Genomic DNA, 72,089 nt, shown 5'->3' on the forward strand with positions numbered 1-72,089 from the left:
AGAAAAAGTGCGGGGTTCTGTAGAGCAGCCCAGTAGCCACGGCCATTTAACACACCTTGAGCCTCATTCAGTAAGTTTTAGAGAGAGAAAGGAGAGTGTGGGTGTACTCACATCCTCTGGCACGGTCAGAGGATGGCAAGACCATTAAATGGACATCAGTTAGGAGAGGGTCTACACTACCTCTACCAAGGTATGATTTGGTAATCAGTTAATAAGTTAGAGACCTCAATGCAAGACAGCCACTCCTGTAACTGAAATACTTATCCCCTATTACAATTCAAGCCCTTCTGGGGAAAATGATACATCCGGTGACTATCATCCAGAAACAAAAGTCAAACATCAGGGACTGGCCACAGGTGAGTTCTGAAAGCCAACCTCATCTCCTTTACAATGATGCCGAGTCCACGCTGTCCACTCTAGTCCTGCAGATGCCCATCAGTTGGTACAGGATTCTCACCCTAGTTACTCAAATACAATGTTGCTTTAACTACACTGGACACAGTTTCTCCCCTGTCCAAGACGGCATCAACAGAGGCAGCCTGGAAAGGAGGTTTCCCTCCTGGGAGGCAAAGTAATAAGAACATGTATTCCAACACTGGCTACACTGGTTGCTAGCTGTGCAATCTCAAGCAAGATACTTAGCCTCTCTGAGCTTTCATTGCTCCATATTAAATGAGGATTCATTTATTCAACAAGTGTTTCCTAAGTGCCTGCTCCATGTCAGGTACTGTGTTAGGGCTGCACATCCATAATTAATAGACGTAGTTAAGATTACATGTCCTGGTTAAGATCACATTCCAGTGGGGGAGACATAAATAAGTATAATTTATATTATATAAAATTGACGTAAGTGCTCTGAGGGAAAGTTACAGAACATCATACTAGAGTACGGGAGAGGCAAATTCAGCCTGGAGAGGTCATGAGAGATAACTGTATTTACCTCATGGATTCTTGTGAGGATGAAATGAGATTGAGAACCTGAGTAGTGCCGGGCATGTGGCCAGAGATCTATAAATGGTCACTACTTCTGTTATTCAGCCACGGAAGATGTCAGCCTTGGTGGGGGGCTTGACGAGGGTACAGATGCCACATTTCCTGCTCAACATGCCAGTTCTGTCTTGTGTGTCTGTGGTTCATTCTACCTCAGAGCTGATGGGGGATGGAAAACCAACTCCTCTCCAGAGAGAGCAAGTAGAAAGAACAGCAAGTAGAAAGGCCTCCCAGTGTTTAAATGGAGCCAATAAAGGAAGGCTTCAGAAATATCCTGCTCATGAGAGGAAACCAGTTCATTTCTCTTTATCATTAAAAGAAAAAGAAAAAGAAAAAGAAAAAGAAAGAAAGAAGAAAGAAAGAAAGAAAGAAAGAAAGAAAGAAAGAAAGAAAGAAAGAAAGAAAGAGAAAGAAAGAAAGAAAGAAAAAAGAAAACTAGTGCTGAACAAATGAGCATACCTGTCCTTAACCAAACAACTCTTGCCAAGAAGAGAGCTCTGAGCAACTTGGGTAAGAAGTAATATAAAGGGGAGCATCTCAAAAATCTCCATTTGGGCTTCCCTGGTGGCGCAGTGGTTGAGAGTCCGCCTGCCGGTGCGCCGGTGCAGGGGACACGGGTTCGTGCACCGGTCTGGGAAGATCCCACATGTCGCGGAGCGGCTGGGCCCGTGAGCCATGGCGGCTGAGCCTGCGCGTCCGGAGCCTGTGCTCCGCAACGGGAGAGGCCACAACGGTGAGAGGCCCTCATACCGCAAAAAAAAAAAAAAAAAAAAAATCTCCATTTACATCCTTCCAAAAGTTCTTCTGGCCATTTTCCCTGAGGATCCATCCCCACCTCAGGCTCCAATGAATCCACGTATTCCCCTAAGGGGGCGTCTTCCCTGGCTACACAGCCCAGCTGAGGACCAACGCAGACTGGTTAGTTCAGAAAAAAAACTAAACGAGACTAACATTCCTTCTCCATGAGATTTTTCCCTCTTCCATTCAATCTAGAGAAGGAAATTTAATCTCAAGGCTAGGAGAGCTGTGAGGAATGACCCAATATAGTCATTTTCAAATCATTTCTAGCAAGAGAACACTTTTGTCCAATGAAATTTTATCCAAAACCATAATGCAGAAAATGGGTAAAGTAGTATTTTTTATATAAATGTATTATTTTATGTTTTTCTTCCAGTTTTATTGAGATATAATTGACATTCAGCATGGTATAAGTTTAAGGTGTACAGCATAATGACTTGACTTACATACAACAGGAAATGATCAACACAGTACGTTTAGCAAACATCCATCTCATGTAGATACAAAATTAAAGAAATAGAAAAAAAAATTTTCTCCTTGTGATGAGAACTCGAGGATTTGCTCTCTTAACTTTCGAATATAACACACGGCAGTGTGAATTATATTTATCATGTTGTTAAAGGTATCATTTTAATTTCAAGTTATCTGCCATTGAATTTGATTGAGGTTCTTTGGATAAATCCAACAAATTATACTGTGGGATTCTGCATAATGTAGGAGAGTTCGGTCCTATATTAGCTTCAGCATCTAAGTTGTGTTATTGCTGTTGCACAGTTCCAAGAAGACCTTGATTTTCACAGTTAGGCAATGTGCCAGTAATTATAATTACAATTCGCCATCTTTACGTTGCACATGAGAGAAACTCAGTTCAACTCAGATTAAGGAAAACAAAATAGAGGGAGCATTTATCAGTTCCCATAAGAAAGAGTCAAGGACTTAAAGAGCTTCAGCCCTGGCAATCTTTTCATCTCCCCCTCTCCCCACCTCTCAACCCTGCTCTCCCTCAAGGTGGCTTTATTCTCAGAGAGCATCCCTGTATTGGAAGGAAAGGTGGCCTCAATAGCTGTAGGCTTACATTATAGTTAAAGCTATGATCATAAAGGGAAAAAATTTTCCCTAAAGTTCTGGAGAAAATTTCAGGGCAGATGCACATTCTCTTCTCAGAAGGGATGACTACAGATAATGACAATAGGGAACTCTTCTTGACCAGGTTAGGGTCACATTATCATCTCGGGATGAGGGAGGGTGTGAGGTCAGCCCTTCCCATCCATGAAGAATCGGTTTCCAAGGGGGAGGAGGGCTTCTGTTAGCAGAACAAGGGGTAAAGGACAGTGTGCTAGACAAACAAAACCCATAGTACCACGGCTCACTTAATTTACATAAGTAGCTACACAGGTAAAAGGTTTCATAGCTCACCTTCCAATCTCAGTTTACTGGAACAGACTCAGAGCTTGAGAGATAGTAGGAATTAATTGGTCTAACAATGAATCACTAACATTAACAATTATTCACGTTCCTTAACTACTAACTGTTGTCTTAGGAGAGATGTGATGAACAAGTCTTCAGCCAATTTTGATTTTCCTTGTTTTGAAAAACCAGAACACTTTTCAAACATACCTTGAAACATTCGATGACAACATTTTTAATTACTAGAAATCTCAATTTCTGTTCTGTCAGATTGTTACAGAATACTTCACAACTAATTTATTTCGTTTTGAATGTTCAGTCCACAATTGTGTTACAAGAATTTATCCACTAGCAGTTTCAGGCAAGTAGATGCGTGCTGGCCTAAATTGTTTCTAAATTTTAGTGTAACACTCCAGCCCCATCAGTTAATGAGACTTCCACCAGAATTTTAAATATGTGCAGAGCTGTGGTCCAAAGTTCCATAAACCATGCAACATATGTTAAAAAGCAAAATGGTGGTGACCCCCCTGCTTTGCTACATGGTAGGATATGATACATTTGAGTCTTACTGTTCTTTTTAATCAATTTTATTGAGGGATAGTTAACATGCAATGAAATGAACCCATTTCAAGAGTACATTTCAATGAGTTTCCTAGATAATTAAAATTAACTTTAATAATAGTATTCTAGATTATAATCTTTAGCATTTACATGAGATCTAAACTTTCCCATCTCAAAAATAAGATCCCTGGGATTAACATGACCAGATATTTTTAAATATTATAAAGCTATAATAACCAAAACGGTTTGAGACATTGAAGCACTGTATTAGCTTGCTAGGGCTGCTATAACAAAGTACCACAAACTGGGAGAAAGGTATTGTCTCACAGTCCTGGAAGCTGGAAGTCCAAAATCAAGGTGTTGGCAGGGCCATGCTCCCTCTGAGACATGGGGAAGGATCCTCACCTCTTACTGACTTCTGGTGGTTCACAGGTACTCTTTGGCATTCCTTGGCTTATAGGTACATCAACCCGGTTCTTCTTCTTCGTATGACTGCCTTCCCTCTGTGAAGGGGGACATCTATCTCTGTGTCCAAACGTCCCCTTTTTATAAGGACAGAAATTATATTGGATTAAGGTCCACCCTAATGAACTCATGTTAACTTGATTACCTATGTAAAGACCCACTTTCCAAATAAGGCCACATTCTGAGGTCCTGGGGGTTAGGACTTCCACATGTCTCTTTCATGGGATACAGTTCAACCCATAATAACCAGGAATAGCAGATGAAGTAGAATTTTACCAGAATTGACCCAAACACCAAAAAAGTGATAAAGGTGCCATTTCAAACCTGTTGAGAAAAGATGGATTATTCAATACATGATGCTTGAACAACCAGGCAGCCGTCCAGTTGTATCAACAACTAAGTTGTATACTTTGCACTGTGTACCTGATCACTTCCCAGTTCCTGGTTCTAGTCCCTGGGGAAGCCTCACTGGCCTTGGGTTCTATGAAATACTCCATTATCCCTCCAAATAAATTCACGTTTTTACAAGGACTGGCTTGAGTTGGTTTCTGTAGCTTGCAACCATTTCAGAGGCTGATGGCCTCCTAACTGGGCCTTCCTTCTCACAAGGAAAAGTTTATATGTCCTTCATTAAAAAAAACAAAAAAAAACACCAAAAAACCTTTCCTCTCTGTCACCCTGCCTCCTTCCCAATTCATCTGGCTTCTCGCCTCCACCTGGAAGTAGGCTATTTGAAGTCAGTTGGTTCCTTCTGTGTCTTCCATCATTCCAGGCCTCCCAGGAGAAGTGATCAGTCCGAGCAGAAGCTGTCCTTTGAGGGCCACTAGGAAGTCTGCAAAGCCAGCTAAGATCGCAACTATTTTAAAACCCAGACATCAAAGTATTTGGATGGGATCCAGAGTTTCCTGCCTCCCCAAGACCTCCTTCCAGAAGAGAATCAAACTGTCGAGGAGGAGGAAAAATCCACCTTAATTGGACCTCTGATTCCCAAAACTGCTATTGGACTTCTTACTACAGAAAGGAGCTCCTTGGTAGCTGGCTTATTATTTTTCTGAAAATTGGTGAGATGGAGGGCAGCCCTAAAACCAGACAAAGCACACTTCATGCCAGAGGCTTTCTCTCTGTGAGGTTTCCTCTTACAATGTCCAGTTTGGCTTTTCAAACAGCAGCAAGAGCCCCCGTCTATTGAGCACTTACGATGTGTCTGGCGTGCGTAAGACTCACATGATTATATTCTTGAATCCTCTCCATGGCCGCATAAGGTAGGTTCTATTTTTATTCCCATTTTACATATGAGGAAACTGAGGCTCAAGGAGGTGAAGTAGATTTTCCCAAGCCCACACATTTAGGAAGTAAGGAGCACAAATTTGAACCCAGGGTTTGTCTGACTTGAGTCTGCTCTCAACCACTAATCTGAGAATCCTAAGTCAAAACGTCTAAAGGCGCCAAGTGGGAGCAGAGAGGATGGTGTGGACCAGGGGTAAGACATGGGGAATGGCAGGCAGAACGGGGAGCCCGAGGGCCCCATCTGAAGAAGGCACCAACTGGTGGCAGCAGCCAGTCCTAGCCCTGTGGGGAAGTGGCCCAGTGTGGCCAGATTTTCCATTTTCCAAGAGAAGCTTGAAATCTGGATTTTATATGAAATCTCCCAACTTTTATGGGAACTGATTCAAATATTTTTAGAAAAAAACACGGTGCAGCCTGGAAAACTGGCATCCGCAGTCCACTGTTAGGCAGGAACTCTTATTCCCCACTCCTCGTGTTTCCTGTGGGAAGAACTTTACCTGGACTACCCCCATCCTTCCCCTCTGATTGGTCAGTTTCCAGGAAGGAACTGGGCTTGCTCAGCTAATCTCCATCCTCCTCCTGAGCCAACCTGCCCTGGGGTAAAGCTTCAAAGAAAGGCTGGGTGGGAAAGTCCATCTATCGAGGGATGCGGCACTCACAAACCCACTTCCTTGTGAGCAGAAAGTCGTGTTCTCCAAACTGCTTTTGTGGTGTTTTAATTTCCTGTGGATGCCATAATGAAGTACTGCAGAATGTAGTCTCTCACAGTTCTGGAGGCCAGAAATCCAAATCTAAGGTGTCAGCAGGGCCATACATCCTCTGAAGATTTTAGGGAAGAATCTTTTCTTGCCCTTGCTAGCTTCTGGTGCCTCCTGGTAATCCTTGGCATTCCGTGGCTTACAACTGCATCACTCCCACCTCTGTCTTCATCTTCATATGACATGCTCCCTTTGTTTTTCCTTCTTGTAAGACACCAGACATGTTGGATTTAAGGCCCATTTAAGCCGGTATGAACTCATCTTAACTAATTACATCTGCAAGGACCCTATTTCCAAATCAGGTCACATTCTGAGGTGCTGAGTGGACATGAATTTTGGAGGGGGATGCTATTCAACTCAACAGATTTTTTTTAAGAGTGATATTTTAATCTCCACCTGTCTGATTCCTGTGTCTATCTCTACACTGGTTCCAACTGGGAGAGGAAGAAAAGACTGTTGTTTCTTTATCTCCTAAAAGTCCAGCTGTCGTATCTAACACGAATGTTGCCTATTTGCAATCTCTAAACCAGCGGTCCCCAACCTTTTTGGCACCAGGGACCGGTTTCATGGAAGACAATTTTTCCACGGATGGGGGGGATAGGGGGGATGGCTCAGGCAGTAACGTGAGCGATGGGGAGCGATGGGGAGCGGCTGATGAAGCTTCGGCTGCCGCTCACCTCCTGCTGTGCGGCCCGGTTCCTAACAGGCCGCGGATCGGTGCCAGTCCGTGGCCTGGGGGTTGGGGACCCCTGCTCTAAACCACACAGTAATGAGGTCATCTCTCTCCTGCATACTTTTTTCTTTTCTTCCCTGTCATTTCCTCTTATCTCTCTTTCTTTTTGCTTTTTAACCACTCTTTTGTTAGTTAAGTCTGTGACAAATATTACTATGCTGTAGTAGAAAGTCTTTGAGGTTGTACAAACCTAGACTCAAGCCCCACCTTGCCATCTACCAGCCTTTGGGCCTGATTCCTCGTGGAGTCAGGGAAGGCTTCCTGGAAGAGGTGGCTGAAGATGGGCAGCAGTGGCAGGACTTCTGGTATCCAGTCACAACAGCATGAATGTCCGGTTCCATCACCATCAGTGTCTGCACTGAGCGGCAGCAGCAGCAGTGGGATCTTCACTGGGGCAGCCCCCATGGGATGGCCTGGGTGTTGCTTCTGGCTGAAATAGCCTCAGAGCCTGACACTCTCTGCCTTCCTTCTTCTCCCGCACCCCAGATTCTTGCACTCCTAATATCCTTTCATTAATTCATTTTATGCTAAAATTAGTTAAGGCAGACTCTGCTGTTTCAACAAAAGCCCTGACTGTTATAGTAAATAGTGTCAGGGGTTGTCACTGGCAGTGGACACTCAAGGACAAGGGCATCAAGGATGGATTTCTGGCTCGACTCGCTCTGAAGTTGGGAGATTACAGCTAAAATTGTAAGATGGGACTCTAGTAGTGCATGGCATTTCATGGGTAAATCCAGCAATTATATTATCACCTGGGATCTCTGGAAACAAAATGTCCTTGAAAAGTGAAGCTTAAGCGGGGGGCCAGGGGTCACATGGCCATTATCCTGAGCAGTGCGATGGGCTTGAGGGATTCAAGGACTGTGGGTGGTAGGATGGATCATGGTCTGCACTTCTGCGTTCCTGTCTAAAAGGATTCCCCATCCTGGCAACAATAAGAAAGAAAGGATGGAGGGATGGAGGGCGTGAGGGAGGGAGGAAGGAAGGAAGGAGGAAAGAAAGAGAAAGAAAGAAAGGGGGAGAGAGAGAGAGAGAGAAATGAAGGGGGAGGGAGGGAGGGGGAAGGAACGAAGGAAGGGAAGGAAGGAAGAAAGGGAGGGAGGGAGGAAAGGAGCGGGGAGAGAGGCAGAGGGGGAAGAAGGAAGGAAAGAAGAAGGGACTTAGATTCTAAAGTCTTCAGGTTAAGTTGAAAGACCATGGATGAGACTTCACTCTATGCTGGGTAGGAAGCTGGACAGGTTCAGTATGTACTTGCACAGCAACAGTATTGGTAAGAACCGGCAGTTTCAGGTAACAGGCATTGCAGAGCAGCTGCCTGTTTCCCATGAAGCAGCCATGCTGTCATCATACCACTCATCTTCAAAGTGAAATGGGCACCAAGCCCATCTTTCCCTGGAACGTCCTATGTGCTGGTCATTCCCTAGCACATTCTCTTAATACTCCCTCAGCTTTCTATATGCTGTCCTCTAGTGCTCTATTTGTTTTTTTAAAAAATCAAGTTCCAAAATGTACTCCCTCCCACCTTCAATTATCGGCCTCCATTAATATTGGACTTGATTATTTAAATTGTCAGAAGTTCAATTTTTAATTTTGCATGAGCGGCCCTTTGATCAAGATTCAAATGTGGGACTTCCCTGGTGGTCCATTGGCTAAGACTCCACGTGCCCAATGCCGCAACTAAGACCGCAAATAAATAAATAAAATAGTTTTTAAAAAAGAATCAAATGTAATGTCAGTTGTTGAACGTTCAAATGTTCACAGTACATATATTGAATTTCTTTACACAATACCTATTTTTTCTTTTTAAGATGCAATGTAAAAAAATTTGTCTGGAATTTCCCTGGTGGCGCGGTGGTTAAGAATCCGCCTGCCAGTGCAGAGGGCACGGGTTTGATCCCTGGTCCGGGAAGATTCCACATGCCGCGGAGCAACTAAGCTTATCAGCCCGTGTGCCACAACTGCTGAGCCTGTGCTCTAGAGCCTGCGAGCCACAACTATTGAGCCCACACGTCACAACTACTGAAGCCTGTGCGCCCTAGGGCCCCCATGCCACAACTACTGAGCCCATGTGCTGTGACTACTGAAGGCCACATGCCTAGAGCCCGTGCTCCACAACAAGAGAAGCCACTGCAATGAGAAGCCCGCGCACCGCAATGAAGAGAAATCCTCTCTCGCTGCAACTGGAAAAAGCCAGGGCGCAGCAACGAAGACCCAATGCAGCCAAATATATATATAAAAATAAATAAAACTTAAAAAAAATTTGTCTATGGGAAAATCCATATGTTAGCTGTGTTCTCAACTTGATCTGTGTCCCCAGTTCTTTAATTTCTGTTGTTATCAGCAGCATGATGAATTTCGTAAAGGAGAATTGAGGGAGAGGCCAGTGCTTAGAATAATACAAGACATGAGGGGACTCAGTACATATTTTTTGAGTAGATGAATAAAGCAATGGGCAGCATAATGAGGTACATGAATAGCTTTGGGCACCATCCTGGTTCCCTCATTCACACTCCCCATTCTCAGACCTGGGAAAATATGTGGAGATCCCATTTACCAGCAGACAATCACAAACTAATATAAATACTACATCTGCCCTTTTATCCCTTCTTCCCCTCCCCTGAATTTCCCAGGGCAGTCAGCAGTGAAATAGGCTGACCTAACATCAGCCCCTGAAGAAATGAGAAGGAGTTATGTCCTGACTTAAGAAAAGTGTCTAGAAGAATACATATAAATAAACACAGTTTACTCTTTGATATAGTGTATGTTTCATTATGCAAGTAATTGGCATGTGTTACAAGTGGGAGGAATCCAAACATAAATAAGGATCCATGTGGTCCATGGCAATGTCTCTGGCACAGATCCAGTCTTGTAATCCTCATAATGTTGACGACGTTACTGAACACTTACTCCAGTCAGGCCATCTTCAAATCACTTTACATATATTAACTCACTTGATTCTCACACCTCTGAGAAGTAGAACCTATTTTTCTCTGGGTCTTTGGTTTCCTTGTTTTGTAAAATGGAAATAACATTTGTTCCTATTATGATAGGATTATTGTGGAAATTCAATGAGTTAATGCATGGCATGTAGGAAACACTTGACACCTACTGCTTTTTTGATATTTTATCGTAGTTACTTGTCTCCATTTTACAGATTAGGAAACTGAGACACAGAGAAGTTAAGTAAATTGCCCAAGATACACAGCTAGTAAGTGGCAAAGCCAGGATATAAACTCTTGGCCATTATGAAGAAACTGATGAATCCTCGTATGCATGAATATATTAAGGAAAGTAAGATAAGGATTACTTCCCACCAGCAATAAAGGGGGAAAAAATTAAGCTGCTATTAGATTTGATTCCACCAGAGGGCAGTAAATGTATGCATTACACAGGCATGACCCTAGCCCATGGAGTTTGTCTTTTTTTTAAGACGTTAAAGTCTGAAAGTTATCGCAGATTTTATGCCGATTGTTAAGGAAGAAATCAATTCAAACTTCTTCCTATCAGCTTAAAGTGTAGAAGATTGCTGTGAGGGTTAAATATAATATAGTTTAAAATGTCTTATAAACTGTCAAGATCTGGTAAACTGATGAAAGGACTTCATCCATCAATATTCACTTCATATTTTATTCACGCCTGTGAGCCTAACACTTCACTAGTGCTAGGGGTCAGGGTGTACCAGGCATGAAGGTCACTGAACAGTGAGAGACAAGGACCCTCCCCACCACTGCACTACCCCCCACTCACCCTTATTCTGTGTGTACACACACACACACACACACACACACACGGGATAGTTCTGTATATAATTTTTATCTCTGCTTTCTGAAATATAATATGCATATTTTCCCATTGAATTACATATTCTTCAAAAGCATGATTTTTCTGACTATGTAATATTCCTGTGCAGCTGACTCATAATTTTTAAGTATTCCTTTATTGTTGAACACAGCAAAGGAGACAATTGAGTGAAGAGAAACTTATGAAATGGGTGGAAATATTTGTGAACCATATATCTTTCTGATAAGGGGTTAATATCCAAAAAATATAAACTCAACTCAAGAGCAAGAAAACAAATAACCCAATTAAAAAATGGGTAAAGAACCTGAATAGACATTTCTCAAAAGGAGAAATACAAACAGCCAAGTACATGAAAAGGGTTCAACGCGACTCATCATCAGGAAAATGTAAATCAAAACCACAATGAAGTATCACCTCACACCTGTTAGAATGGTCATCATCAAAAAGACAAACAGTAAATCCTGGAGAGGATGTGGGGAAAAGGAAATCCTTGTACTCTGTTGATGGGAATGTAAATTGGTGCAGTCACTATGGAAAACAGTAAAGAAGTTCCTCAAAAAATTAAAAATAGAACTACTATAGGATCCAGCAATTCTCCTTCTGGGTATATAGCTGAAAGAAATGAAATCACTATCTCAAAGAGGTATCTGCACCCCCATATTTACTGCAGTATTATTCACAATAGTCAAGACATGGAAACAATCTCGGTGTCTGTTGATGGAGGAATGGATAAAGAAATGTGGTGTACATATACAATGGAATATTACTCAGCCATAAAAAGAAGGAAATCCTGCCATTTGCAACAACATAGATGAACCTGGAGGACATTATGCTAAGTAAAATAAACCAAAGAGAAATACTGTCTGATCTCACTTGTAAGTGGAATCTTACGACAACAAAAAATGAACTCATAAAAACAGAGAGTAGGGCTTCCCTGGTGGTGCAGTGGTTGAGAATCTGCCTGCCAATGCAGGGGACACGGGTTCGAGCCCTGGTCTGGGAAGATCCCACATGCCGCGGAGCAACTAGGCCCGTGAGCCACAACTACTGAGCCTGCGCGTCCGGAGCCTGTGCTCTGCAACAAGAGAGGCCGCAACAGTGAGAGGCCCCCGCACCGCGATGAAGAGTGGCCCCCGCTCGCCGCAACTAGAGAGAGCCCTCTCACAGAAACGAAGACCCAACACAGCAAAAATAAATATAAATAAATAAAAATTTAAAAAACAAACAAACAGAGTAGAACAGTGGGTACCAGGGTCTGGGAGAGTGGGGGAAATGGGGAGATGTTGGTTAAAGGGTAAAAAGTTCCCATTATGGAGGATGAATAAGTCTAGACATCTCATGTACAGCATGATGACTATAGTTAATAATACTGTGTTGAATACCTGAAATATGTTACGAAAGTAGATTTCAAGTGATCTCATCACACACAAAAAAATGTATGGGAGATAATGTGTTAGTTTGACAGTAGCACTCATTTCACTATGTATATCAAATCATGTTGAACACCATAAATATATACAAATTTTATTTTAAAATACATTTTAAAAAATTAAAAAGCAAATGGTCTGTAATAGTCCTGATCTTCCTCCAAAATCTCCCTTCCCAGCAGCCCTCTAACCTCTACTATGACTCTCCCATTTGCCATCCTTTTCCAGCCACACTGAGTTCTTTACTCTTCTTCAAATATTCCAGACACACTTTTGCATGGGGCATTTTAACTTGCCAGTTCTCCTTAAAATGTCCTTCTGCTGGAACCCACATGGGTAGTTACTTCTCCGTCAGTTCTTTGCCTTCAAATGTCATCTTTTCGGTGAGTAATTCCCTGATTGTCCTATTTAAGATTAAAATTGCAATACCCACCTTTCCAACTAGCTCTATATTCCCCCTTCTCTAGTTTAGTTTTCCCCATAGAACTTATTACTCTGACAACTACATATATAATATTTATTCACTTAGTGCATCTCCCCTCTGTAAAACCTAAAACACATGATATCAGGGACCTTTGTCTGATTTGTTCACCACTGCATCTCCAATACCTAAAACAATGCCAGGCCTAGAGTAGACACTCAGAAAATAATAGTTTGATGAATGAATCAATGAATGAATTAATTCTGCTAATAATCCTAGAGGAAAATTAGAATAGATTTTGTCCCATTCATTGAAAATTTCCAAGGCACAGAAAAGCCAAATGATTTACCAAAGGCCTTAAATCTGTTCCAAAGATACTATTGCTCTAGAGAAGACACCACAGTCTGTCCCTGTCTGAGAGTCACAAATTATCTTGCTTTCACACCAACCCAAGGCCATTTCTTCATAATACGTTCCTGGGACCCAATTCTAAGAAGAATGGAAAAGAATATACAAGGCACCTGCATTCTAGGGAGTCTGCAATACTCTTCTATTAAATATTTAGAGGATAAGCAAAATAGGTAATCAAGTGCTAAATTATCTAAGTGTTACAGACTCTACTGGTGGAGAAAGAAGTTTGTCTTCATTTAAGGGATTGCTTTAGTGGAGAGAGAAGTGGGAGAGCAATGTGATGGCTTCAACGTTAACAAAAACCCAATTACTAAGCACCTGGTTATACCTGCTGCTAGGGTAGGCATTGCCCTGCCCTGTGGAATGTTTCTGACCTTCCTAATGGAATGTTTTGTTTGGAATATACACTTCTGTTTCTTCATTTTCCTTGACTCTCTGTGTTGGTTTCTATGCATTAGATTAAACAGCCAGCCACCTCTCCAGTCTGGAAGGAGTGTCTCGTATAGGAGATGGACCTTATTGTTTGTCTAACAAATGTTTCTACAAATTGCACTGTGTCTGAAAACTCCAAGTCTTTTGTATTATGGATTAAATGGGAAAGGCCCACCTTCACAAAACACAACTGCAAGTATTGATCATGCTTCCTACAGAGAGAGACTCACAAACCAAGAGTTGGAACAGACCATAAGACAAAGCCTTCTGATGGCCCCCAGGTGAATGGAGGGACCCAGCAGGTAAACCTCACAATTGCTTCTGTCCACAGTGGTTTCGCACAGGCTTCAGGAGAAGCTCCAGCGCGGCCCACGATGCTCTCCGTAGCTCACCTCGCCCACCTCTCCGACCCCATTCCCACCTCCTCCCACCCACCCAGGATGAACTCCCAGCAGTTCCCAGACCACGCTGAGGGTCCTCAGGGCTCTGCGCCTTTGCACCTATGGCTCTCTGCCCAAACTTTTCCTCTTTTCCTGCCTATAGTTGGCTACCTGGCGCTCTCCCTTGTGGCTCTGCAGGGGACTGCTCTCTGGGGAGTCTTCCCTAAGCCATGAGTCTGACATGGGTGCCCCTACGCTGTGCTCCCAAAGTCATCATGGTCCCCTGGGCGTTGCTCTGTGTTTATTACAGGTTAACCAGTGTAACCCCACTATTCTAGAGCCCCGAATGTAGGGGGTGGGTCTTCCAGCAGTACCCTTGGTAACTAGTGTGCCCCAAGTGGGGCACAGCAAGAACTCAAGTGGTGATGATTGATAAACAACTAAAAATCAGAATGGGGTATCAGAACCCAATCTATGGAAAAGCACATCGTTTTGTACTGCTGGGATTTATCATGTGCATTAAGTAAAAGTAATGTAAAGAAAATGTAAAATGAAATGGAAGAAAATGTAAACTATCTTCCTGCGAATGAGTTCCTTACATAACTTTTCCCTCCTGAAATTCTTCACAACTTTGGGCATAGATATAACATGACTACATAAAGCTCCCATTTGCAAAACGGAACCTGTTTTCTTCTCCTCTTCAAGCTCTTCTCAATTCAAAAGCCCAGAGAGATAACTTCCCAGTTGTACTAACTTAGCCCCTTCTGTCATTCTGTTCCTCTCTCCAAAGCCTAGTCCAGCTCACTATTTTTTTTTTTTCTTTTTTGCGGTACGCGGGCCTCTCACTGCTGTGGCCTCTCCCGTTGCGGAGCACAGGCTCCGGACGTGCAGGCTCAGCGGCCATGGCTCACGGGCCCAGCCGCTCTGTGGCACGTGGGATCTTCCCGGACCGGGACACGAACTCGTGTCCCCTGCATTGGCAGGCGGACTCTCAACCACTGCACCGCCAGGGAAGCCCTCCATTATTACTTTTGAGAACTCAGTTCATCAAGCCAGCCACTTTTCCATAAAATCCCAGAAGTTAGCTGTACTTGCCAAACCAGATTTCTACATTCCAGAGACTGAAACAGTTCTTCCAAAACTAAATTCTAGCAGTCTCCTTTAACCAAGTCTAGGAATAAATGTCTCCTGACCTAGAAGGTTTCTTAAGAAAACCTTTTCTAATCTAAACACACAATTTTATTAATCAGAAATTCTCTGAAACTCCTCTCTCCAGTACACATACATTTCAATAACAATCTTACAAAGAAGCAGAATATAGTTTGAAAAGCTATTAACTCTTAAATTTCAGGCATTTTAAAGGCTTCTCTAATCTCTCACTTTTCTTTTGAAAGCTCCTAATGTTAGTAATTATTCTTCTCTAAGACTTTCACTCAAGATCTTTGCAATACTTAATAAAAATTATAATCATTAACCTTAAGACATAGGTAAGTGGGTGGTAGGTATTATTAACTGGTAAGAATCATGAGGTTCTAAATTTAAATAATGTCTAGTTGAAGGAAAATGGTAAGACTTGTCATAATATGGAAAACACTGTTCATTTATAATTAAATTTGATGAAGTTTTAGGAATGCGTTTTAACTAACTTTTGAATTGGATTTTTATTCTGCTTGCTATTAAAAGTCAACCTAAGAAGAAAAAAAGGATGGGGTTTGTCAAGAACCAACATGAAAACACTACCAATGGGCAAAGCTTGAACAATTTGAGCAATAAAATAGTGACTATAGTGTTGGATTATAACCTAAAGAAATTAATATCTATGAGTCCATATGGATATAAATAAATGATTGAATAAAAAGTAAATTTGGGAGATAAGACAAAATATTCCTTAGAGAAGAATTCCAAGTAACACATGTGAAGGAACAAGGGGAGTAGAAAATCAGCATTGGAACACCACAGTATATGCTACAAGCAAGGTCCAAAGGTGAATGCTAAAATTAGCGGACAAATCTTTAAGGAGAAACAGGACATGTGCAGAGTCTCAAAGTATCTCCCCCAACATAATTAATAATTACTGTGGTGCTTGGTTTTTCCCCTTTCCCTCTTGATCTGAAGTATAATTGACCTACAACATTTTGTTAATTCCAGGAGCACAACAGAGTGACTTGATATTTCTATACATTTCGAAATGATCACGAGTCTAGTTACCATCTGTCACCATACAAAGATGCTACATTATTATTGACTATATTCCCCACAATGTACATTTCATCCCTGCGACTCCTTTTTTTGTAACTGGAAGTTTGTACTTCTTAATCTCCTTCAGCGATTTCACTCTTCCCCCCAGCCCCTCCCCTCTGGCAAACAGCTGTTTATGTCTATGACTCTGTTTCTGTTTTGTAATGTTTGTTCCTTTGTTTTGTTTTTTCGATTCCACATATAAGTGAAATCATACAGTATTTGTCTTTCTTTGTCTGACTTATTTCATTAAGTATAATACCCTCTAAGTCCATCCATGTTGTCACAAATGGCAAGATTTTCATTCCTTTTATGGCTGAATAATATTTCATTATATACATAATATATAATGCTTATATATAAAAGTGCACGCACACATACACACACACACATATATTAAAAATGCTTTTAACAAATTCCAGGGACTTCCCTGGTGGCACAGTGGTTAAGAATCTGCCTGCCAATGCAGGGAACATGGGTTCGAGCCCTGGTCCGGGACAATCCCACATGACACAGAGCAACTAAGCCCGTGCGCCACAACTACGGAGCCTGCGCCCTAGAGCCCACAAGCCACAACTATTGAGCCCGTGTGTCACAACTACTGAAGCCCGCTCGCCTAGAGCCCGTGCTCCGCGACAAGAGAAGCCACCGCAATGAGAAGCCCGTGCAACGAAGAGTAGCTCCCACTCGCCACAACTAGAGAACGCCCGCGCACAGCAACGAAGACTCAACGCAGCCAAAAATAAATAAATAAATATTTTTTAAAATGGCTAAGATAGTAAATTAAAAAAAAAAATTCCAGAAATTTCTTGATACTCTTTCCTCCAGGAGGTTGAGCTTAATTCCCCTCTCCTTTGAGTGTGGTCTAAACTTATGATTCACTTATAAGGAACAGAGGATGGAAACAGTAAACAAGAAACCTTACAGTGGAGAAACCTGACAGACGCCCCTATCCAAGTGATCATGGTAAATATCACCAATAACAAGTTATGTTGAAATCATGAGATATTATGATATGATGTGATGAGAGGGGCGCTTCACCTCTGTGGTGAAAAACAAAGAAAGACTGAGAAAAATGCCAGGGAGAGGAGACTCAGGAGACAGGATGACTAAATGCGGCAGAATGCAATGCAATCTTGGGTTGGATCCCGGAACAGAAAAAGGATAGTAATAGAAAAACTAATGGAATCCAATGAGAGGCTGCAGTTTAGTTTATAGCATTGTACCAAAGTTCAATTTCTCAGTTTTGACAAATGTGCTACGTTTTGTAAGATGTTATTTAACATTAGGGGAAGCTGGTCAGACATAGAAAGACAAGGAAGGACAAATATCATATGATATTGCTTATACGTGGAATCTAAAAAAAAAATGGTACAAATGAACCTATTTACAAAACAGAAATAGAGTCACAGACGTAGAAAACAAACTTATGGATACCACGGGGGAAGGAGAGGGATAAATTGGGAAATTGGGGTTGACATATACACACGACTATATATAAAATAGATAACTAATAAGAACCTGCTGTATAGCACAGGGAACTCTACTCAATACTCTGTAATGACCTATATGGGAACAGAATCTAAAAACGAGTGGATATACATGTATACGTATAACTGATTCACCTTGCTGTACAGCAGAAACTAACACAACATTGTAAATCAACTATACTCCAATAAAAATTAATGTTTTTAAAAATGAAGGCATATAGGAACTCTCTGTACCATCCTCATACTCCTCTGTAAATGTAAAGTTATTTCAAAATTAAAAGTTTTCAAAAAGTGCATCTGTTATCTCTAATGGGATAAACTGCTGATGTTTCACCTAAATTCCATCATGGACATGTGGATATGGGACAGGAGTAGGTGTATCGTAATCGTTTCTCAGTGACTCTAATCTTCAGCTTTATTTTTCGGATCAATCGGATGTCCCTCTAGAGGGGTGGGAGAGGGAGGGTGGGAGGGAGGCTCAAGAGGGAGGGGCTATGGGGATATATGTATACACATAGCTGATTCACTTTGTTGTACAGCAGAAACGAACCCAACATTGTAAAGCAATTATACTCCAGTAAAGATATAAAAAAAAAATTTGATGTTCCTATGATAGTTGCATGGACCAAATATACAAGATAATGCTTTTCTTCTTGTGAAAAATTTTGGTTTTTCATAGTAATCTATTTATACATTTTTATTTTTATACTGATATATTATATCTATACATCACAATGTGTGACTTACTTGAAAGAGCTCTTTTGAAAAATAATGAAGAAATCCAGGTAAAGAGGGATAAAAATGTTTTAATTGTTGAAATACACTGGTAAATTGAGTGACTTACATTTCAGTACTAAGTGGATACACACGATCACTATTGAATTAAGAACTTTCCAAATATCCGACTAACATCAGTGACAAGTCCTTGAAAACAGTGTAGAACTAACATGATGAGATGCTCTGATCACACACAGGTAGAATGGGAGACTCAATGGCTAGGAAGTATTTGTAGTTACCTAAGCCTTTGACTAAAGAAAATAGGAAATTAATCAAAATGTACATACGGCATGCAAACCTCAACAGTTTAAGTACTGCCATGTAGTACACTGTTCTCAATAAAGAAACTCCTCTGATATTTAAATAAAGCTGAAAACCAAATAGTAAAAAAGGAAAGAGATAACAGTTAGAATCAATTTAACAATTTTACAGCTAAAAATTAACATGAAGTAGAAATAGTGAAAGATAACAGACAAATATATTACTTTGGGTAATTCATCGATAGTGCCTTATTATTGTGAGTTATAAATAGATGAAGGATTTTGTTATATAAAAACTATCAAAAACGTATCAGTGAAAAGACATGATCTTCATGAGCTGTGGGGATGGCCAGGGTGAGAACGCAGCTGGGACACAGCAGCCAGCTGGGCAAGAACCCTTTGTAAGCTTGTCTTCCGCAGGTGGATCAAATATAGTTCCATATACGTGTGTTGTTTAACCAATTCCTTTCTAGTACCACAACATTCAATATGTACCATGGTTTTAACTATAAACTAAGAATTTGGGGCGGTGGGGGGCGACTGCTTAGAATTTCCTTGGAGATGTCTGTGCACGTTACAAAATCCCACAAAGCAAAAATTCCAGCCAGATCTTGATGAGCAGGCTACGAAGGCAACAAACAAAAAAGGGAAAAGAGTTAGCAAGCGCGAAAAGGCACCACTTAGATAAAAACATATCAGCGTTAAGCCTGCAAATTATTTACTGATTTTCTTTTCAGTAAAACACACGTTCAACGTCTGTCCAGTACTGATTTGAGACTGAATATGTGGCCAGCACAGTGTGAAGCACTGATGACACTTATATGAAGAGACCAAGTCAGGTGGAGAGAGAGACTTCTGAACTTATAACCAAAATACAACAGGAGGATGCCCGAACCAAGCTGCACGGCAACCTCACAGAGATACCAACTGCTCAGCCACGGTCTATCCCTTCCTTGTTTGGTCAGACCCTCTCGGGAAGAGGGGCGAGCCATCCACTTCACCTCGAGCTCCCCCCGGGGATCTGATGCAGCGAGCCCATCCACTGGCATTTGAGAAGCATCACTGTGCTGGCAGCACGCCGTATACCTAAATGGGCATAACTTTCACCCTTGGGTCATCTAGGGAAGAAACTACACATTTGTATCGTGATATAAGTAACTTTGATTCTGAAATCATTCCTCAATTTGCTTCAGAAAGTAACCAAATCAGGGCTTCCCTGGTGGCGCAGTGGTTGAGAGTCCGCCTGCCGATGCAGGGGACACGGGTTCGTGCCCCGGTCCGGGAAGATCCCACATTCCGTGGAGCGGCTGGGCCCGTGAGCCATGGCCGCTGAGCCTGCGCGTCCGGAGCCTGTGCTCCGCAATGGGAGAGGCCACAACAGTGAGAGGCCCGCGTACCACAAAAAAAAAAAAAAAAAAAGTTACCAAATCAACTTTGAAGTTGGGTCACTGAGTGAGTTCGGTGGCTTTATTTCTAGAGAGGTTTTATATGTTAGGTCAAAAAAAAAAAGTGTCTCCAATCTTTTCCATAAAATGTCTCTTCTCATCAGGGTTTCTGCCCAATAATTTAAGCTCAGACGCCATGCATACAGATACCTCACAGATAAGTACCACAATGGGCGCTTAGCAATTGAGTAAATGGACAGCCTATCCACTTAGAAAACTTTTCAGATAACTCAAAAGAGGCAAATGGATTGTTTAGCAATAGAGGTAAGGAATGGCAGAAATTGAGAGAGAGGGATGGCAATAAAATAGTTTTTATTTTTATATTGATAGCCACGAGCAGTAGGGAAATATTCTACCTAGCTGTCTAATGTTATGTGGACTGACTAACCAGCAATAGTGCTCAACTGTTATCAGGAAATTTTAGATCCATATACAAAGCTGGACAATCATCTTGTGTAACTTTGTCATGTAAAAACTGAAATTGGGTGAAGCTGGGAGAAGGTAAGGGATTCATCTAAGGTCCTGTGTTAACAGCAGAGCTACCGAGTCTCCAGATATCTATCTACACAGCACTTCTTCCCACTCTATTCAGATGCTTTTTGAAATATACCCTGTTTTCAGGAGGGTAAACACTAATATATGTTTACTTTCTACTAGATTATCTTTTCTATTTGATGCAAATAGTAAAACTACTGCTGCATCAGGGAAAACTAGCAGGGAACTTAGAAATCTACATGAGAGTTAGAACTCTGTTAGAAATACTAGAAATAGAAAATCTCCAGCAAGTTCCTAAAGAGAAGCTCAACACCCTAACGCGGTTATGGGCACTAGGGAATAATGCTCCATAATGCTGTAGCCTTGATGAGAGGGTCTTTGAAAAAGCGGCTGCCCAATATTGTGGTATTTCTTGTCCGGAAGAAACCAGTTACAGCTTCCATGTCCCTTTCCTCCAGTAGGAAAGCTTATTTGTCTCCACCTGTGAGCTTATTCTGCAACCCATCCCATCCCAGACACCAGCATCAGTACTGGCCCTCAGCCAGAAGCTGGTTCAATGTCAAATCAGTCTTGCTTCTGATCTTCCAATGGCTGGATTCTGGTTACAAAAAAGGATGATGGTACAGTGATGATGATATTGATGGTGATGATGACAATTATAGCAGAAGCTACCATTTACTTCACATTTAATCCTAACACAAACCCTTCAATACGCATCAGGGGAAGAAACTTGCCCAGCTAGAAAGTGAAAGAGCCTGAATTCAAATCCAGCATTGTTTGACACCCAAAAGAGAATGGGCTATCTCAGGAGACAGAGCATTCCTGATCACTGGATGTTCAAAAGCGGTGGGATGTCACTCAGCAAGACTGAAAGACAGTGGGGATCTAAGCATTGCATGCATTTTGGTCCAGGTAAACAGAAACTCTTCTCCTCAATGGAAATGCTGCTCAGTAGCTTCTAGAGACTAGTACCCAGACAGTAGTTCATAAATGAAAGCTATTTTTCTTCTGTCCTTGTTCTTGTTTGTCTTATAATTCTAACTCCAAGCTCTTCACCAGGTCCACAGTGCTTCATCTTTTAAACTTGGTCTATGATTTTACTATTCCTTCCTGAAAAACTGCATCTTTGCACACTGACCATTGCCTATCTCTACTGGAGTTTTGGTACTGGTGCATCTTCTCTCTGTATATCAACTACCCCTGACTATGGCCAAACATTTAATATTGATCCTAATCTAATTCCCAACCTCTCTAGTCTCTCCTTGTCTGTCACTTCCAAGGTCCTAGCCCCTCAAAGATTTTGGCAATGAAGAGTGAAACCCTGGTAGTGTAGGCAAACAGCTTGTTCTTATTAAATGAATTAAGTTACATTTGAAAAAATATTAATGAAAAAAAGTAACTGCAAAGAAAATTGATCTAGTCATTAAAGACCTCTTTACAATAAAATATATTGGGTTCCATAGATTTAACCACAAGATGAGACCCCTCCTCATACTCAAGTTCGAGATTTCTTAGAAATATAGAGCATTAATATCTACAGTTCATTCATCCAGGCTAAATATATAGAATTATTTAGAAAAATATACAGTACCTCTTGATTATTGTCATGATATTACTTTCTTCTAATCTTAAAAAAAGAGAAAATTAAGAAAAGTTAAAGGTACAGTTATAAAGAATATATTCCAGTTTCCTACAAAACTACAAATAGTTGTGACATATATGTATTTGCTAGTCTAAATCATCGAGTAGAGAAAAAAATGAGGAACAAATAACCATAGTATGTTAAGAAATAATAAAGGCTTGTGTACAAATTAAATCAAATATCACATATATGTAATTTTATGTGTACATATTAATAGTTCTTTAAAACCATATTATCAGACAACTGTACAGTTATTAGTAAATCAGCATTCTTCACCACGAGCCACACTTAAAAATTTACTTAAGGGACTTCCCTGGTGGCGGAGTGGTTAGGAATCCGCCTGCCAATGCAGGGGACACAGGTTCAAGCCCTGGTTCAGGAAGATCCCACATGCCACGGAGCAACCAAGCCCGTGCGCCACAACTACTGAGCCTGTGCTCTAGAACCCAAGGGCTACAACTACTGAGCCCATGTGCCACAACTACTGAAGCCCATGCACCTAGAGCCTGTGCTCCGCAACAAGAGAAGCCACCGCAACGAGAAGCCCGAGCACTGCAATGAAGAGTAGCCCCTGCTCGCCACAACTAGAGAAGGCCCGTGCACAGCAAAGAGGACCCAACACAGCCAAAAATAAATAATATAAATAAAAATAAATTTTAAAAAAACTTACTTAAGCAAGAAGCTATCTACAAGGCTGCAATCGTACCTATTATCAAAAGAACTTCATTAGCCCTGCAATTACTAACTACTAAAACTCAGAAAAAGGAGTCTCCACTTCATTTCATTATACAAAAGACAGTTAATTTTCTTCTAATCACCAGACTACTTATCAGTCACATTTATAATATATTATAGGAATGTACCTTTATGTTCTACAAAAACTCCATAAACTTACTGAAATGTTTGCTTTCATTTTCACACCGATCATCACTGAAATTAACAAGCAATTTAAAATATCCATGGAGCATAATGACAAACAGAAGCTAAATTTTGCTCTGGAATTACTCCCATCATGTGGGTGGCAATTTCAACAAATGATTACAATGAGCAGATATGGATTTTTTGGTTTTTTTTTTTTAAGGCCGCATGGAGCAGCATGCGAAATCTTAGTTCCCCGACCAGGGGTCAAACCTACGCCCCCTGCAGTGGAAGCGCAGGGTCTTAACCACTGGACTGCCAGGGAAGCCCCAGCTATGGCTCTTACACACAGTTCACTGCAAGTCAGAAATATGTAGGGTGAGTCAGGCAAGCTGAAATATACATTTCATACGTTTTTCACAAAACAAAAAAAAATAAACATGTAGAGAGAGTAAACATCACATGGTTTTACTTACTTTTTCGCACAGTCTTTGTTTGATTGGACACCATATTGACAGCTTCAGATGGCAGACCAACATACACCCCTCCATAGTTTCTTGATGAAAAGAAGCAGAGATAGAAAAAATCAGACCAAACTACGTGGTTACTAAACATTTGCAGAAAATGATGAGAGCATGGGGCCTTCAAACAATTATAGAATTATTAAAATAACTCATGACTTTCCAAAGTAGAATTCAGAATATTATTGCCCTTGGAGAGATCTTGTTTTTCTATGTTAAAAAAAAGAAGCTATATATAAAAAAAAGAAAGCTGTGTAGTAGAATTTTTAGATATTTTACTTGCAATGAGAAAGAAGAGAAGTTAGGATTTTTACAATTTAGTAGAGTAATAAATATCAGTAGCGTGACATGTTACAGTTAATCAGTCAACATTTATCAAGAATTCAGAGTGGTCAATGTGGTATGAGGTGCTATGGGCACACAAAAACACTTTCCCTGTAGGTAGGTATAAAGTGAGAAGGAAGAGAGAGAGATAAGGAGTAATGAGAGTGGAGTTCTGCTAATCAGAGGATGGAAGGACGGAGAAGGCGGAAGGAAGGAAGAGATATCATCCAATTTTAGAGAACAGCACATCCAAAGGCCACAAGATGGAAACTAGCACAAGCCGTGTGCACAGGACAAACCAAGCTTGTTTGGAAGAAGCAAAGATTATGGTCCCTGGGCAAGATATTTATCACACTGCATGCTCCTACCTGTATTCTCTGTGCCAAAAGTTTTCCTGGTGGAATCTGTATTACTGGCAATGTGCTACAGTGGTCGATTAAATGCATGAGTTAAATTAATTCATGTTAAATTAAATCCATGAGGTGGGACCAAAATTATTCAAATTAAAGGTAGCTTCAACACCAAACATACCTCCTCTTGTCATCTTCTGTTATTGATTCTTCTGTTCTAAAAGGTCAAAAACGTTTGCTATGAGCTGTTTGGTTACACAGTCAGAGACTTCATTTTTGGCTCTGAGAAAAGAGGGACTGACGAGTTAAAGCCAATTTTGTTTATTTCAAGTTCTTCCATCAAGTATTTCTGTAACACAGGATTCTCTCTTCACCTCAATCATTTATATACTAAGAAATTGGCAGTTTTCTACTTACCAAAAAGCGCAAATCCATCAAATGCCAATAAGTCCAATTGCTGAACAAGATCAAACACTGAGGTAACCATAATGGAAAAGAATATAAAGAAAAGAATGTCCATATGTGTATAACCGAGTCACTTTGCTGTACAGCAGAGATGGGCACAAGACTGTAAATCAACTATACTTCAATTAAAAAAAATTTAATTAAAAAAACAGAAAACACTAATTCGAGGGACAAAAAACAAAAACAAAAAACCTGAGGGCAGCCAATACTGGAAAGAGCACATTAATTGGGTGTCAGGAAGCCTGGGTTCTTGTCTGGCTGTGCCACCCGCTCCCTGTGTGACAGGCTGTGGGCAAGTTGCCAGCCTGTATCTCATCTGTAAAATAACAGGGTCGACCAGATGACGCCCAAGGTCCCTTCTAGTCCTAACACACTATGAGTTTGTGTCTCTTATGCCAGTTCAGCAGCACAGTTCTAGGTATGAAAGATTTCCTTAGTGCAAAAAAAGTCAATTTAACTTTCTTTTATCTAAAAAAAAACAGCCATTTTATACATGATCTACTACAAAGAGGGAAATGTTCAAAGGAAATTTCTAGAGGGAATCACTACTTTAAAATGCACAGTATCTTTCCTTGAATAAGAGGAATCCATATTCTACTAGAATTCCTTGGCGTATTTTTAGATCAGGAAGTTTACCTTGAAGTACTAGCTAGCATACATTAGTTATTTTTCTGAAAGAAAAAAAAAAAACAAGGTTCAAATGTATCTCGCTGAACTCAACTTGTAATTATAAGGGGCTTCAGTTAAGAAGAAAGCAGACTGAAAACATCTAAACAGCTTCACTGAATCTTTTAATTGCTAGGATTGTCATATCATGGTTTCACACATTTAAAAGCTGTGAATGTATATATGTACATGAGATTTTGCTTCATTGCAACAGCCCGTAAATCAGAAGTCTATAGAGAAAGGAAGTGGAGATTTGGAAATTATCTGTTAAACACTGGCCATGCACACAGAAAATACTCCAATAGAGGGCAAAAGCCACCCTGCAATCCAATTTGTCCAAATTGAGCCCATAACCCACTTTTAATTATCAACTTCATTTATCTCTTGCTAAAGTTGGATCGTTTTTTAATTCAAAGGTGTCAAAGTCATGCTGTATTAGAACTGGTGCTATGCTTATTGAAGTGGTATAACACTTTCAGGTGCTGTTTACCAGTTTTAATTAAAATGGATTTATAACCCGTTAGTACAGATACTAGGAAAAATGATGGTGACAAACTCGTTCAAGATTATCAGAACTGTTTACTCTGGTTCTGAATGGCCAACATTATAATGAAATTGTTTGTGAAGCTGAAACTGGCAGATTTGGACATATACAATGTCTCGTTTTTTCTCACAGATATTCTTTTCATATCCAATGACATATCTGTGTATTTTAAACCTTTCCCCTTTTGCCTAATCCATCTTAAGGATTTATTCAGTGTTTTAAAATATATTTAACTTCCCCTAATGTAAAAAAATAGTGAATTATTTTTAATCTATTATCTCTCATAAATTATTCAATGTCCTAAAACCCAACTGTTTTAGGTTTTGAGTAATGGCCTGGCCGTCCGAACACCTGGGCTGCCCCACCTGTGCACAACTTGAAATCACTGTACTTGTTTCCCCTCACAGAACATATTTTGAAAGATTTTGTTATCAACTGGCCTTACTATCTCACTTGCTGATAATTTTCTTAGACACACAAGTGCCAAAGGAAGCCTCTGATGTGCATGGGATGGTTCCCACGGGGTGTTTGTGTAATTCGAATCCAAGGCAAATAAATCTTATATTTTGCTAATGTAGAGCCTGGGCAGCCTCCTTGTAGGCACACGCAGATTTCCGTTCAGTTTCTAAAGTAATGAACATAGCCTGTGGTCCTTCTTCGAAGCTGCCAATCCAGAGCGTAGGGCTAGGAACTGCGCTCGGGCCAGATCACCCCCCACCATGGAGCCCTTGGATGAGCCAGTGTTTTTCATGAGGGACTTGATTATTCTTCTTTTCTGGTCACGACAGCTTTAGTGGAAGGGCAGTGGTTACTGTGCAGCCTGCAGCTGTGATTGCTGACGGATCACAAGACTTGTTCCTAAAGCAGGGAAGGAAGTGGGGAGGAAGCGCAGGACAGAAAGCCACACGGACTCCGCCTTGGCGAGAACAGCAGTCGCTGACAGAGTCTGGAGGGCCCTCGATCACGGACATCATGGCCCTATTTTCTGTTGGTACTAAAGACAAAGAATGAGATGACTTCACCCTGGAGTCTTCCCTTAGAAAACAGAGACTGAAGATTGAATTAGTCCATGCTGGAAACGACAAAGTGAAAAAGAGGCCGATTCACATTAGATGAGCTGGAAAAGGCCAGACCACACTGCTCGGAGTTAATTGGTCCAGATATCTCCACAAACTCAGCCTACCCGTACATTTGCTCCTTTAGACAAGAAGCAAGTGGACATACCTCAACCAGGAGAGATCTCCTAGTGCAGCAATCCACTCCTAAATAGTAGTTCTGAAGCACAGTGCAGGAGTCAATGCCCAGGTGCCCACAGGCAGAGGCACTGAAAATGGGAAGTGTGAATGAAGGGATTCAGGGACGAGAACACCCCTGAATCTACCATAAATAGGGAAGAAACCTTGAGAATAAGGCTTCTACCAAGGGAACCAAAACACGGGGTTGTAGGAGGCAAGGGACCAGATACCATCGATCAAATCACCTAAAAACAAAAAGTGAAAGGTAACTTTCACCAGTTTCCCTCCCCGCTCCCCCCGCTCCGGTCCCAATTTCACCACCATGGAGGCTGATGTCAATAAGGGGAAGGAAAGCCAGCACAAATTACCAAGGGGTCGACAACTGGAAACAACTACATGGCCTAGCAACACAAAATCTGCTCTGGCCAGGGAAACTGTGCTGGACTCACCCTCCCCACGTTCTGCAACGCAGGGGCGAGGACTCTGAGAAACATCCTCCTTTGCCACCCGGCTCCCTGTTAGGTTCTACCAGATGGGATGCTCAAGAGACATGAAATGCAAAAAGAGGGGAAAGGGCTGCTCCTTCTAGCTCTGCGTGCTGCTCCAGCCTACAGCACCCCAGCAGCTGGCTCCAGTTTCCAGGACTGGCCCTGTTAACACTCCTTTTCGGGTCACTACAGCTCAAGTGGGTGGGCAGTGGCTACTATGTGGCCTCCAACTGTGGTTACTGCTGGATTACAACATTCAGCTGCGATTACACCAGCCTGGCAGTGCCCTCTCTCCAGAAGTCAGTGTCCCAGCCCCAGAGAACCGCTCCTCTTCCAGGTCCTAGATTCCAATAACCCCAACTTCCTTCCTTTGTCACTCCTGCCCTAGGAACAGTAGCCACTTCCTATTATAACTCTCCCTACGACCTCAGCCTTCCCTTCTTACATCCTCAATCCTCCATGACCTGTTCAACCAATTCCTAATAGTAATTTCTCTCTGCTAAAATATTTAATGTGGTTTCCTTTACCCTGACTGGACACGAACTGACACATTACTTGGTAGCAAGAGTAGGGTTTATCTCCCAGCCCTGCATTGAACGTGTCTCACTAAAGCATTTAAAGTACCTGTTATTTCCTGTTTATCAGGCCCAATTACCATGTCATCAGTGTATTGGACCAGTATGACGTGCTGTGGGACATCAGTAACATCAAGATATTGCCGAATAGAGGATGAACGGCAACACTGTGATGGTATACTGTTGGCCTTGCCAGGTAAAAGCAAACTGCTTCTGTTATCCTCGCAAACCAGTTCAGAGGTAAAGTATTCGTCAAAGGTTGCAAAACAGGAGCTAGGGGCTATGTTGAGTGTTTTCAATAAAGATACCACACCTTGAACAGCAGCTGAAATTGGAATCACCATTTCATCAAGTTTACAAGAATCCAAAGTCACTCTCTAAAATAAATCTGCCTTCCACATGGGCCAAAGAGGCAAGTTAAAAGGAGACATGAGAAGCGTCTTCATTTTTTCGAGTCTTTGGTGACGGCACCAATTTCTGCAACTCCACCAGGAATGCAGTATTCCTTTTTGTATATTATTCTGGTATAGAAGGGAAATTCCATAGGCTTCTATTTGACCCTTCCTACCAAGATAGCCCTTCCTTCACAGGTCAGAGAGCCAATGTGGGGATTCTTCCAGTTGCCAAATACATCTACTCTGATTATGAACTCACAAACTGAGGAAATAACCAGAGTATGGGATCTGCAGACTACTGGACTCACTGCAATTTTTAGGTTAGCCAAAATTCCATTTTTTACCTGATGACTATAAGCCCACACATGGACTGATCGCCCATAATGGCATTTTGGGTCCTCAGGCGTTAACAGCAACTCAGAGCCAGTGACTAGAAATCTCTAAAAGGTCCAGGCACTTCCTTTTGTTCTGCACACAGTTGCTCTAGTAAATGAACACAAATCCTTTGGGGAAGATGTGAAAAAATATCTACCGTACATACATGTGGCCGTGTTTAAAATTCCCTCAAGGGAATGTGGCCTTAATTACTCTGAGTCTGACTTGGGTTTGGAAACTGGGTTAAGAGGCTATGCCTTTCCATTGTGATGACTCAGCTTAGCTTTCTGGCTCACAGACCAGAAGTCTTCCTCTTATAAAATATACAGAGGGAGAAAATGAACCCTTAGGTGGCCATCTTTCTCATCTATCCCTAGGGAGATTGTGATCAACTAGCTCTCATTAAAATTCCTTCCAGGATGAAACATTCTGCCTCTTCATCCCTGCTGTCTGTTATGGCAAGTGTGCCCACCTTGTCTTAGGTGGTTCAGTTCTTGGCCTCTGCTTCTCTGGGATCCTGTCACACCCAAGGAAACAAAGAACCCATCTCAAGGGCAGCATGTCCCAACTGTCATAGCCACGTTATAGAGGACAGCCATCTTAGATACTCCCTTCACTATGTGTCTCTCAATTTGCTCAGTCTCCTAGGGAAGGGGGTCTCCTCCGCAGTGGGGAGCAGCTCACACTTGAGAAATTCACACCAGCTTTCCTATCTCTTCAAGCCTTTGGATTCCTTCCTCTCCATCACACCAGAGAAGTTCTGACATGCTCCTCCCCTGGTGAGAGCATAAGCTCCTTCAGTTTAGTTTCGTCAACCAAGTTGACTAAACTGTTAAGAGTCCTAGCCATGCACCTAAATTAAATCTGGAATCTCTGTTAAATACAACAATATCAATAAATTCAGTCTCAGCATACACTGCTTCTCCTTGGTCTCACACCCTTAGAAGCCATTTCCATACATATTCCTGAGGATTCTGGTAGAAGAAAATGCACAAGCCTGCAATTACTTTGCAGTATAAGCTCTTTCTTCCCAGGTCAGACATTGTGCTTGTCCCGTGGGAACATCCTGAGATCTGATTCTATTTGTGGGTCCCGTAGCAATAAGGGGTGGTTGCAGCAGGCCCTGAGGGGGACAAGCACCCCCTAACAAGGCAATCACCCAGGCGAGGGGACCCAATTCCATGCCTCTTACCCAGCTGGTCTACCCCATTCTCAAAGGCCCTGCCAGGAAAACAGGAAGTTTCTGGCTGGCAAAGATGGGGAGAGAAAGTCAGCTCTTCATCATTAGCTTCACCTCAATTTTAATTTAGCCCAGTCTAGTGCTCTTGAGAGAGGAAATGGGAAATAGACGAGGCTACAACAGCTGTCTCTAATCTAACCAGGGACTAAATGGCCACAGACTACCCCCTGCAATGTGTAACTGAATCTAAAACAGCTAACAAAGAAAGCCCGGCCACTTAACACAGTCTTAATGCCTTAATATCATGGCAAGAGAAGGTCACGGCCCCCCTCGATTTCTGGCGTCCCCAACTAAGTGAAGAGGAAGGCAGGGTGGAGTGTAAAGAGGCGGGTAGGCTGGCTTTTTTTATTCAGTGGTGTAAGCAACCACCCATTTGAATAATTTTGAGGGTCTGGAAAGGCTAAGATTTAAATATAGTTTAATTCTACCTGTTGGCTAAAGTTACAAATTCAAGTTCTCTATTATCCATCACATGTGCCTCAGTGTCAACGAAGGGAGAGGCACGTGAAAGAGGAGGCCGGGCCCCAGGGGAGGGGCTGGAACTAAGAGCTGGGGTTCGGGTATAAACAGGGTACGTTTCACAGTGGTGCCCAGGACACATTTTAGAAGGAAGACTTACTTCTTGGGTCCAAAGAGTAAAGGAGCGAAGAGGTACTGAAAGACCTCGATTAAGTTTAGCAAGTAGTGCCTCCATTTTTTTTTTTTTTTTTGCGGTACGCGGGCCTCTCACTGCTGTGGCCTCTCCCGTTGTGGAGCACAGGCTCCGGACGCGCAGGCTCAGCGGCCATGGCTCACGGGCCCAGCCGCTCCGCGGCATGTGGGATCTTCCAGGACCGGGGCACAAACCCGTGTCCCCCGCATCGGCAGGCGGACTCTCAACCACTGCGCCACCAGGGAAGCCTAGTTCCTCCATTTTTAAATCCCCATGAGCCACTACTCTACAGAGTAAACTTGTGTAATAAACTTGTTTTTTTCCAGAGGGAGCATGACCGAAAGCCTCTTGGTAAATTGCTTTCTCTGGTCTCAAGACAGTGTCTTATTTCTGGGCATATACAGCATCTGAAAATTTGTGGAAAGTGATGTCACATTTAGAAAGAAAATGTAATGGTGCGATATTGTTTAATCAAAAGGTCACGTCACATCTTTTGGAAAAAAACTTTTAAACCGCAAGAACATTTCCTAAGAACCATGGAGCATATGTTAACAATTTGGGACCAGGTTTAAAAAATACACTGGGCATTTAATTACCATCGGGTCTCTCTTTGTTAACAAAGATTTAGCTTCTTTTATCAAAGGACAGGTGTTGGAGGAGAAACAATGTGTCCAAGTTAAAGCCATCCACTGAGTCTCATGATAATCTCCTAGAGTGAGATCACATGCTCCCAGTGTCTGACTCAGATTTTCGGCCACTGCATTCATAAAAATGTTTGCAGAGCCAAGTGTGATTGAGGGTGACCACCAGTCTGTCATTTCCTCCCACTTTGGGGATTGCTGAAAAGCTAAATCCTCAGTTGATAGTTTAAAAATGACACATCTTGTTATAAAACAGAAACTAACACACCATTGTAAAGCTATTATACTCCAATAAAGATGTTTAAAAAAAAAGACACACCTTTGCAGAGCAATATAGTGTTTAGTGATCGCTATCTTACCAAAGTTGCCCCTATTTGGGGCGATGTCAGAAAAAGAAAAAAAAAAAAAAGCAACTGTTGGTTTCAAAAGTGCTTTCTTATATCTCAGAGTTTCCACCAAATACTTCTAGCCTACTTCCTTTGAAGCCAGCGTGGCACTCTCCTCACACTTCTCAGATTGAGTATCTACACTGATCCAGATTCTCTAGGTCACTGCACACCCATCTGCTTCCTACTAGCTTTGCAGACCTTCTCCTAAATGAACCAGAGACACTGAATTTCTCTCTAACCATAAAGCACTGAATTTCTCTCTAACCATAAAGCTCTGACTTCTTTTAAGTCAAGGTTCCAGAAGGTGAGACACTTCCAAACCAGCTCCATGTCTGTGGTTGCTCTTTGGGGCTGGCTGGCTTTCCTCTGCCTGTCCTTTCTTCATTAATGTATTTCGTGCATATACCTATTTAAAGCTAACTCTCCACACAAAACACATAAACCTTTCAATCCATTTATACCATCCTATCAATAACGATCACTTCAATGAAGCGAGACCTTATTCAGAGTTACTACAGTAAATATAAACCACTACTTTTTTTCTTCTTCAGTAGCACATGGTAATCAGAATATTTTCGTCACAATATTTGCTTAGTTTCTGGGTTGTATAAAATAGCTGTCCCAAGTGACCTACAAAAAGGGTTTCAAAGGTAAAATAATGGAACCACGGCATGGACACATCATGTGCATTCTCTAGAACAAACACAGATGATAAACATCAGGCAGCCGCTAGCCACTCCAATTAATAGCTCCTCACGCACGGTGGCTACAGGTGCCTTAAAATTCAGAACGTTCTCACTGCCCTAGACTTCCAGAACGACATAGTTCTGTGGCAAAGAAAGGATTTATTTTTCACTTATTCATCAACAAAAATGTTCTAAATACAGAGCTATTCTTATTAGCGATGATCTAAAAAGCAGAAAAACAGGCTGCAGCCTTTTCTTTTTCCATATTTGCAGTGTCACTACAGAGGCCAAACTTATTTTGATTTGTAAACGGTACAATTTCAACACGGAAGCCTCAGGAGATCATGCGTGTAGCTCCAATGATCTATTCTTAGTTAGCATTCATGATCATCTTTTGGAATAAGCTTATGAATTGACAATGTTTACTTCCATTTGACACTACCATCCTCTAGATAAAGTGGAATCATTTAATTTTCTCTATAATATGTTTTTATGATGACCCCTCCTTTTCACGGAGGTTCCAATCGATTCTACCAAGCATTTAATTACATATGATACTGGACAGAATTAACACTTTATCATTGACTGTTAGGGCCTATATGTAATCTCATTCATGTCTTCACAATTTCAAAACTTCTTAGGACAGTTAGCTTTAAGTCTCTCTCCTTGGATGGGTCCCTTTCTTTCTTCCAGAATGTACTACCGGAGAACATGAGTGACATTTGCTCTTTGTATGGGGTAATGGATCAAGAATTAAATTGTAATTTCCCTACCCCTCTTCTGTTCTCCTTCTAAGAAGCACACAGTGCTGGATTATTTCAACATTGGGTGTAGAAGTATCCTTTGCTACAAAGCAGGCAGGAGTGTTCTCTCCCCTTTAAGAAACCTTGCTTTTCCCAGATGTATCACTTTTCTCAAAACCTTGGGAATAAGCAGCTTGTTTTCCCTCGTCCCAGGGTCTCCAAACAGGAGACAGAGCCAGAATGCTCCCAACCTCCCCAAAGCACTCCTTTAGATGGGGCCAATTTCATTTCCACTCAAAAACTCTCCTCGTTGGCATCAGCCCTGCCATAACAGCCCCGGATGCACTAAACATCTCGGCCCTGACTCAAAGGTTTTCTTCCTAACCGTCATTACCGTGGACAATTTTAAATCCCATGAAAACCACCTAAACGACCTCTTGCTTCACATTTTGCTGACTTCCTCTATCCCAGCAACTTTTACTGCTGCTCTAAGAATTTAATCCCAGGAGTGCTCCATGGAGCTTAGTTCCTGCAATTATTTCACCTCTGATATTTTAGAGTAGACAATCCCACTCCTTAGGGGAAAAAAAAAATCCTTCTTTCTCCCCTCCCCACAATTCCCAAGAAGCCTCCAGTCCCAGCTCTCCCCATTCATCAGCCCCTTAGGGCTTCCCCTCCCCCTCTCTCTAGCATGTGCCTTGCAGTCAAGCATTTCAACCATACTTGCCGGTCACCACCAACCCCTCTCTATCCCTGAATGAACCCACTCAATTGCTTCTCTGCCTTTTATTCCACTGGGTCCCACCAAGGAAAATCTGACCATGTATTGATGAGCAACTAATGGGAATGTGAGATTTCTAACCACAGCAAGGCCCTCAATGCACTGGGTCTTCTGCCATCAGGGATTCATAACAGAGGCACTGCCAAATCTTTTCAACAACCCTTAAACCACCTAATAATTCTAGCTACCATTTATGGGCAGGGGGTGGGGGGACAGGATGGGGGAGCAGGATAGCAACACATAATACCAAGTATTATCTTAGGAGCTGAATATACTGTACTAATAACCATCATAACCATTAAGCAGTTACTTAACCTCTCTGTGTCCCATCTCCTCATTTGTAAAATGAAAGAGCACTACTGTCTTCATCAGCCTGTTGGGGGTACTGAATGAGATAATGTACTTAAAGTGCTGGAAATCACTCTATGGTATGCAATTCTCAATAAAGATGAGCTATTAAAACTGAGAATGATGAGGATAATGATGAAGACGGTTACCCTGAACAGTTATTATTATCCCAATTTTACGGATAAGAAGATTAAAGACACAATATCACACAGCTAGTAAAGGATGGAGAGCAGTTTAAACAGAGGTCTGTCTGCTTCCAAAATGCATGCTTTTTCAATGCTACTTCCACCCCAGAAGACGGGTAGAATTTTTCAATGCTACCTCACTTCAGAAGACAGCCTTGCCTGCCATGTCACAGAGGAGAAACAAGGCTATCAGATACCCTCAGGCTTGTAATTAGGAGAGGGCTCAGCTGACACGGTGTATATGACACGAGAAATTATAAAGAATTCCAAGGAAACTCAAGATTAGAGACACATAATTCCATGTTTTAAAAAAGACAGAGCTGGGCTTCCCTGGTGGCGCAGTGGTTGAGAGTCCGCCTGCCGATGTAGGGGACACGGGTTCGTGCCCCGGTCTGGGAAGATCCCACATGCCGCGGAGCGGCTGGGCCCGTGAGCCATGGCCGCTGAGCCTGCGCGTCCGGAGCCTGTGCTCCGCAGCGGGAGAGGCCACAACAGTGAGAGGCCCGCGTACCGCAAAAAAAAAAGAGCTTCAGCATGTTTTTGTTGTTGTTGTTGTTTTAAAGATTTTTTTTTGTGATGTGGACCATTTTTAAAGTATTTAATTTGTTACCATATTGCTTCTGCTTTATATTTTGGGTTTTTTTGGCCTCGGGGCATGCGGGATCTCAGCTTCCCCGACCAGGGATTGAACCCGCATCCCCTGCCTTGGAAGGCAAAGTCTCAACCACTGGACTGCCAGGGAAGTCCCTTCGGCGTGTTTTATGATAACTCATTCCAAGATATTTTTCTCTATAGCTGTCACATTCCATAACAATAAAATTACTTTACCCAGAAAAAAGTCTTAATGAAATATCACTTTACAAGTTTTAAGTGAAAGAAGTATTTGAATAACCTTGTTTAAATTGAGTGGCCATGAGCTTTTATGTTCAACAGCAGACATTAAATTTGAGTCAACTTGTTATTCAACATATATTTGGAAAATTCATATATATAGAATATATGTATTCTTAAAAATCAAGAGATTTTTTTCTGAAATAACATGGAAGGTGACCTACATGGAGAAGCTGCTTCTCTTCTGCCTGCCCAGTTATAATTCTCTCCCATTCTGGTAACAGCATCACCACTCTCCCACTGTTTAGCCATATGGTTAGGTGAGGTTAATGATACCAATTGGCTGCAGCAGCGGGCACGTGACCCAGGCCTGGCCAATGAGAGCCCACGTTCCCCTGGCCCACTGACTGGTTCAGGGAGAGGCACCTGACCCCACGTCCTAGCCAGGGAAAGCCTAGCCCTAGGACTTTTGATCAAACTACGGAGAAAGAGAAGCTCTTTTTCTACAGGAATTATTAAGCTGATGAGATAGAAAGTGGCCATCTCCATCACCACTGGGGGAAAGCTGCCTTAGCATGGAGCCAAAAACAGGAAAGTAGAGATGAGAGTTTCTTCCTGTCATTCAATCACCTGGATCCAGCTGTGACTAAGGCCTAACCCTTGGAAGTTTTCCGTTACACATGCCAATAAATTCCTTTATGTTTGTTTGTTTAGGCCAGTTTAAGCTGGGCTTCTGCCATTTCCAACCAAAAATATCCCAACACGACCTATTTGTGCCAAATAGCTAAGATAATTCGCAGAAATAAAATAAAAGCATGGCTGGGGTAAGACGGGAATAAAGACACAGACCTACTAGAGAATGGACTTGAGGATATGGGGAGGGGGAAGGGTAAGCTGTGACAAAGTGAGAGAGTGGCATGGACATATATACACTACCAAATGTAAAACAGATAGCTAGTGGGAAGCAGCCCCATAGCACAGGGAGATCAGCTTGGTGCTTTGTGACCACCTGGAGGGGTGGGAAAGGGAGGGTGGGAGGGAGGGAGACGCAAGAGGGAAGAGATATGGGAACATATGTATATGTATAACTGATTCACTTTGTTATAAAGCAGAAACTAACACACCATGGTAAAGCAATTATACTCCAATAAAGATGTTAAAAAAAATAAAAAATAAAAGCATGGTTGATTCGCAGGTTTGTGAAAATAGCCAAATGTCATCACATTGAATTTACTTCTGTTTTGTTCTGCATGTTAGTGTACTGTGATTTATTTTTGAAAAGAGAGGGAGAGAATAAAGAAGGTCTTGGGCTTCCCTGGTGGCGCAGTGGTTGAGAGTCCGCCTGCCGATGCAGGGGACACGGGTTTGTGCCCCGATCCGGGAAGATCCCACATGCCGCGGAGCGGCTGGGCCCGTGAGCCATGGCCGCTAAGCCTGCGCGTCCAGAGCCTGTGCTCCGCAGTGGGAGAGGCCACAACAGTGAGAGGCCTGCGTACCGCAAAAAAAAAAAAAAAAAAAGAAAGTCTCACTTCACTCCTTGATATACATGTGGGTCTGTCTTATGATGATTAAATTTCTATATATCTTCACCCATGCTTTCCTCCTTATCTCAAGTTGCTAAGGGGACCCTTCTATGTTTTTAATCCTTCTTGCATGTTGTAGAATCTATGTACATTGATAACTCCCTCAGCCACACAGATAACACCTCCCCAAACTACCCTCAGCTCTTCGTACTCAACTTGCTCCTACCCTTTTGCCTATGGGCACACCTACCTCTCCTCCATGTAAAAAATAAACAGAAAAAGAAAAACAGACTTCAATATACAAAATCATCCATACACATAACTAGGCAGAAATAATCACAAAGAAACGGAAGAAAACAGTGTAAAATATTAATGATGATTGTCTCTGGTGGGAGAATAATAGCTGATTTTTTCTTTTTTAAAAAAATACTTTTCCATACTTTCTGAACTTCCTTAGTATTCCTTTTATAACAAATATATTTCTGGGACTTCCCTGGTGGTCCAGTGGTTAAGACTGCGCTTCCACTGCAGGGGGCACGGGTTTCAATCCCTGGTTGGAGAACTAAGATCCCACAAGCCACACGGCATGGCCAAAAAAAAAAAAAAGAAATGTATTTCTTAAAATATGCTTCCTCTTTAAGCTACTAACATCTTTCTATCCCTTACTGCCTTTTTGTTGTAAAACAAAAGACCAGGCATCCCTTCCTCACTCCTAAGTTCGCTTTCACCCTGACTCCATCAGAGAACTCACATCACCCAACTGAAACCAAGTGACCAGTGTGGCTGTCACTCTACATGCACTGGCTTCTCCTCTCCCTTTAGCCCATGTGATCTCTTTGGATCATCAGCCATCCCTTCCCTTGGCTCAAGTTTGAAACCACAGGGTCATCTTCGCCTCAGATTTTCCTTTCCTTTACTTCCCCGTTCAGTCATTCAACGGGTCTTATCAATTGTATTTCCGAGTGCGCCTTGAACACACCACCTCTGCTCCTTTCCAGTGTCCTGTCTGCTGTCTAACCCTCTCGTGGCCTCAGCGCCATTAATCCCCTGTGCCTCCACCCCTCCCCCATCTCACATATCCCACTGCCTTGGGAGTCATCACCCTAAAGCTCAAACACAGTCATGTAATTCCCCACCTTAAAATTCTGAATGGCTCTTGAATGCATATAAAAACCAAGTACAATGACCGGCCTGACACCAAAGGCCCTCCACAAGCCGGCTCCAGCCCACCAGCCTCATCTTCCACCTCTGCTGAGCCTACACCACAGGCTCAGGGCAGACTGGTTGACTTCCCAGAAGAGCTGGGGCTCTCCTGCACCCATGTGCCTCCTTTCATGCTCTTTCTCCTGCCCTGGATTGCCATCCTTCTCCTTCCTACACAAACTCTTACTCACCCTTCAAGACCCAGACAAGCATTAAATTTTGACTATTTAATAATTAACTATTTTAATAATTAACACTTAAAATCACACTGTATTTTGGTCCCCAGTAGCCACTGACCTACTTTAGGGCAGAAATATCATTTTATTTGTTATTAAATCCTGGCTTCTTGCCTATAGAAAGCAGGCAAATAAACAGGTAAGTGGAGATATAATAAAAATCCCAAACCTTCCCTAGAGAACTATTTTTATTATATATTAAGGGAGTAATCATAACGTTTCTGACTTGTAAAAAACAATCGTAATTCCCCCCCCAAAGGCTTTTACGTGGTCTGTACACTATGGTGGTTGCCCTATTTGAGGTTCTGTACTCTTAGCATCCATTACGTGAGTTTGGCCACTTCTTTTGCCTTGAAATCAGTGTCTTCAGATTTAAAACAAAAAGAAAAAATTTAAATCTTCATAATATAAGTTTAAATTGTCTTAATTTCTTAGCTCCTTTCATGGCGCCCCCTAATTTCATAGCACCCCCCAATGTTATGGTCAAGCTTTTGTGCGAGGAAAAATAACACTATAATATTCTTCAATTTTTTCCAATTAAATTTACCATATTTATTTTTTAAAGGGTCATTTGTTGAGTAAACTTACGTCTTTTTAGTTATAGAACCTATGAGGTACACAAAGCCACAGGAAGTTTAAATTCTAGAGAATTCAGGATTTTAGAAAGTAGTTAAATGGCATCTCATGTCCTGGAGTAGTTAATGTTGACAAAATGTCCACAAAGGTATCACTAAATCTCCTTAGAAATTTCCATGCTTCTGAAAGAAAGAGGAAGTCATGAAATCAATCTCTCCTTAAAGAGAAATGATGGAATTCATTTATTGAACACTATGTCCACAGCACGATACTATTAACTAGAGGGGAGTTCTCTCAATTCCCAAGGGAGAAAAGACAAGGAGATAAATAACACTATAAGCCCAATATGACATATCATAAGACAGGTCCAAGCTGCTGTAAAAGTTCAGAAGAGGAAGACATATCCAGTAGAGAGATCCAGGAAGTTCCTCTCGTAAAGGATAAGATATAAACCCAGGAGAACAGATAGAATTTTCACAGACAGAATTGGGGAAAATGCCATTCCAGGCAGAGGGAACAGCAAAAAAAAACAAGGAGCCAAGACAGGAAACAGGAGGTCAGTTTGAGACCATGAGAGTAGTCTCAGAGCAGGACTTCAGCTCACCTCTGGGTCCTTGGCCTCATTCACTCTCTAACTGCAGGGTTTCCTTCCCCCTAAAGCCTGAAACCTAAAGGGCCTTCCTATTCCCAAAGGATTCTGGGCTCAATCCCGTGGGCAGTGGAGACTAATCAAAAGTTGGGAGTGGAGGGCCTAAAAGGGCAGGGGATTAATCTGGCAACAACATATAGAAAGGGAGGGAGAGACTGAAGAGAGACCCAGATACTGCAATAACAGGAACAGGTAAGGATGCTGAACACATTGTTGCTAAACGTTTTGGTAATAAACTCAACCACTGCAACCAGGACACTGAAGCATTCTATACTGCCTCCTTTTATATGGGACTCGAAAGTCCCATATAAAAAGCTTATTTAATTCCCAAAAAACTTTACAACCCTATTCTAATCTTCTCCAGATTCCTTTTTATAATTAAAAAAAAAGTCCAACTCTGCTTTTGACGAAAGCTTTTAAGGCCCACCACTCCGTTTGCCCCTGCTGTGAAAGCCTTTAAGAAAGGTGGGAACTCGTACATGTGTGCTGGCGGGGAAGATACAGCCAGGCGCTCCTCTGCCCATGCACAGGAGCCTTCACCCCAGCCCCACTCCCAATAAAAACCAAAGCTACTCACCCCTTCCTTCACTCAGACTGAATGGACCAGTTCGGGAGCCACCCCGCTCTCCCCAGAAAGCCTCATTATGTGAGCAATACACCTTTTCCTACCCTCTTGGTGTGTGTGTGGCACCATCGGTCTTGACATCCAAACCAGCTGGGGTGGCTTGGGCAGAGGTTGATTCCACAATCCATGGAGTGACTGCAAACACTCTTTTTGTTGTTGTCGTTCTTGGGGTTCTCCATCCCCACCTTCTCCCTCCCCCAATCCCAATGTCCAGCTCCCTAATGGCACTTTTTTTTTTTCCAGAACTGCTGATTTTTATTTATTTTTTTCACTGAAGTATAGTTGATTTACAATGTTGTGTTAGTTTGTGGTATACAGCAAAGTGATTCAGTTATATATTTTCTTCATATTCTTTTCCATTATGGTTTATTACAGAATATTGAATACAGTTTCCTGTGCCACAAACACTCTTAAATAGTGAACTACTGCAATGTCCTTACTATACCTAGATTTGAGGTAGGAAGATGCAAAGAAGGGGCATGATGGAAACACTGAAAGGGTCTTGTGGTATGAAGTTCAACTCAATATTGATTACCTTGAATGGTCATATACATTCACTCAAACGTCTAATTATCGACTTTAAAACGATTCAGCGTGCGTTTGGTAAATGCTTGGCTCCAGGCCCTCCTCACGGGCTAAACTCTAAGATGTTGCATAGTCGTAGGAGCTAGGTGCTTAATTCTTCCATAATCACTTGCTTGCAATTAGAAGAAATCTCTACACAAGCTGGTATAGAAACAGAGTTAAACATTTCCCTTTCTTAAAGCTCTGAGTTAAAATGCTAGGGCAACTGAAACGCTAAAATGAAAAGTCACAAATAAACCCATTCTTCAAATAGCCCTTTAGTTATAAACCAAACAATAATCTTAATTTGTGCTCAGTACAGAAAGTACTTCCATGTCTTTTCAGCCAAACCTACATATCTAAAGGTCATAACCATGAAAACAGTGTCTTCCTCAGAAAGAGTTTAGAAAATCATAATATTAAGTACTTACACATCTTTAGCTGCTCCTGCAGGGCCTAGAAAAAAAGAAAAAGATAGCTTTCCATTATCTTGATAGTATTGCTACAAAAATCTTAAGCCCAATACCCAACTAAAATAATATTTTATAAGAGATGAGTTGAGAATATGATTTTTTGAAAGATCATCTTAAAAAAAGAAAAGGAGAGCAGGAAAATCATAAAATCCAAATCTTTGGTTTAGAATTTATTCTGCCCATTTTTAACAATTCCTATAAATTATAAGGTGTTGTTTCTGAAAGGGATTTTACAGACCGCCCAAACTAATCTGCTCATTTTACAGATGAGCAGATTAGGAAACTGACAGATTTGAGAAATATTTTCTTTTCTAAGCTAGTACCTACATGGAACTGTTATAAGTCACGCTATGTACTAATCATAAAGTAAAGCAAAGTCACAAGACAAAATGGAGGTGATGTCCTAAATAAATTAGCAAGACTCAAGGATGCCAGCCCAGCTCCAAAAGGAGTAACATACATTTCTAACTCTGCTTCTATTTGCTACTGAACCCTCTTGTTTCTGCTTCCCACTCACGTGCCAAAAACAACCCATCTCTTTTGGACCCCAGTCCTATCACTTAACACAGATTCTCTGCCCACAGCACAGTTCCATCTGCACTTCCTCCCCCTAATATCCTTACCTGAACAATACAGAACTTGGTTCCAACTTTACAAGCCACATAGCATTAAGTATACTTTAATCTCTTAAAAACTCACTTCCCTCTTGTGACAAATGAGGAAAATAAGAATACCTTTCTCAAAGGTTATTGTGAAGTTCTTTAAAAGATGTATATCCTTATCAACATACTAATGACATTTTTCAAAGAAATAGAACAAATAATCCTAAAATTTTTATGGAACCACAAGAGACCCTGAATTGCCAAAGCAATCTTGAGAAAGAACAAATCTGGAGGCATCATGCTCCCTGATTTCTAACTATATGACAAAGCTATAGTAATCAAAACAGTATGGTACTGGCAAAAAGCAGGCACACAGATCAATGGAACAGACTAGAGAAACCAAAAATAAACCCATGCATACATGGTCAATTAATTTATGACAAATGAGGCAAGAATATACAATAGGGAAAGGACAGTCTCTTCAATAAATGGTGTCGGGAAAACTGGACAGTCATATGCAAAAGAATGAAACTAAACTATTATCTTACATCATATGCAAAAATTAACACAAAATGGATTAAAGGCTTAAATGTAAGACCTGATACCATAAAAACTCCTGGAGGAAAACACAGGTGGTAAGCTACTTGACACCAGTCTTGGAAATTAATGCTTGGATCTGATTCCAAAAGCAAAGGCAACAGAAGCAAAAGTAAACAAGTGGGACTACATCAAATTTTAAAACTTCTACACAGCAAAGGAAACCATCAACAAAATGAAAAGACAACCTACTGAATGGGAAAAAATATTTCTAAATCACATATCTGATTGGGGTTAATATTCTAAATATATAAAGAACTCATGAAACTCAACAGCAAAAAAGAGAGAGAGAGAGAAACCAACCTGATTTTAAAATGAACAAACATCTGAATAGAAATTTTTCCAAAGAAGATATACAGATGGTCAACAGGCACATGAAATGATGCTCAATATCACTAATCATCAGAGAAATGCAAATCAAAACTACAAGATATCACCTCACACCTGTTAGAATGGATACTATCAAAAAGACAACAAATAACAAGTATTGGTAAGTGATCTGGAAAAAAGGGGGCACCAGTGCACACTGTTGGTGGGAATGTAAATTGGTGCAGCCACTACGGAAAACAGTATGGAAGTTCCTCAAAAAATTAAAAACAGAACTACCATACAATCCAGCAATTCTACTTCTGGGTATTTATCCAAAGAAAACAAAAACACTAATTCAAAAAGATATATACACCCCTATGTTCATTGCAGCATTACCCACAATAGCCAAGATTGAAAACAAGTGTCCATTGCTGGATAAATGGATTAAGGAGATGTGAGATATATATAGATATACCTATATATATAAGAGGCTAGAATAATAGAATTCTACCCAGCAATAAAAAAAAGAAGGAAATCTTGCCATTTGCAAAAACATGGACGGACCTTGAGAGAATTATGCTAAGCAAAATAAGTCAGAGAAAGACACATACCATGTGGTTTCACTTATATGTGGAATCTAAAAAACAAAACAAATGAAAACAAAACAAAAGTCAAAGATATAGAGAAAGGAATGGTGGTTGCCAGAGGGGAGGTGGGTTAGGGCATGGGCAAAACAAGTGACAGGGGTCAAGAGATATAAACTTCCAGTTCTAAAATAAATAAGTCATGGGGATGTCACGTACAGCACAGTGACTACAGTCAATAATACCGTAGAGCATACTTTAAAGTTGCCAAGATAGTAAATCCTAAAAGTTAACTATGCATGGTGACAGATGGTAACTAGACTTATTGTGGTGATGATCTCACTGTGTATACAAATACGGAATCATTTCATTGTACACCTGAAACCAATACAATGTTATATGTCAATGACACCTCAGTAAAAAAAATTTAATAAATTTTAAAAATTATAAAAAGATGTAAACAGCACAAAGTCTGGCACATAAAAATAGCTCACTAAGTTGTTATTATTAGCAGTCACATTTTCCTTAATATCTCAATTTCCATATCTATGAAATGGGAATTAAATTAACTTCTGCACAAGTCACAGAGGTGTGAAAATAAAGGAAAATGTGCTACAAAATAAACAACTAAGTCTGCAAAAAAGTTATTGCCAAAATTGTAAAAACTGTACCCCAGTGATATTAATCTAGGATCTATAATTTTGCAAATTCAAAGCAGAGCATAAAGGTAATCAAGACTATGTCTCAAATAAATTCTTTTAAGGCTTTGACCAAACCTGAACTTTGTAACAAACTTGAGTCATTACTCAGGGGAGAGTAACATTTCTGTTCCCACAATTCTCATTAAAAGTATATAAATAAAAACTGCTTTGGAATCTGAGATCATAAAACCAAAAAAGAAAAACGTAAAATTTTTTAAACCTTAACATAAGAACAGTGGAGTGTTTTGATAGGTAAAAATAAAGGATTAGTGCCACCAAAAACCCATAAAAATTAACGTTTTATTTCAGAGTCAAAACAAGCATAAGAATCTGGAAGAAAGTCTAAAAAGAAAATAAATATCCTCATTTTCTTATTTTCATTTTCATGGAAAAGGACAGGGAATGATTGGGGGGTTGCTGCACTCAGGGGAAGGGAGAGCTGGAGGTGTTGGGAACTGATTCTGTGATGTCTTACAGAGAGAAGAAAGCGATCATGATGGGTCATGAGTGCTGGGCCTTTAGAGATGAAGGGCCATCAGGCACAATCCACAGGGAGGGCACAGCAGACAGAAGCTGCCCCACTGTGTCTCAGGGAATGGCAGCAGGGTGGTAGGGAAAGAACAGCGTGGAACTGGAAGGCAGAAGACCCAAGTAAAATTCCTGCTCCAGTATTTGTTTGACAGTCACTAGTTCACCCAGCTTCAGTTTCTAATACTGGGCCGACAAAGACAGCTGAGAAGACAAAGTACAATAAATGGCTGTGAAATTCACTTCAAAACAGCCACACGTTGCCTCCTCAGTGCCTATTTTAATCAGCCACCAGCAACCCTGCATCCACTTCACCTTGACTGCACCAGGCTCCAGGCACCCTTATGGCCGCTTCCCTGCTGGGTTCACCATCTAACATCCCAGCAGGCTCAAGGCAGATGCCACGTACTACCTTCCAGAAGGAAGTCAGCAGGCCATTTCTTCTGTTCTCAAATGTCCCTCATTTAAAGGGCAACGTCTATTTAATAACTGCAAAGTGAAGGAGGCCAAGAAGTCAAAAACACTAAATCCAGTATATACATATGATTGTAATGTACACTCCATCTTTATAAAAGGGAAGAAGATGTGCATCTTCTTAGGAGCAAGGTAGCAGGGGGTTAATGATAAGGTTATAACCAGGGCGGGTAGAACACGACTCCCAACACACAGCTTCACAGAGAAAAAAGAAAAAAAAAGACGACTGTAATTGTTGAAACCCTCAGCAAAACTATCAGAATATCTAGGCATATAAAATGTGAAATATCTCTTTGTTCTGCAAAAGTATAAAATCATAAAATTATTAGAAATAGAAGAAAAATTCTGATTACCCTCAGTGCAACATTTTAATCACACTTCACCTATGTATTGATTATAATTAACCAGACGGAGAGTTCTTCTCTAGATAATTCATGCAAAAGATCCTTTGACTACAACTATTCAGATAGTGCCAAAATCCCATTTGCTTTAAGTTATGTTTATGGTTCATGTGATTCATCATTTATTGAACAAATATTTATAGTGGTGTAGCTACTTCTTTCAAGCCGTCTGGGATAGAACATTTGTTCCTGTTAGTACCACTTCATTTCCTGCCAAAATGACTCTTTACTATTTGAACATAGCCGTGGTACCTTAATATAAGGGAGGCAAGGTAAAAATGTTTCTTGTGTGATAAAAGCACCACAAAATATATAGACCATTAGAATTTTTGTCAGTCAAAAGATTTAATGACTATTTTCCTAAATTGTAGTACTGATAATTATAATTTTAAATATCTTCCTAAAAAGTAGAAGGCGGGAAGGTCTGCTCTCAGAAAAGTATCATATAGAGTTCCAGTGACAAATATTGTAAATGGTTAGGGTATGTAAAGAAGAATATTTCCTTCTAAATGTAACTGTTTCTTTAACACTTAAAGATTATTGCTTGTTCACAATATCACTTCACCGTTATTATGTACACCGTTGGGTTTTTTTTTTTGGCCGCTCTGCATGGCACGTTGGATTCGCCGACCAGGGATCGAACCTGTGCTCCCCGCAGTGGGAGCGTGGAGTCTTAACCACTGGACCGCCAGGGAAGTCTATACCTTTTATCAATACTTTCATCAAAAGATTTTAAAATTGTATTCATGATTCTCCAAGTCAAAAGCCTCAGTCACTTAAAAATGCATAGCAAATTCAATTTATTTTAAACATTTAAAAAACTTAATCTGATATTGAGGAGTCATAGAAAGATATTTGATCTTTGTTCCCCATTCCTGGCACAGAGCTTCTAGAACCCTTGGAATTTCCTGAGAGATAGGGGTGATCGGAACCTCTTTCATTCCAATGAGGAGACTCTTGGCAGCCCCTACACAGCTTCAGGACGGGAGCTGGTCACCAGAAAAGGCAAGGCTTGATTAGAAGCTTGGAACTTTCAGCCCCATTCCCTGTCCTCCCGGGAAAAGAGAGGGGCTGGAGATTAAGTTAATCAGCAATGGCCAATGATCTGAACAGTCATGCCTATGTAGTGAAACCTCCATAAAAAACCCTATAAGGGGCTTCCCTGGTGGCGCAGTGGTTGAGAGTCCGCCTGCCGATGCAGGGGACGCGGGTTCGTGCCCCGGTCGGGGAAGATCCCACATGCCGCGGAGCGGCTGGGCCCGTGAACCATGGCCGCTGAGCCTGCGCGTCCGGAGCCTGTGCTCCGCAACGGGAGAGGCCACAACAGTGAGAGGCCCGCGTACCGCAAAAACAAACAAACCAAAAAACCCTATAAGGACAGGGTTCTGAGTTGAACACATCCATGTGCCAGGAGGGGCCAGCCCCCAACTCCATGGAGACAGAGACCCCCTGCCCCTGAGACCCTTAACATGTCCCCTGTACCTCTTCATCTGGCTGTTCATTTGTGTCCTTTATAAGAAACTGGTATGTTTAAACCAGTAAGAAAAGTGCCTTCCTGAACTCTGTGAGGCATTCTAGCAAATTGTCAAATCTGAGGAGGGGGGCTGTGAGAACCCCCAAATTTGCTGCCAAGTCAGATGGCAATGCAAGTAAGCTGGGGACCTGATCCTTGCTACTGGCATCTGAGGTGAGACCACCTCAGGGGACTGAGCCCTCAAACCTGTGGTGACAGACACTAACTCTGGGTAGGAGCATCAGAATTGAACTGGATGGTAGGACAGCCCAGTTGGTGTACGAGAACTGGAGAAGTGGATAGCATCTGGAGGGAATAAACCTCTCAGATATTCTTCATGTTTTATAAAAATCAGGTACCCCCATAAAAATCGGGTACCCCCTGAACAACCTTGAAATGCTTTATGAATCACACCAAGATTAAATTGCACTGTATTTGCTTCAGCAAATAATTATTTATGCTCCAGGTATAGTTTGTAAACTATATTTTCTTATTTTATCCCATTCCCAGAACAAGTGCAGAAAAAGCCTTGTGTATTAGTTCCACAGGGCTGCTGTAATGAATCACCCCTAGTTGGGTGGCTTAAATCAACAGAAATACGTGCTCTCAGAATTCTGGAGGCCAGAAGTACAAAATCAAGGTGTCAGGAGTCCCCAACTACCTACAGAGGCTCCGGGGAAGAATCCATTCTAGGCCTCTTAGCATCTGGTGGCAGGAGGCCCTCCTTGGCATTCTTTGGCTTGTGGCCACATAGTGCGTTTTCTGTTCTACACCTGTCCTCACACCACCTTCTCTCTGTATCTCTGTCTTCTCCTCGTCTGTCTCTTATAAGGAAACTTATCACTGGATTTAGGGCCTACCCAGACAACCTAGGGTGATGTCCTCATCTCAAAATTCTTCATTTAATTATACCTGCAAAGACCCTTTTTCGAAACAAGATAGCATTCACACATTCCAGGGATTAGGATGTGAACATATCTTTTTAGAGCTCACCATTCAACCCACTACACCTTCTCATCCCTGGCCTCCTCCACCTCTCCAAAAACAGAAATTCCCTTTTGAAAAGAAATACATAGCAAAATTAATCTTGGGGGAGAATTAAGTTTAATATGACATATCATACATTCTACAAACACAGACAAAATTTTACTCCTTGTGCCTGAGAAAGCCAGCTGCAAGATACTACATCAGTTCAGTGATATTAAGTAGATATTTATAACATCTTGGTTCCTATAGACAGATGTTCCTTTGTAATCTAATCAGTCTTATAAGTTAAAAAGATTGAGCTGTACTGCCCAGTATGTTTTCAATATTGTTCAGAGTCATACGTTTATTGTTATGAGTTTCCTTACATGTGCCAAATTCTAATACAAAGAAAATATTTCTCTCTTTTTAAAAGGTCACATACATCTGTCTATTAGAGAATATAGTCTATTAATGCCTTTTTCATCACTGTTCTCTATGCACTTTATAGCTTTCATGTAACATACTGGAAATATTCACAAGTAAATGAATTGCTAAATTACATATTAAATCATGTCTCTTTGTTCAGACTGAGTAGTGATAATTTAAACACACACACCAAAAAATAAAACTATGTATATGAAGAATTTCTAAAAGGTACTAAAGATTTACAAATCACTCTTCTTTCAGCATAAATCACCAGAAATATAAATGATTATGGCTCTCATGGGAAATAATAAAAATATGCAGAAACATTTTACTATTTATTTGTTTAATAAAAGAAAAACGTCCCTCTGAGAACTGTATAAACATAACTACAGAAAAATAAACAGAGTTCCCTCTAATTCTGACAGCTTGCTACGTCTCCTCTGACCCACAATAGTTCTAAAACTATGTCATAGTCTCAATCTGGCCCAAAGAAGAAGAACAACAGCTCTTTAGTTCATCTAAAGCAGTGTTTATTTTTTAATAAGTCAATAAGAGATACAGATTCATTAGTCATTTCTTCAGTAATGCAGAAAAAAATTCAGGTCAACGTGTCCTAGAAATATAATTTTTTTAAAGTATAGTTGCTTTACAATATTATATTTCAGGTGTAGAACATAGGATTCAATATTTTTATAGATTATGCACCAAACTTATTAAAATATTATTGACTATATTCCTTGTGCTGTACCTTACATCCCTGTGACTTACTTATTTTATAATTGGTAGTTTGTACCTCTTAATCCCCTTCATCTATTTCACCCGTAACTCCACCCCCAACCCCTGGCAGCCACTAGTTTGTTTTCTGTATCTGTGAATCTGTCTCTGTTTTGTTATAGTTATTCATTTGTTTCATTTTTTAGATTCAACATGTAAGTGATAACATAGAGTATTTGTCACTTTCTGTCTGACTTATTTTACTTAGCATAATACCCTCTAGGTCCATCCATGTTACTGCAAATACAATTATGTTAATGAACGTGGAAGCTCTTACAGAAAATCTCTTTGCTTACAGGTTGTCCTTGCTGGGTAGCTATGCTTTCAGCAGGTAAAAATTAATAAATAAAGGTAGTCATATAAGTACAGACAGTAACACATTGACAGTTAGCTGCTATAATTTAAGCCATGTCTAGATTGAGCTGTAAGTGGCTCATGGCAGAACTTGGGTAATTCACTTGGGTCACCTTCGTGAACCATTCACATGGTTGCAACATCGATTCTGGGGAGTTGGAACAAGTGAACCTCCTGATTCTGCTGCATCAGTGGTAACTGTCTGAGCACAGGCGTTTCCACACCCCTCATCATTCACATCACGTCAAACGCGGTACACCCAAGAGTATATGGGTCGCCTGCATCCTCTACCTTCCTTTAGAGGAAGTAACATCTCCCAGTCGCCCAGGCTTTAACAGTTTGGGTTCATTTTTCCTTCTCCCTTCCCCTTCCTCCCTCACATGGAGCCCATCCTCAGCCTAGCTGGCTTCCAGGGGTCCCTGACATCAATGCCTCCATCACTCACCGACGGCCCTCTCACTTCACTCACTCCTGACAACAGCATTAAATTATGTCACTCTACATGCTCGCTCTTTCCTTCTATACCAGTCATGAATGTCTTTCCCTATATTAATAATAAATAGCATACTGAGTACTTACATGAGGCACTGCTCTAAGCACTTTACATATATTAACTCATTTAATCTTGAGTAGGTTCTATAACTACTCTCCCATTTTACAGCTGAGGAAACTAAGGTACAGACAGTTTAAGCAAGTGGCCCAAGGTCATGCAGCTGATAAATGATGAAAGCAGGATTCAAACTAGGATTTTTTGGCTCCGGTGCCTCCTCTCAATTCTGAGGCCTTCCTGCCTCTCTGTCCTCCTCACCCCCATCCTAACTGTTCTTACTTCCAACACCCTGCAACCAACATGAACTACTAACCCAGTCAGGCCTGACTTCTCACTGCCCTGAAATGCACCGAACCCATTTCTGTCCCTATGTTTTCATACGGCTCTAAAAATGCCCTCCCTTCTGTTTTCTGCTTATTCAAATCCTACCTATTCTTCAAAGTCAAATCGAGTCCCACCTCCTCCAAGCAGGCTTCCCTGATTGCTTAAGGTTTTATTTCATTCCCTCCAGTGTTACATCAGTCACAGGGCACATGATGAAAATTTAGGACTCAATTTTACAACTTCTTTGTTTCCCCAATATAGTTATTTATTCAACAAAAGAAAAAATTTTAAGACCCTAAAAATTCCATTGAAAGTTTGGATATTGGTCTAGAGGCTGAGGGTCCAGCTGTGAACAAGATGTGCGAGGCTCTCATGAGGCCTACCTTTGGGGAAGGGGAACAAAAAAGACAGTAAATAAATTAACAAAATATCAGCTCTCCAGCAAAGAGTGTTTCAAACAGATAGAAAACAAGAGTGAGTTCAGCATAAAGAACAGAAAGAAGGATGGTGGGGCTGGGACCTAAGTGAGCTGGGGGGAAGTAGCACAAGATATTAATGACTTCTTTGATGATATCAGCAAAATTTTATATTATTCCCCCCCGCCACATGGCCGGGACTAATACTGAGCATGGTGGAAGAATTTTAATACTACCAAACCATTTACAGATGTAGATTAAGGCCGGACCATACAGCTACAGCAAAAGAAGAGAATGCAATTACCTATCTAATTGAGGATAAGGAGATAACTAACCTAAGTAATTGGACTCAAAAGAATTAGAGTAACTCCCTGGGTACACTGATAAAATAGGATAAAGAACTGGTAAATTCCTCCTCCACGCCTTCTCAGACTATTAGTATATAAATAACAGAAGAACCATTATAGAAACATTCTAGTAGTAAGCTATGGTCAGATAGCTGCCAGTTACACATCTCTGGTAGAAAACCCACAACTCACCAATTCAATCAACTACCATGAGCAGAACACTTCCGAAATGACTCTGCCCTGCAAAAAGCTTCTACAGCCTGCAAAATAGCCTGCATCGAGATAGGCTCTTGTAGATATCTGGAACCGTCCAAACTTTGAAGGGATTTTCTGGTTCACATAAAATAGGATTTTCTGGTTTACATTACAGACTTGCTCAACAATCTACATGTATGACTGTATACAGGAAACGACTGACCTGCTGGGGATCATCAGTTCACATGCAAGGGTGTTCATGTCTCGGCCTAATTAGAGAATACATTCAAGGGAAAACAAACGGATAGAGAATCTGATTGCTGAGTGAGAGAGTGGTGGGGACGGAGAGCAGAGAAAAACACACAGAAAGCAAAAGCTCCCTGCCCTATAGCAAACACAACTCCTTAAAAATGGACTCTTTATGTCAGAAAGAGAAAGATAAATACCATATGATATCACTTATATGTGGAATCTAAAATATGACACAAATGAACCTACCTATGAAACAGAAACAGACTCACAGACATAGAGAACAGACTTGTGGTTGCCAAGGCGGAGGGAGGGTGAGAGAGGGATAGAGTGGGCATTTGGGGTTAGCAGATGCAAACTATTATATATAGGATGGATAAATAACAAGGTCCTACTGTATAGCACAAAGAACTATATTTAATATCCTGAGATAAACCATAATGGAAAAGAATATAAAAAAGTATATATATGTATAACTGAATCACTTTGCTGTACAGCAGAAATTAACAAAATGTTATAAATCTACTATACTTCAATTTTTAAAAATGGACTCTTTAACCCAGATGTTTCTCTACAGTTTAGGGTCTAGACTCTACACTATGCAGGAAAAATGTACTGAGTCTTCAATGAATGGAAAATACAAGAAGTCCTTGTACAATTCTAAGTTGGGAAAAATCAAATTCCTACATTGAGAGGGTGATCTTATTAAAACATTAGAATGGAGAGAGCGCTTGTGTAAGCAGAACGGTTCTCATGATCCCATCTACACTGAAGCACTGATAGCTTGACTCCGCCCCAAAGATTTCTCCGATTAAACTAGCATCTTATTCAACATCTCCTGGGCATTTGGACGTTCGATGTATATTCTACTACACCTTGCTTTGCAACTGTTCTCAAATGGTTAACCCTCCTACCTAGACAATCAGCTTCTTAAGAGGGGGAAAGTTTGATTTCATTCTACAATCATCCCTTGCTGGCTGCCCCTACCCTTGCCCTAAAATTTCCTAAAAGGGTACAAAGCTTTGCACATAGAGTTAGAAATCTACTATAAAGGAAACCTAACCTGAATTATCTAGGGACTGAATGATCTGATTCCTTCTGGCCATTTGACCATTGTACTGCACTTTAGTTTTTCCACATGTTGGACATACAGAATCAAATTTACTCAAGTACACCGCTAAATATCAATTTGTCATAGAAACCAATTTCACCAGACAAAAGCCAAGAAAAGCAGTTGTCCAAATAGCTCAGGGAAAACAGAAACAATTATCTGGTTTTACCTGAATTGCTTAGGTAGTAAAACAGGGCTTACAATGGAGATTTCAGGTTGGGGGCATCATTATAAAGTGCAAATGCATCCTCTGAAAGTAGATTTGCCATGTTCTTATAGAAAAATATTCAAGGAAAACCATCTCACCTTCAACATTGTAGTTTCTACTACTATATAACAATTACAATACAGAGTACAAAAAAGTAAAATGAAATGCCCACAGTAACACAGCCAGCACAGTGCCAGTGTCAAGCTTGAGCCTCACTCTCCAGACTCAAGTTCAGCACCTGCCCACCATCTTTCTCTGAACTGTTTTCTTAACCTTCCATCTCTCCTCCTTTCTGAAACAGAAGTCCTACCACCAGCTGATAGAAAATTTCAAAATAACAATGAACAAATCCCGAAGCTAGCCAGCTGGACTCCCTAGAAGAGAAATGTTCGGGGGGTGACTTCTCAGAGACAAGGGCAGAGCCATCAAAGAAGTGATGCAACAACTCCCAACTCAAATGTTTTCTCCTCCTTCATGTTTTACAGTCTGCCCTCGGCATCTTGCTCTTCTCTGAACATACAGTAATTTTTAGCAAAGAGCGAGCTTGAGGAGAGAACAGCATGCTCTTACAGGAGCTGTCCTTCGTGAACAAAAGTGAGGCTACTCATCAAGAAGAAATGCACTTGGAATGTTTTTTTTCAATATAACTGTATTTCCCTTTACATAATAAGGGATGTGCTCCTGGGGTGGGGGGGGAAGGTCAACCAAATATTTGTAAAGAGCATTATATTTTCTCTGTTTGTTACATTACCACTGCAGAGCTCCCTTATCATCATTCTGGTTTAGCAGTGGAACTCCTCCCTCTATCCCCAAACCTGACAAGCAGTTCATTAATAAACAAAAATGTAAATGAAGTAAACTAGCTCCACTTTAAAGGAAATCTGTTACAAATCCTTCCTATGATTTCCTTTTTTGTGTATTGTGGTTAATGGTTCTTAACCTTTTTAAAAGTAGGGTGAACATGCAGTGGAAGGCGTAGGGCCACAGTGCATGTTAGATCGAGAGATATACACTTGACACTTGAAAAGCGCAGGGGTTAGGGGCCTCAACCCTCCACAGAGTTGAAAATCCGAGTATAACTTATGGTCAGCCCTCTATATCCGCAGTTCCACATCCTCGGATTCAAATGACCAAAGAGCGTGTAGTACTTTAGTATTTACTATTGAAAACTATCCGTGTATAAGTGGACCTGTACAGTTCAACCTCATGTTGCTCAAGAGTCAATTGTAATTCCTGGTGCAGGAAATGGCCTTGACACTGTTCCAGGTTTCCACGCAGAGCTCTCTGGCCACTCTCAAGTTAGAATCCTGTCCTTGCCTTAAGGCACTAACTAAGCTAACTAACCTATGTCACTGTTACAGGAATTGAAAAATGTGTTCCCCAGTGGCTCTCTGCCTATCACAAGATTGAGAATTTAATTCGCGATGGTAAATGTTACCTGCAAGAGATAAACTTTTCAATGAATTATTACCTGGGTTCATTCAAAGCTCTAGGACTAGAATCCCACATATTGTAGCACCGTTTCTTAAAATATTCCATTTGTGTGGTCACCGACAGCCAAAGAGGAATAACAAACTTGGCCAATTAAATGAGCAGATTTCCATTTCTGATCCCATACGTGAACATCAAAATAAACTTTAAATAAATGAAAAAGGCTTAAATTTTAAACTACATCTTCCAGGAGGTCTGGGTTAAGGGAAGTGACAGACCCAAGGTCACAAAGACATTGACAGGGCATCCATGCCCGCCTAGGAAAATACTGCAGCATCAGAGTGCTGTTCCCATTTGCTGGCTAGGATGGAATGTGGCATCTGATTAATCTCAACTGGATGAGATATGAGTTCTTTATCCAAAAGACACCAAAATAGGTCAGCAGATATTACTCAAAACAGATCCAGACTCGTAAATCAGTAGACACTAGCTGGGTCAAAGAGAACGGTTGAGTTTTGGAATAAGTCACTCGATACAAAGCCTGGCTGACTGCGTAAATCTGTAAAAGACTTCCCCTGCCAATCAACAAAATGAAGAGGTGTAAACAAAACTTTCAATATTTTTTTATTTTTTAAATGAAAAATATACGAACAGATCACTGCTAATATTAAAGCTCTGTCACACATATTCTAAAGCGTCCTCAATACTGCAGGTTCTCAGAGAAATCGTACAAGCAGCCCAGCGGGTCTTAAGCATCAAGACAGACTCGGATGAATTTTTAGAGCCCTGTTTGCAGTTCTTCCCAACGCACTAGCACCCCCCTCCCCCCAAAAAAGTCCTGAATTGTTCTCCTGCACTTTTCCAGGTGCAGCCTCTGGGTTCCGAGGGGCTGGAGGCGAGGCCTGCGGGAGCGACTGCGGGACGAGGGGGTGCGGACGCCGGCCACGAGTAGGAACCCTCTCTCCCAGGAGGGTTCCAGATCTACGCGCTGCAGGGGAGCCCCGCCGCCAGGACTCCCGCGCTCCCTCCGCAGGATCGCTCTGCAGGCTCGCCTCGTCCCGGCGCGACCGCCCCCGCAGAGGGGGGACATGCCCTGCTTTCGGTCTTTCCAAAACCGGACAGTCTGCACCTGTCCCGAAAATGGGGACGGGGAGAGGGGGCTGCTCTCCCGCCCTGCCCGAGGTCCCTGCATCCTTCCTTCTCGCCGCCTCTCTCCTGGCCTCTCCCGAAGAGGCGGCCCGCCCTGCAGAGCTCCCCACAGCCCCCGAGTCGCCGTCACCGCGCCCCCAGCCGCCCGCCGCGCTCACCTTGGCCCGCGCCCGCGCTGGTGGCGGTGGAGTTCCCGCAGCCCATCGCGCCGCCGTCCAGGGAAGCCGCGCTCGGAAGCTGGCAGCCGCAGATCCTGGGGGCGGAGACGGAGGCGGAGGGCGTCGCGCCCCTAGCGGGAGGCCGGCAGGAAACACACTGGGCGGAGGGGCGCGCGGGGACAGCCCCCTCCAGCTACCGACGGGCGCAAACCTGGGCGCCGCAGGCTTGGGCGGGCCGGGACGGAAACCACCGGGCAACCCTCGCCCCCGCCGCGCCCGGCTCTGGGACCCAGCAGGACCCACCCGTCACCTGGGCAACCGCGGCGCCGGCCAATCCGCAGCCTCCTGCGGGCTCCCCGGCTGGGCATTGGTCGTCGTTAAGAGGGGGCGGGAGTTTAAAGTAGGTTGGGGCGAGGGCGGGGCCGAGGGGCGTTGCCGGTGCAGGCTGGAGGGTGAGGCTGGACGGCAGAGGATGCCCACCTGCTTGCCTTCCACATCCTCTTTGCCTTTTCTTCCTTTTCGCCACTTCCCCACCCTGCTCCAGGATGTGGGGAGGAGAGGAAGTGTCAGGAAACAGCTGTTTTGAGCACGGTGGGCGCCCAAAATATGTTACAGACTGAAGCCAACACTGAAATCCATTTCTGCTCTAACAGAAAACCAATGCAACTCTGTTCCCCCATCCACAGTTGCAACATAAGTCTTCCCCATGTTGGTCATATTAACCTACTCGACTTTAAAATGGATATCTGCCACAATTGTGATGATCTGGATCCAGAACCTTGAGCCAGGAGATAGGTGGGCCCCAGGCTGAGCAGCTGGAATCTGTCCCCTGTGGACAGATACTCCAAGATAAAGATAATGGCAGGAGCAAAGATGAGCTGAGTCCTGCTTGGATAGAAGATAAAGAGACCACATATTTCTCTCTTTTTTTTTTTTTTGAATTTTATTTTATATATTTTTTTATACAGCAGGTTCTTATTAGTTATCCATTTTATACATATTAGTGTATATATGTCAATCCCAATCTCCCAATTCATCACACCACCACCCCCACCCCCCGCCGCTTTCCCCCCTTGGTGTCCATACGTTTGTTCTCTACATTTGTGTCTCAATTTCTGCCCTGCAAACCGGTTCATCTGTACCATTTTTCTAGGTTCCATATATATGCATTAATATACGATATTTGTTTTTCTCTTTCTCACTTACCTCACTCTGTATGACAGTCCCTAGATCCATCCACGTCTCAGCAAATGACCCAATTTCGTTCCTTTTTATGGCTGAGTCATATTCCATTGTATATATGTACCACCACTTCTTTATCCCTTCGTCTGTCGATGGGCATTTAGGTTGCTTCCATGACCTGGCTATTGTAAATAGTGCTGCAATGAACATTGGGGTGCATGTGTCTTTTTGAATTATGGTTTTCTCTGAGTATATGCCCAGTAGTGGGATTCCTGGATCATATGGTAATTCTATTTTTAGTTTTTTAAGAAACCTCCATACTGTTCTCTGTAGTGGCTGTATCAGTTTACATTCCCACCAACAGTGCAAGAGGATTCCTTTTTCTCCACACCCTCTCCAGCATTTGTTGTTTGTAGATTTTCTGATGAAGCCCATTCTAACTGGTGTGAGGTGATACCTCATTGTAGTTTTGATTTGCATTTCTCTAATAATTAGTGATGCTGAGCAGCTTTTCATGTGCTTCTTGGCCATCTGTGTGTCTTCTTTGGAGAAATGTCTATTTAGGTCTTCTTCCCATTGTTGGATTGGGTTGTTTTTTCTTTTAATATTGAGCTGCATGAGCTGTTTATATATTTTGGAGATTAATCCTTTGTCCGTTGATTCGTTTGCAAATGTTTTCTCCCATTCTGAGGGTTGTCTTTTCGTCTTGTTTATGGTTTCCTTTGCTGTGCAAAAGATTTTAAGTTTCCTTAGGTCTCATTTGTTTATTTTTGTTTTTATTTCCATTACTCTAGGAGGTGGATCAAAAAAGATCTTGCTGTGATTTACGTCAAAGAGTGTTTTTCCTATGTTTTCCTCTAAGAGTTTTATAGTGTCCAGTCTTACATTTAGGTCTCTAATCCATTTTGAATTTATTTTTGTGTATGGTGTTAGGAAGTGTTCTACTTTCATTCTTTTACATGTAGCTGTCCAGTTTTCCCAGCACCACTTATTGAAGAGAATGTCTTTTCTCCATTGTATATCCTTGCCTACTCTGTCACAGATTAGTTGACGATAGGTGCATGGGTTTATCTCTGGGCTTTCTATCTTGTTCCATTGATCTATCTTTCTGTTTTTGTGTCAGTACCATATTGTCTTGATTACTGTAGCTTTGTAGTATAGTCTGAAGTCAGGGAGTCTGATTCCTCCAGCTCCATTTTTTTCCCTCAAGACTGCTTTGGCTATTCGAGGTCTTTTGTGTCTCCATACAAATTTTAAGATTTTTTTGTTCTAGTTCTGTAAAAAATGCCATTGGTAATCTGATAGAGATTGCATTGAATCTGTAGATTGCTTTGGGTAGTATAGTCATTTCCACAATATTGATTCTCCCAATCCAAGAACACGGTATATCTCTCCATATGTTTGTATCATCTTTAATTTCTTTCATCAGTGTCTTATAGTTTTCAGCATACAGGTCTTTTGTCTCCCTAGGTAGGTATATTCCTAGGTATTTTATTCTTTTTGTTGCAGTGGTAAATGGGAGTGTTTCCTTAATTTCTCTTTCAGATTTTTCATCATGAGTGTATAGGAATACAAGAGATTTCTGTGCATTAATTTTGTATCCTGCTACTTTACCAAATTCATTGATTAGCTCTAGCGGTTTTCTGGTAGAGTCTTTAGGAATCTCTATTTATAGTATCATGTCATCTGCAAACAGTGACAGTTTTACTTCTTATTTTCCAAGTTGTATTCTTTTATATCTTTTTCTTCTCTGATTGCTGTGACTAGGACTTCCAAAACTATGTTGATAATAGTGGTGAGAGTGGACATCCTTGTCTTGTTCCTGATCTCACAGGAAATGCTTTCAGTTTTTCACCATTGAGAATGATGTTTGCTGTGGGTTTCTCGTATATGGCCTTTATTATGTTGAGTTAGGTTCCCTCTGTGCCCACTTTCTGGAGAGTTTTTATCATAAATGGGTGTTGAATTTTGTCAAAAGCTTTTTCTGCATCTATTAAGATGATCATATGGTTTTTCTCCTTCAATTTGTTAATATGGTATATCACATTGATTGATTTGCATATATTGAAGAACCCTTGCATCCTGGGATAAATCCCACTTGATCATGGTGTATGATCCTTTTAATGTGTATCTGCATTCTGTTTGCTAGTATTGTGTTGAGGATTTTTGCATCTATATTCATCAGTGATATTGGTCTGTAATTTTCTTTGTTTGTAGTATCTTTGTCTGGTTTTGGTATCAGGGTGATGGTGACCTCATAGAATGAGTTTGGGAGTGTTCCTTCCTCTGCAATTTTTTCGGACAGTTTGAGAAGGATGGGTGTTAGCTCTTCTCTAAATGTTTGATGGAATTCACCTGTGAAGCCATCTGGTCCTGGACTTTTGTTTGTTGGGAGATTTTTAATCACAATTTCAATTTCATTTCTTGTGATTGGTCTGTTCATATTTTCTATTTCTTCCTGGTTCAGTCTTGGAAGGTTGTACCTCCCCTAAGAATTTGTCCATTTCTTCCAGGTTGTCCATTTTATTGGCATAGAGTTGCTTGTAGTAGTCTCTTAGGATGCTTTGTATTTCTGCAGTGTCTGTTGTAACTTCTCCTTTTTCATTTCTAATTTTATTGATTTGAGTACTCTCCCTCTTTTTCTTGATGGGTCTGGCTAATGGCTTATCAATTTTGTTTATCTTCTCAAAGAACCAGCTTTTAGTTTTATTGATCTTTGCTATTGTTTTCTTTGTTTCTATTTCATTTATTTCTGCTCTGGCCTTTATGATTTCTATCCTTCTGCTAACTTTGGGTTTTGTTTGTTCTTCTTTCTCTAGTTCCTTTAGGTGTAATGTTCAGTTGTTTATTTGAGATTTTTCTTGTTTCTTGAGGTAGGCTTGTACTGCTATAAAATTCCCTCTTAGAACTGCTTTTGCTGCATCCCATAGGTTTTGGATCATCGTGTTTTTGTTGTCATTTGTCTCTAGGTATTTTTTGATTTCCTCTTTGATTTCTTCAGTGATCTCTTGGTCATTTAGTAATGTATTGTTTAGCCTCCATGTGTTTGTGTTTTTTACGGTTTTTTCCCTGTAATTTATTTCTAATCTCATAGCGTTGTGGTCAGAAAAGATGCTTGATAAGATTTCAATATTCTTAAATTTACTGAGGCTTGATTTGTGACCCAAGATGTGATCTATCCTGGAGAACGTTCCATGTGCACTTGAGAAGAAAGGGTAATCTGCTGTTTTTGGATGGAATGTCCTATAAATATCAATTAAATCTATCTGGTCTATTGTGTCATTTAAAGCTTGTGTTTCCTTATTAGTTTTCTGTTTGGATGATCTGTCCATTGGTGTAAGTAAGGTGTTAAAGTCCCCCACTATTATTGTGTTACTGATGATTTCCTCTTTTATAGCTGTTAGCAGTTGCCTTATGTATTGAGGTGCTTCTATGTTGGGTGCATATATGTTCATAATTGTTATATCTTCTTGTTGGATTGATCCCTTGATCATTATGTAGTGTCCTTCCTTGTCTCTTGTAATATTTTTTATTTTAAAGTCTATTTTATCTGATATGAGTATTGCTACTCCAGCTTTCTCTTGATATCCATTTGCATGGAATATCTTTTTCCATCCCTTCACTTTCAGTCTGTTTGTGTCCCTAGGTCTGAAGTGGGTCTCTTGCAGACAGCATATATATGGGTCTTGCTTTTGTGTCCATTCAGCGAGCCTGTGTCTTTTGGTTGGAGCATTTAATTCATTCATGGTTAAGGTAATTAATGATATATATGTTTCTATTACCATTTTCTTAATTGTTTTGGGTTTGTTTTTGTAGGTCCTTTTCTTCTCTTGTGTTTCCCACTTAGAGAAGTTCCTTTAGTATTTGTTGTAGAGCTGGTTTGGTGGTGCTGAATTCTCTTAGCTTTTGCTTGTCTCTGAAGCTTTTGATTTCTCCATTGAATCTGAATGAGATTCTTGCTGGGTAATCTTGGTTGTAGTTTCTTCCCTTTCATCACTTTAAATATGTCATGCCACTCCCTTCTAGTTTGCAGAGTTTCTTCTGAGAAATCAGCTGTCAGCCTTCTGGGAGTTCCCTTGTATGTTATTTGTTGTTTTTCCCTGCTGCTTTCAATAATTTTTCTTTGTCTTTAATTTTTGCCAATTTGATTACTATGTATCTAGGCATGTTTCTCCTTGCGTTTATCCTGTATGGGACTCTCTGTGCTTCCTGGACTTGGGTGGCTATTTCCTTTCCCATATTAGGGAATTTTTCAGCTATAATCTCTTCAACTATTTTCTCGGGTCCTTTCTCTCTCTCTTCTCCTTCTGGGACCCATGTAATGCGAATGCTGTTGCGTTTAATGTTGTCCCAGAGGTCTCTTAGGCTGTCTTCATTTCTTTTCATTCTTTTTTCTTTATTCTGTTCTGTAGCAGTGAATTCCACCATTCTTTCTTCCAGGTCACTTATCCGTTCTTCTGCCTCAGTTATTCTGCTATTGATTCCTTCTAGTGTAGTTTTCAATTCAGTTATTGTATTGCTCATTTCTGTTTGTTTGTTCTTTAATTCTTCTAGGTCTTTTTAAAACATTTCTTGCATCTTCTCAATTTCTGTCTCCATTCTTTTTCTGAGGTCCTGGATCATCTTCACTATCATTATTCTGAATTCTTTTTCTGGAAGGTTGCCTATCTCTCCTTCATTTAGTTGTTTTTCTGGGGTTTTATCTTGTTCCTTCATCTGGTACATAGCCCTCTGCCTTTTCATCTTGTCTATCTTTCTGTGAATGTGGTTTTTGTTCCACAGGCTGAAGGACTGTAGTTCTTCTTGCTTCTGCTGTCTGCCGTCTATTTCTCATTCTTGAGGTTGAGGAGACCTCCTAAACTACACACAGCAAAAGGTTTCCTCAGAGGTCAGAGAAGAGAGGGGGCACTAGACCATAGTATGCTCTGTCAACTACACTTTCTCTGAGCCCACCCATGTGTGTCTATGCACATGTACTTTTTTCCTCCTAATAAATGCTTTACTTGTTTCACTACTTTCCGTCTCTTGGTTGAAATTCCTTTCTCCAAAGCAGACGATCCAGGGCCTTGTCACTAGCCACTGGCCCTCATGGTCTAGTGGCTAGGATTTGGGGCTCTCACTGCCATGGCCTGGCTTCAGTCTCTGGTCAGGGAACTGAGATCCTGTTTCAAGCCACTGCAGGCCAAGTCCACCCGAGATCAACCTGAACTCTGATTTAATGACAGAACTGTGAATTTATGTGGCATCTTTCAACCTAATAGTTGGGCAAGTATTACTGGAGTCAGACTGTCTGAGTTAAAATCCCTGCTCTGCCGCTTAATAGCTGTGTTACTTCAGCAAAATTACTTAACTCACAACTTATCAGTTGTTTTACCTGTAAAACGGCACTAATAATTCTGATACATGCAAAGCACCTAACACAGTGCTTGACCCTAAATAAATGCCAGCTCTTCTTTTTTTAAACCTATTAGAAATGAGCACTATTTCCCTGAAAGTAAGGACTATCTGGTTTATCAAAATGTCCTCCTGGCTCATAGGACAGACTCAATAGATGTTGTGTGAGATGAATTCAAGCCAGGAATTAAATCTCCATTTTAAATCCATTTAATATTTATAGAGACTATAGCCTGGGCCAAGACCTTTGTTAAAATTAAGTTCCAGGGATACTAACATGTGGGAGAGGGTCTAACCAGGCAGACAGATTATAAACAAATTAATTACAATATAGCAGGGATGCTAACAGAGGAATACAGGGAACCACGGGATGCTGGGATACTGGTACAAAGACTTTCCTAAAGGCATACAGCTGTGTTTAGATGAAACCTTGAACTAGAACCAAGGCCCTGGTGGATGGTTGAACATGATCTTTGGGACAATGGTGAGGAGTGGGTAGTCCTATCATTCAGGATACAAAAGATACACCATGCTCCGTTTGAAAATTAGGTATAGCTGGGCTCATGCTGAGATGGTAATTAACTCTTGGGCAAATAGGGCATTTTTGAGTTGTCTGCCGTCTTAGAAGCGCTGCTTCTCTACCTTGGCCTCCACCATCTTGGTTCAGCGGCTACCCCCTTACAAATACAGAATTGGTGAGGGAGAAAGAGGGGAATTATCAAACAGCCAAAAGAAACACTCTTGCTTATTTCTTCACTGTATGACACTGGAGCCCTAGAACACTCATAAGAAAGAGAAAAACAGACCCTGACAACCAGAAAATGGTCTGACATTCACAGCTAGGTCTTCGTGTTCTCCTATTAAAGATAATTGCACAGAACACCAATATCAGAGATGGTGGCTCAATAACTCTGAGGAAGTAGACCAAAAGTAAGACCACTCAGTTATCTTGTCTGAATATGACAAAAACAAAGTCACTGGCAAACCAAAAAACACCACCCAATTCTGACTAATACAAATGATTGCTACTTTTTTTTTTTTACCAGTTATAATTTTAGCACTATTCCAGTCTTCCTGCCTTGTAAGTGAGATTCATTAAGGATATCCTGTCATAGAACTGTCCATGCTTCCTGACAACAACCAATCCAGAAATAAAAGTGCTGCTGCCTTAAATCCCAACCAAAATCACCTAACTTGAACCCAGATGTTTTAAGTCCTTTTCTAACACTCTGTTACTGAGATGCTTCATGGTTCCCCATGGTGTGCATTCTCTGTCACTATGATGAGCAATAAACCCAACTTGTTCAACTACCAGGATGTTCCTGGAATTCTTTGACTGGAGGACATTGGCCCTTGTAAATCATACGTATTCTGCCTTATAAGCTTATAGAGTGTGCTATCTGCCTATTCTTTGGACAAACACTATTGTGTGTCTCATTTGTGCCAGCCACTCTTCTAAATGCTTGACATACAGCAGTGAACAAGGCATAGAGGAAAAATCTAATGCAAGGAGACAGATCAAAATCAAAAAAAATAATAATTTCAGATACTATAAGTGCAATGGGAAAAAAAATAAAGCAGCATACTGGACTAGGTTCCTAAGAGGGAGGTCTGTGTTAGGTTGGATGGTCAAGGAAGACCCCTCTGAGGAAGGGCTATTTTAGCTGAGGTCTGATTGATGAGAAGAAATTAGACATGTGAAGACCAAAGAAAGAGCATTCCAGGTAGAAGGAATGTGACGTGCAAGAGTCCTGAGGCAGGAACAAGCTGGGTATGTTTCATAAATGAAAAAAAAAGGCCAGGATGGCTAAGCTAGAGCAGAAATGGAGGGGGTTCACTGAAGAAGTAGGCCAAATTGCACTGGGTAGGATGGGCTTTGGAAGAAGTTAAGATTTTATTCGAAGGGTAATGCAAAATCATTTGATGATAAGTTCCTAATAAAATGTCAGGCATACAGTAAGTGCCCCATGTTAGTCAGTCCTCTCCCTAACATGGAGTGAAAGAATAAGTCTAGTGTCTCCTTTTTCCTTTTTAAGAACTCATTTTATTTCATGGACAATGGCTAACTGCATTTGGATGTTTTCGAAAAACAATGAATCAAAAGAAAATCATTAATGCATGCCTCATTTCCTGACTGGGCAATTTTAGCTTCTCTCTCTGTGCCAGTTTTAAATCACACCATTTAGCTGTTGTTTTCATTCTTCAAACAAGAACTGATGTGGTGTGAAAGAGAGAGAGAAGGCATGTGACTGAAAAGGATCCGACAAGAAAGAGTAAACAAGGTGCAGGAGAACATGGAGCTCAGTCAGTCTCAGTTTTCACGGTTCGTCTTCTGTAAAGGACTCTCCACAAAAAGTTGGACAACCTGAGTTTTATTTTTGTTTTTCTATTTTTCCCTGTTGACAGGTTGCAAGACAGCTGCCTCAGCTCTGAGTAGCTCAACTACACATGACAATACTCAGCAACAAAGAGGGAGCTTTCCCCCCTTCATATTCCTTTCTAAAGCCAGGAGGCACCCAGAGAACTTCCTCTCCCATTTCATTGGCCAGGATCAGATCACATGCCCCTTCCTGATCCAGCCACTGGGAAGGTAAATAGGACACTTATAATTGGCTCTGGTAAGTTACAGTTGGCCCCGGTCATGACAGGAAGTGCAGGATAGACACCTGCACAAAATTGGGGCTCTGCTGGCAAAAAAAAAAAGGAGGAATAATTAATCGCTGCTTAAATCAGTAGTTGTGATAGATATTACAAATGTGCCCCAATATCTAGTTGTCTTCTGGATTAGGTGTCCCACCCCCCTTGAAGATGGGCACAGACATGTTATTAGATTTAGCCAATGAAATACGAGTAAAAGTAAAATGTGACTTAGAGGCTCCATGAGTTCTGGTCTCCTGGGAGTTAGGAGTTAGCAGAGCAAGAGATTTATTACAGGAAACACCTGAAAGATACAGGGAGGAGGGATCAGAAGGAGGCAGGGAAAGCCTTTCAGGCTGCATTGCAGGTCTGTCACCCACAGGGAGACTAAGAAGAGAGGTCTATAAGGAGGACTGGGTAGGAAGAAGCTCAGACTGTGGTGCAGCTTTGAGAAAGTCTTAGCCAAGGCAGCAGAACTTCAAGTGCAGATTGCCTGTAAGGGTGGTTCCATGCTAGGCAGAGATGGCCAGGCCCTAGTATCCCAGCCAGGCTGCAAGCTGCCCAGAGAGATCTTGACCTCAGCTTTACTACAGCAGCAGATCCCAAAGATGCCAATAGCTGGAGACTGTCAGCCAGCTTCACCCCTCACAGCTGGTTCTCTCTTGAAGGGAAATCTGAGCAGCACAACTCCAAGCCTGCCGCACGTGCCGTGCATGAATCTTGATTGCAAGTGCTAGATTCTCCAGCTGTGAGGACCCTAGAGGCACATGTGGAGGAGTTTCATCCTCCAACAGCCTGGAACCCTAAGTCGCTGCATCAGGCAGGTTCCCACCCAAACCCCCACGGGACCTGCAGCATGAGCAAGAAAGACACTTCTGCTGTGTTTAAGCCGCTGAGATGTTAAGGTTATCATAATATACCAATAGGTATATCATAACATACCATATCATATCAAAACAGAGCATAGCATTTCATAATGTATCATAACACAGATATAGCAATGAAACCTGTGTTTGGTACAATATACATTTTCAAATGTATGAGCATAAAATTGACCACAGTATTTTTCTTGGATTTTGATCTCTTTTATATCCATGGGTGTGCTCTCTTTTGCTGTCCCACCGTGTTTATTTGCACTTTCTTTTCTTTCTTGATTAGTCTTGCTATAGATTTGTCCATTTTATTGGAGCTTCAGAGTCCACTTTTAATTTTTTTACCATCTCTTTTTTTGTTTTGTTTTCATTTATTTCCAGCCTTTATCTTTATTATTTTCTTCTTTCTAATCTCTGAGTTTACTTTGTTATTTTTACAACTTCTTGAGTTAATCACCAAACTCATTTAAATAGTTCTTCTAAATATTGCTTATGCTGCATCCCAAACGTTTTGATATTTCATATTTTCACCACTGTTCAGTTGTATTTTGTAACTTCCATTACCTATTAATCCATGAATCATTGAGAACATTTTTGTTTCCAAATGAATTTCTTTTTAAAATGCGTTAATATTTTTACTACTGATTTTAATTTGTCTTGGAAAGAATTATCACTATGAAAATGATGGTTTGAAATATACTGGGACTTCCCTTTTCATTCTCCATGTTTAATATTTGGACATTTTCAAAACATTTTCATATGGCATGTGCTGCTTATTCAGCCCATAAGTGACATTTTTTAACAGACAACATTGAATATATGTATCTCGCATCTCTCTGATTAAACCGTTAGCTCCTTGAGGACAGAGATGTGTCTTCCATTTTTTATTTCCTTTAGTGCACTATGAGAGCAGGTAAAATGTCTTTGTGTGAGTGTAAATGGACAGGGGTGAGGGAGAGAGAAAGAGAATCATTCACTGTAAAAACATTTTTAGCCCAAATGCCGTTATTCATCTAGGACTGGTTTTTCCAGAGAACTTACATCATTGTTCTGAAAACAATAATGAATTTTTGAGCACTGACTGTGGGTCAGGCACAATGATAACTACATTGCATGAATTAGCTCATTTAATCCTCAAGGGGATTAAATTAAAATCCTAAGGAGTTGATTCTGTTGGGTGGTTCACAGACTTAATAGGAAGATTGGGAACAGACCTGGGAAGCAGTCAGAAGGCAAGGGAGACTGAGCAATGGGGACACTGCAGCCACGGTGCGCTGTGCCTGTCCACAAGTGCCACTATACCTGCCACCAGTGGCACTATATTTGCCTCTGTCTCTATCCACCACTGCTGCTATCACAAACCCCACCCCACCCTCACTTAACTACGTGCCACTCTGCGGCAAGATTCAAAGCCCCAGGAGGAAGAATCCAAAGTGAAATGCTATGTAAGGTCAGAGAGAAAAAGAAGTTGTCTCCCTTCCATCGAGAGAGGGAAAGGGGAGCTCTGCCTCTCATCGTGACTTAGTAGGTGATTTCCCCCAAACCTGAGAGAGGGCTCATTTTCTGAGTGGTTTTAAAAGGCATTTATCTACTATAACATGTACAGTGTTTGACTTAAGAACACTGATTCCGATGCTCTCATCGGAGGGTGAGGAAACTCAGCAAAGAGGTCTATTCACCATTGCTCCGTTAGATAGCAGAGCAGGAACTTGACACCCCCCACCGTCCATCTCCAGACTATACTGTCCTGCCTCTTTTTTTTTTAAATTTTATTCATTTATTTATTATTTTTGGCTGTGTTGAGTCTTCGTTTCTGTGTGAGGACTTTCTCTAGTTGCAGCGAGCGGGGGCCACTCTTCATCATGGTGCACGGGCCTCGCACTGTCGCGGCCTCTCGTTGCGGAGCACAGGCTCCAGACGCGCAGGCTCAGTAGTTGTGGCTCACGAGTCCAGTGGCTCCATGGCATGTGGGAATCCTCCCAGACCAGGGCTCGAACCCGTGTCCCCTGCATTGGCAGGCAGATTCTCAACCACTGCGCCACCAGGGAAGCCCCCCTGTCCTGCCTCTTTTATCCTTAAAGATACACTGGACCGCTGACAACCCTCTGACGGTTCTCTTCCCTTGCAGATATTATTCTTCCTTTGGTAGACAAGAGATTGAGGGGTGTGAACTTTTGAATCTCAAATAACCATCAGATTTGGCAGGCGGCTTTGGCTCTGAAAACCTAGAACATCAGTTAGAACTCAGAGTTCCTGGCTGTAGAGGCAATGTTGGCAGGTACTTAGCAGGAGTCCCCATCATGGGTAGAAGAGGACAGTCATGTCTCTCCCTGGTGACCGGCCACAGGCACATCTCCCTGGAGCTGAAGTTTGGCCTCAGTGGCTGCCACACCATAGGCCTCCCAGCTTCCAGGGCATTCTGACCTCTCTGGTTCCCCGATTCCCTCCCTTTCTCCCTCAGATCAGCCAAGAGCCAACCCGAGCTTCCAAAATGAACTTTACCAGGAAACCAAGAGACAGCAGCACCCACACCATAATTTTTTCAACATAGAGAAGAGTAAATTTACACATCTCATCCTAACTAGATAACCAAGTATTGAGAAATACATCTTCCCAGGCCAGGGTCCATTTCCCTCTCACTCCTCCTCTGGTGTCCACGCTCCTTAGCTGGAGTAGTTGAAACAGAAATTCCCATCTCTTCCACGGTCCTAATGCATCACATATGCAGATGTGTGCCCAGATGAAGACTGCTTCCACATACCCCTACTGCCCATCAGCCCTCTCACCCTTTGGGTGAAATTTGACAAAAGCAAACCAGGACAGCATTGCCTCATGGAACTGAAAAGTACATAAGCAAAGACTACTTCAGCTGTGATTTGACAAGATACAAAAAGTCATCAGAACTCAGTTTCACACCATCTCTCAGCTCGGTCCCATTCTCAGGTCCTACTCAGTGGCCCCTGGTAGGGTCAGACTCTCCACATCATGGTGGCCAAGACAGCTGCATGAGATCCTCATGTGTCCTCAAGTTCAAGGCCAAAGAGAAAATTCATGCATCTTTTCTGGTAATTCCTGCTCAATTCCAATTGTCACTCTGACTGAGCCATTTTGCATCACATGCTCATCCGTGAAAGAGTCATTGAGGACAAGAGGGTGTGGCAATTTGATTGGCCAGGCTCACTTCACCCAAATCACTCTGCCCAGGCTGCAGGGAGTAGGACTGAGGGCCGGGAAGAGAAGACCTTAGTCAGGCACCAACGTGGGATCCCCTTCCCTTTTCATTCCTTGTCCTAAAGAGAGCCTTTTCAAGGGACTTCTCTGGTGGTCCAGTGGTTACGACTCCACCCTTCCAATGCAGGGGGCATGGGTTCCTTCCCTGGTCAGGGAACTAAAATCTCTGCATGCCCCGTGGCATGGTCTAAAAAAGAAAAAAACAAAACAAAACCAGAGTGCCTTTTCAGAATGTAAATCCGATCAAATCACCCCTTTCCCATCTTAGAATCCTCAATAGCTGCCCATCACTCTTAGGATAAAAAACAAAAGTCCTAGACTTGGCCCCCAAGGCCAGTCTTGGTCTGATCTCCATCCCCCTCTCCTCCTTCTATGCTCCTCTTATCCCCTTCTTGGGTTTCTCTTTGTGTCCCTCCCACCACTACGGGTTTGCACTAGCTGTTCCCTTTGCCTGGAATGCTCTTTTTCTCTCCTCTTTGCCTAATTAATTCCTGGTTAGCCTTCAAACTTTACTCAAGTGTTACTTCTTCAGAGAAGCCTGGTCTCACCTCCCTGAAAGGGTTAAGTCTCCCTATTACAGAGCCTCTTTGTCCTCAAAGCCCTTGTCACAGTTGCAGGTTTAGGTTTCTGTGCGGCTCTTAGCTTAACCTCTGTGTCTCCTATGAGGCTATCTGTTCATTAGCGCAGAGATCGGGCTTGGTTTGGCTTCATCATTGTTTCTCCAGCACTACGCTCAGTGCTTAGACCAGTAGGGATGCAGGAATATATGTGAGCATCTATCCATGCCACTGTGGGGCTGACCTAGAGAAGCCGACAGACAAAAAACCAAAATAAAACAAAACAATAACGAAAACCCACAGATAGACGCCCCCAAATCATCAGCTGAGGTAAGTACAATGAAGAGATTCAGCCTCGCAACAGGCTGAGATCAAATACACAAGTGGAGGAGCTCCTTACATGGTGACGGTGACTTTTCAGGTGACATCTGAGGGTAGGATGGAACTAGGCTCTTAGAGCTTCTTGGCTATGTGTTTCATCAGCTATGACAACCTCAGGACTCCAAGACTTGGGGCTTAGAACCAAGGAACAGGTGGGGCCCCAAGAGTGGAGAGGAAAATGTGCTGAGCAAATTTCCTGGGATTTCAGAGCAAGAAAGGATCCCAGGAATTGTGGTCCAATGTCCTGCCATCAAGCCTCTGGGGGGACCCCATCTTAGAGCTCACACGATGTATCTACTTCTTTTTCTCTGGGCTAACGTCTAATTACTTGGCCATTTTTAAAGGAAGGGACTGGGGCAGAGACCAAAAATAGGTATGTGGTTTCAATCTCCTTGTAAATCACCCATTTTCCTCACCGAGCGTCATTGCCAGCCCTCACAGTTTGAAGTTACTACATTTTTTAAATTGACCTACAATACACATAACATAAATAAAGCATTTTCAACTATACAGTTCAGTGGTATTTAATCTTCATAATGTTTTGCAGCCATCACCACTATCTAGGTCCAACCATTTTCATTATCTCAAAAGGAAACCTTGCACCCGTTAAGTGTTCACTCCCCATCTCCCACCTTTATTCCCAGCCCCTGGCAACCACTCATCTGCTTTCCATCTCTGTGGATTTGTCTATTCTGAGTATTTCATGTAAATGGAGATGTTATTACAGTTTAAATTTGGGGTTATTCCATAGTATTTTTACATGATCAAAGCTTGTATATCATTTTGTGCGCCCATGAATTTACAGACTAAATAGGTCCAAGTGAGACTGAGAATAAAAAGTTGTATTGGGAGTCAGTAGCTATTTATAATAATGAAGAGAAGCTGGGAAAATTTTGCAGCGGGCAAGTGGCAAACCTGCTTCTTGGGGCCTAATCAGCACCATGATGAAAGTTTAATGCACGTGTAAAACAAATAATGTCACATCCTTTTCTCTGAAGCATGTCCTCATTTCCTACAGGGAGCTGTGAGCATTTTCCTTGGGCAGCTAAACATTCAAGATGTGAAAGACGACTATTAGCCTGTGTAGAGTGGATGAGTTTGCCCTGATGAATTAAAGAGAGATCAAGCTAGAATTCAAACCAAGAACAGGAAGCAATTTGCCTGAAATGTTTTTTGTTTATGATTTTTTTTTTTTTGCTGTATGCGGGCCTCTCACTGTTGTGGCCTCTCCCATTGCGGAGCACAGGCTCCGGACGCAGAGGCCCAGCGGCCATGGCTCACGGGCCCAGCCGCTCCGCGGCATGTGGAATCTTCCCAGACCGGGGCACGAACCCGTGTCCCCTACATCGGCAGGCGGACTCAACCACCGCGCCACCAGGGAAGCCCTGTTTATGAATTACTTTTTACATGCTATTTTTGAAGATTTGAAACATGGTTGAATAATCTTCAATGGCTTAAGAAAACATGCAGTAACATTGACAAACAATGTTAAACTTGTAAATAAACTTTTACTTGAATTACATTTAAGATCACGTATTTTAAATTATACAACACGACCAAACCTTAGAGAAGACTGGGAATGACAGTTTAGATGCATATATATGAAGTTTTCCTTACAACAGGCTGTCATTTCTATAAGTTCAATATTTAAAAATGGGATTTTAACAGTTACATATTTGTTTCTCTAAACAGGAAAATTAAAGGAAGCTTGATATTGAAATCCTCAAATCCACATTTCTCCTGAAAAGCCCCTTTCTTCCAAAGGAAGTCCCTTCCTTCTGGATTATTTTTTCACAGACGACTTTAAATGAAACCAAACAAGCTGCATTGTCACCCTTTAGGTTTGCCTTACCAATGTATTTGAAAGCCAAAGCAATACAGTCTAACATGCTAAGGAAACTTTTTCCTTTAGATACAACATGATCATTTCCAAGTGAATTGGCCATCCATGGAGATCAGTCAAACCCTTACGCTAGAATATCAAAAATTTGGCTAACAGGGCCAGACTGTCAATATCATGTCTAAATTTAGTTGCTAATTGGCCTATCAAAGAGCCTCGTTGCCATGACTAACTAAACAATATACATGAATGGTTAAGATTAAATTGCT

General features: G+C 41.5%; 1 protein-coding gene across 5 annotated transcripts; it reads right to left on the reverse strand.

Moving 5' to 3' along the window:
* Positions 1-3,612: 3,612 nt before the first annotated feature.
* On the reverse strand, positions 3,613-56,014 carry C10H12orf75 (chromosome 10 C12orf75 homolog). 5 transcript variants are annotated; one of them, XM_060306720.1, is made up of 6 exons: positions 55,727-56,014; positions 41,318-41,342; positions 24,453-24,488; positions 23,553-23,632; positions 22,168-22,198; positions 18,386-19,259 (listed from the first exon to the last, which is right to left on the reverse strand). In XM_060306720.1, exons 1-6 carry the CDS (start codon positions 55,770-55,772, stop codon positions 19,211-19,213), a joined length of 267 nt encoding a protein of 88 aa, XP_060162703.1. In that variant the 5' UTR covers positions 55,773-56,014; the 3' UTR covers positions 18,386-19,210. The 5 variants fall into 5 exon arrangements, with proteins under 5 accessions (XP_060162706.1, XP_060162703.1, XP_030712046.1 ...); XM_030856186.2 differs by having other exon boundaries at positions 22,168-22,203; XM_060306723.1 differs by lacking the exons at positions 18,386-19,259; positions 22,168-22,198 and adding an exon at positions 3,613-4,298.
* Between the last annotated feature and the right edge of the window lie 16,075 nt (positions 56,015-72,089).

Source organism: Globicephala melas, chromosome 10 (genome assembly GCF_963455315.2).
Source record: "Globicephala melas chromosome 10, mGloMel1.2, whole genome shotgun sequence".
In the NCBI taxonomy this organism is placed as follows: Eukaryota; Metazoa; Chordata; class Mammalia; order Artiodactyla; family Delphinidae; genus Globicephala; species Globicephala melas.

Excerpts from the sequence above, each read along its gene's own strand:
- C10H12orf75 (XM_060306720.1), bottom strand. The coding sequence starts at position 55,772 with ATGGGCTGCGGGAACTCCACCGCCACCAGCGCGGGCGCGGGCCAAG. Across the intron at positions 22,199-23,552 it reads AACAAAGACTGTGCGAAAAA|AAGAAAGTAATATCATGACA; the intron begins GTAAGTAAAACC and ends TTTTAAGATTAG. Across the intron at positions 19,260-22,167 it reads ATCATGACAATAATCAAGAG|CCTGCTCATCAAGATCTGGC; the intron begins GTACTGTATATT and ends TTGCCTTCGTAG.